Source organism: Ornithorhynchus anatinus, chromosome X5 (assembly GCF_004115215.2).
Source record: "Ornithorhynchus anatinus isolate Pmale09 chromosome X5, mOrnAna1.pri.v4, whole genome shotgun sequence".
Classification (NCBI taxonomy): Eukaryota; Metazoa; Chordata; class Mammalia; order Monotremata; family Ornithorhynchidae; genus Ornithorhynchus; species Ornithorhynchus anatinus.
Window position 1 is genome coordinate 9301181 of NC_041753.1, and position 71554 is coordinate 9372734.

The following is a 71554-nucleotide window of genomic DNA, read 5'->3' on the forward strand; positions in this document are numbered from 1 at the left end:
AGTGCTTAAGAAATACCATTAAAAAAAAAGTCAGGGCTGGAAAGGTAGATTTGGGAACCATCCTTACAGGGATAGTATTTGAAGCCTTGGTATCAAATATGTTTTTCTAGGGAGTGGGGGTAGATGGAGAATAGAAGGGGACTCATAAAATAGAGGGTCTTCCACAGTTGAGTGGGAGGCAGCAGATGAGCTGGGGAAAAAACAGTGAGAAGGAGCAGTCAAAGTGACAAGAGGAGAACCAGGAGAGGAGAGTGTCAGTGCCAGTTTCAACCAGTGTAGTCCTACCCTAAGACTTTGTAGCAAGGTGGTTAAAGAAAGTATGACCCTTGTCTTATATTTCTCAAACTTGATTATTTAATGATTGACCAGTGATCCATTTTCTGGGTTTTACTCCAAGTCACTCTGACCTCTGCAGTTCTGAGGAAAACAGAAACATGCTATTGAGTGAGCTGGTCTTGACAATTGTCTTCCTGGCTCAGACTGGGATGGAGCTCTGGGGAACTCAGCATTCCTGGTGTGTATGTCAGGGTCTTCATTTCCCAGCCCCATCACAAGAAGCCCACAAACCTAATCCTCACCCACCTGACTGCAGTCAACATGGTTACGCTGCTCACCCAACGTGTTCCCTCACTGATATTTGCCACCGAGGTAGAGAATAGATGGGAAGAGGCTGGATGCCAGCTTTTGACCTACATTCAGAGAGTGACCCGTGGCCTTTCCATCTGCACCACATGTCTCCTGAGCGTGTTCCAGGCTGTCACCATCAGTCCCAGCAGCTCCTGCTGTGCACAGTTCAAACCCAGAGCCCCCAACTGCATCCTCTCTTCTTTCCTCTTCTTCTAGATCCTCAACCTCTCAATGTACATGAATTTACTAACCACCACAATAGTAATAAAAAATGTCACCATCACAGTTAGTAGTTTAAATATAAAATACTGCTATATTATATTCTGGATGAAATATTTGAATCATATGATGTTTCTCAGGATCATACCTCTCAGAGATGTCTTTGTATTTCTCATGGGCTGGTCCAGTGGTTACATGGTGATGGTGCTACACCAACACCACAAACAAATCCAGCACATCCAAAGCACCGGCCTCACCCCCAGATCCTCCCCTGGGTCCAGAGCCACACAGACCATCCTGCTTCTTGTCACTTCCTTCATTTGCCTTTACTAGATCAACTGCAGTTTTAACCTAGCCTCCAATTTTACAGAGGATAAAGACTTCAAGCTGAATGACATTGCAGCATTTCTGGGGGCCTATCCCTCTCTCTGACCGTTGGTGCTAATCAACAGTGACCCACATGTCCCCAAGCTTCAGTGAGTCCTGGAGAAGGTGAGAGGCCCCTCTCCTCTCCTTGACCTCAATGGCAAACAACACATCAGCTCTTTGTCTTATTTTCCCCCAAGGTCCCTCTATGAAGAATCCAGCAAAAGAGAAGAAATGGATTCTGAGAACAGATTCTTCCCAGGAGAGCTTTGTGCTCCATGTGGGCAGAGAAAAATGACTCTTGGTCCCTCTGGTGAAAGAACACAATGGAAAACTTCACTGACTCTCTTACACCCCACCCGGAAAAAACACTTCCTCCAGTCTCTCCTTAACCCTGTGTATTTTCTCCATTGCCTCAGTGGAAAAGAAAATGTACGCAGCTCTCAGATGGATCCACTGTTGGATTACCATGGGAATCAGAGACTCACTCCTCCCAGGTCTGTGTACTTACACAGTTTCTTCCTTCCTTCAGACACTCCCGCAGTTTTACAAAGAGGTGACCACATAAAGAGAGGCTTTCTTAAGTGAATTGCCATTCACCCCACCCCCAGAGCACTTACGTAAATAACCTGATACTCTATCTCCCTTATCTTTTTTTAAATTGTCTTTCTCCCTTTGTAGTCTGTAAACTCCTTGTGGGCTTGTATTATAATATTGTACTCTCCCATGTACTTGCTACAAGTCTCTGAAGCCAGTAAGTGCTCAAAAAATGCTGTTGATTGATGGATTGTTTGTGGTTCTAAATGGGGAAGGAGGAATTCGAGGTGATAAAATGTATGTGTTTTTATGTGTATATATGAAGTAGACAATACATATGAAGTGGACTGAGAGAAGCAGAGAGATTGCTTCTGAAAAATCAAACTCAGAATCCTTCCCCATCACCAGCTCCATTGCCCCCCCACTCTCATCTCCTCCTGGCTCCTCAGGAGGGGTCTTGCCCACCTTGCATAACCCCCAGCTCCCGAGGCTCCACCTCTCCATGGGACAGAGAGGAGGGGGTAGGAATAATGTTGGTATTTGTTAAGCGCTTACTATGTGCCGAGCACTGTTCTAAGCGCTGGGGTAGACATAGGGGAATCAGGTTGTCCCACGTGGGGCTCACAGTCTTAATCCCCATTTTACAGATGAGGGAACTGAGGCACAGAGAAGTTAAGTGACTTGCCCACAGTCACACAGCCGACAAGTGGCAGAGCTGGGATTCGAACTCATGAGCCCTGACTCCAAAGCCCGTGCTCTTTCCACTGAGCCCTGCTGCTCCTAGGAACTTTGAGAGAGATGGTATCATGGAGGGGGATGGAGAAGCCACTGCAAAGAGGGGTGGAAGCCAGACTAATTGGAATGTCCCACCTCCTTTTTCCCCAATTTGACCTCCTCCCCACTGTCACTAAGCCATGGAGACAATGGATGAGGCAGTAAGAGACTGTAGCAGTTTATCTACTCATCTTACAGGACTTCATCAGATAACCGCATAGTAGTTCAAAATGACAATAATACTTTGTGGAACAGTTCCTTATTTGGAAATGGTTCGAAAAGTGTGGCAGTTACTATGGTTACTATGGAGCGTCTGTTCTTCACAATCTCTCTTCCCTCCCTCCCCTTCCTTCCACCTTCTTACTGGGATTTCTCAGTAAGAAACGTGGAATTCGTCCAGCCCTGGGTCCGTGGTTTTAAGTAAAAGGAAGGGACTTAGTTGCAGGGAGTGGACTGTTGACTGGGGCTACATGCACACACGAGTAGTTTCCTCTGAAACTGAAGAATGTGTGGGTGAAGGGGGACAGAACTGAGCAGTTTCTAACCCCAAACCAGAGAACAAAGAGGAGGTGGAGACACTGTGTGGGTGAAGGGGTAAGAGCACTTGTGCAGAGAGAAGAGAGAGAGGAGCTGGAGGGTAGTGTGGGGGAAGGAGGACACACACACGCCTGTGGTTTCCAGATAAAGACATTGAGGCTCAGAAAAGTCAAATGACTTGCCCCAGGTCCGGTCCTACATCTCCAGCCCTGATTTCTTTCTTTCAGCCTCAGATTTCCTCATGCCTTCTGTACTTTGATATCCCACCCACATCTCAAACTTAACACATCCAAAACAGAACTCCTCATCTTCCCACCCAAACCCTGTCCTCTCCCTGACTTTCCCATCATGGTAAACAACACTACCAACCTCCCCGTCTCATGATCCCATAACCTTGGCGTTATCCTTGACTCATCTGTCTCATTGTACCCACATGCTTATTCTGTCACCAAATCCTGTCAGTGCAACCTTCACAACACTGCTAAAATCTGCCCATTCCTCTCCATCCAATTGCTACCACGTTAATCCAAGTGCTTAGCCGAGTCCATCTGATTGCTGCATCAGTCTCCTTGCTAGCCTCCCTGCCTCCTGTCTCTCCTCACTCCAGTTTATACTTCACTCTGATGCCCAGATCATTTTTCTATGAAACCATTCAGTCTATATTTCCCCACTCCTCAAAACCCTCCAGTGGTTGCCCACCTCACTATCAAACAGAAACTCCTTACTATAGACTTTAAAGCATTCAATCACCTGACCCCTCCTATCTTATCTCCCTGATTTGTTACTACAGCCCAGACTTCAGCCTTCAGTGCTCTAATGCCAAACTACTTACTGTACCTCAATCTCCTCTATTTACTGACCCCTCACCCATGTCTTGCCTCTCACCTGGAACTCCTTCCCCCTTCATATCTGATTGACCATCCCTTTCCCTATTTTCAAAGCCTTATTAAAAACACGTCTCCTCCAAGGAGCCTTCCCTGACTAAGACCTCATTTCCTCCTCTCCTACTCCCTCCTGCATCACCCTTACACTAGGACCCTTTATTCACCCCTCCCTCAGCTCCTAAGCATTGATGTACCTATCCATAATCCATGATTTAACTGATTTGTCTAAATCAATATCTATCTTCCCCTCTAGACTGTAAACTTGGTGTGGCCAGAGAATATGCTTATCAACTCTGTCATATTGTACTCTTTCAAGTGCTTAGTTCAGTGCTGTGCACACAAAAAGGACTCAAAAAATATGATTGATTTTTTAATGGTATTTGTTAGGTCCTTACTATTTTCTAGTCACTGTACTAAGGGTTGAAGTAGATGCAAACTAATCATTTTGGGCACCTTCCATGTCCCACATGGGGCTCACAGTCTTAATGCCTATTTTACAGATGAGGTAACTGAGGTACAGAGAAGTTAAATGATTTGCCCAAGATGACTTCCCAGTGGCCACTAGATGTCTTTGCACACAGAAGTCACTAAAACGCTATTACAAACATGACCATCATCTTGGAGACACAGAGCATGATGGGATATTTTCTCTATGTTCTGGAACTGTGATATACAGGCAATGACAAATTCCAATTCTTGACACCCAGACAAACCTTCTAGACTTTAAGCTCATTGTGGGCAGGGAATGTTGTATTGTACTCTCCCAAGTGCTTAGTACAGTGGTCTGCACACAGTAAGTGCACAATGAATATGACTGATCTATTGATTGATAATATTCATTTAGCTACTTGGTTAAATGCTCCATTCATTTATTGCATCACTAATGCGAATTGGAGTTCTGGCAGTTGGGAGAGAAGTTTAGTCTTTCTGTGTAGATGTTACAGACATCCTTCTGCAGACACTGTCACAGCACTGTGAGTGACAGGATAATTGCTGTGCTGGAGGGAAATGAGCTTACTCCTCCTTGTCCCTATAACTTCTGCCCCAGTCAGGACCCTCCACACACACAAAAAGGCTGAATCCATTGATTCCCAGAGAGGCGGGAGCTTAGACAAGCCAGGTGAGTGTCTTCCTATGTGTCACATTTTGGTGGGGAGGGGAGGTAGAAACAAAGGAGGACAGAAGTAAGGCTAAGAAACCCAGCACTGGGGAATGGGTTGGTGTAATGGGGAGGTTTTTGAATGGAGTCTAAGGGAGCAGGTAGGTCCTAACCTGCTCTCAGTCCTGCTCCCTGAGCATGAGTCACCCAGGGGCATTAGCACCAACTGAGGATTCTCAGGTTTATCTCTGTGTCGCTGCCCCAGTGACAGTTGTATTCCTGCTGTTTTCTAGGCTACACCTCCTTTAAACATTTCACAAGGACCTGCACCAAGCCAAACCTCCACCTGCCCCAATTGGGATTTTCCTAATCTGAATTTGTCAGAGTTTATGGATTCCTGTTTTTTATAGTTCTTCCCATCTATCTTGGAAGAGATTCCCTAGCTAAACTCTGTCATGACCCTTCAGACCAGCGGGGTACACCGGCCACCATGAGGCAAGTAAAAATTCTGGATATCACTTTCAGTCAATCAACCAATTGATCACTTTCACTGGGGCCCATTTCGTGGAGGGATGAGGAACATAGTGAAGGAGAAGGGGTTCAAATGTGTTGGCAGAGTGACTCTGCCCTCAGAACCTCCACCAGAAGAGTTCACAGCCTTAAGTTGAAAAGCAGCTTGGCTCAGTGGAAAGAGCACAGGCTTGGTCATGTGTTCTAATTCCGGCTCCGCTGCTTGGTAGCTGTGTGACTTTGGGCAAGTCATTTAACTTCCCTGTGCCTCAGTTACCTCATCTGTAAAATGGGGATTAAGACTGTGAGCCCCACGTGAAACAACCTAATCACTTTGTATCCCCCCCCAGTGCTTAGAACAGTGCTTTGCACATAGTAAGCACTTAACAAATGTCATTATTATTATTATTATTATTATTATTAACTTTCTAAAGCAGATTCAGCCATCCGAGGCTTGCTTCTGGACCTCTTTCCCCTCCTCCATATCAATCATTATTAGCCACTGGCCTCTTGTTCCAGTGAGTAACTTCCAATAAATCAGGCAGAGGTTCAGAGCCAGTGAATTTGCAAATTGCCTGAAGCTTCCTACTAATTCCTTTGCATGTACCCTCGCCCTGACTCCTATTTTTCTATGTGAAGGCTCTTCTACAGTTCTGGCTGCAGAAATTCCCCATTGCTTTTTGTAACTTTCCTCACCCTTGAAAGGGTATCCTACTTGGTTCCACTCTCCTCAACACCCAAGTACATATGACTGCAATTAAGAAATTAACATTTATTTTGAGCATTCTAGGTGTAAATATTCTTAGGTTTATCTCCCCCATTGGTATTTAAGCTCCCTGTGAGCCGGAGATATGTCACTTCTTTAGTCTGTACTCACTGAGCGCTTAGTACATTTCCCTAAAACAAAGTAGGTGCACAATAAATGTGATCACTGCTATTACTGTTCTATGATTTAGTACTGATCAATGCTTTTGACATTTTCAGTTAGTCTTTCAGACTGCCTTGTCAATCCAGTTGCCTGAATTTTAAGCTTGCCCTTCCCTATTTTCTTCTCCTTCAGAATTGTTATGCTTCTTATATTTTTATCCATACACAAGGGTTGAACATCCATACTCATCTTCTTTGAATTCTGTTTATTCCAGAACTAATGATCTGAATGAGCTGCTCTATTTTTCTAAACTGCTGATAATTGTAAATTTCCAATCCCTATAGCAGATATGTATGCATATCTAAACGCTGTTGCTTTCTCCTTTAAGTAATTTATTTTAGTGTCCATATATCCCACAAGGCTGCAAGGTCCTCGAGAGCAGGAATCATGTCTAACAACCTAATTATACTTTTCCAAATGCTTAGTGAAGTCTTCTGCACAGTGTAAGTGCTCAGTAAATGCCATTAATTATAAACATTTTCCATTCTTTCTGTATAACTGTGCCTTTCCAATTTTAACCTAGTATGATATTTGTGCCACTTCCATAAAACAGTATTGTAATTCTCCCATTATTTCCTATTTAAATGACTAACTTTCTCCTCCTTTAGTCTGACAAATTATGAGAATATTCGCCTTCCCACACTTTTCTTGGGATTTCTAGTCATTCTCACAGGTCATTGTCTTATATCCTCTTTGTAATTTAATTCATTTCCAAACTTGTTGCATTTCTAGTTCTGACTTTCTTCTTGAATCATCACTCTGTAGCCATCCCATTGTCAAATGAGTAGTTCAGTATTTCCACAATGCCTAGTATGGTTTCTCTCTGGAATGCTTTCCCCTCTGCTTTCCCCACCCCATCATATCCCCTAAAAGCAATTACACCCACTCTTCTCCTCAACCTCCTCGACTGCTTATTCTTCACCTCTTCCTTCAAGTCTCTCCTATGATGGAAAGTCTTCTCTGAATCAGAGAAGCAGTGCCATCTAGTGGATGGTGCATGGGCCTGGGAGTCAGGAGGACCTGGGTTCTAATCTTGGCTCTGCCACCTGTCTACTGTGTGACCTTGGGTAAGTCACTTGAGTTCTCTGTGCCTCAATTAACTCATCTGCAAAATAGAGATTAAGACTGTGAGCCTCATGAGGGGTAGGGACTGTGTCCAAACTGATTTGCTTGTATCCATCCCAGTACTTACAACAGTGTCTTGCACAGTGCAAGTGCTTAACAAATGCTATTATTATTATTATTGTTATTATTGACTCTCACAGCACCTTCTAGCTAATACCTCATCTCCCTGCTTCCATTCCCATCTCAACTCCTCACTTTCTCTCTACCATCTTGCTTTTTGACCTATTACAGTTACGTTTCCCCCCACTTCATCCCACTGTGGCGCACTCTCTAAAGTGACCTCATAATAATAATAATAAGAAGAATACTTATGGTATTCGTTAAGCCCTTACTATGTGCCAGACATTGTTCTAAGCTGTGGGGTAGAAAAAACACATCGGGCTGGAGTCAGTCCCTATCCCACGGGGGGGCTCACAGTATTAATTCCCATTTTTCAGATGAGGCCCAGAGAAGTGAAGTGACTTGCTCAAGGCAAGCAGCATGGCTTGGCTCAGTGGAAAGAGCACGGGCTTTGGAGTCAGGGCTCATGAGTTCGAATCCCAGCTCTGCCACTTGTCGGCTGTGTGACTGTGGGCAAGTCACTTAACTTCTCTGTGCCTCAGTTCCCTCATCTGTAAAATGGGGATCCAGACTGTGAGCCCCACGTGGGACAACCTGATTCCCCTATGTCTACCCCAGCGCTTAGAACAGTGCTCGGCACATAGTAAGCGCTTAACAAATACCAACATTATTATTAAGGCCACACAGCAGACAAGTGGCAGAACTGGAATTAGAACCTTCTGACTCCCAAGTCTATGCTCTATCCATTGTGTCATGCTGCTTCTCGATAATAATGGTACTTGTTAAGCCCTTACTGTGTCAAGTACCTTTTCTAAGCACTGGAGTAAATACAAGTTAATCAGGTTGGACAGTCTCTGTCCCATAGGGGGCTCACAGTCTCAACCCTCATTTTACAGATGAGTTAACTGAGGCACAGAGAAGTTATGTGATCTGCCCAAGGTCACACAGCAGACAAGTGGCAGAGCTGGGCTTAGTACCCACGACCTCTGACTTCCAAGCCCGTGCTCTTGCCACTGTACTCTACCAAGGGTTTAGGACAGTTCTCTGCACATAATAAATGCTCAACAAATACCAGTAATTGTTCCCTTATCTAGCCCATTTGTGTATCTGGAAAACAACTGTCTTTCCAAAGGACTTTGGTAACTTGGCCCTGATTGTGCAGGTTATACAAATTTCAAGTATTGAATTCCCTAGGAAAATGATTATATGAAAGCACATTCCTTAGATTAAAAGGTAGATTCGAAGGCTAGGTAAAAGCAGAAAACTGATCGACATGCCAACGAGAATGTACCTTAAAAGGAAATTAGGTATTTGCCTCCCCAGGATTCTTTTTGGAAATTCTGAAGGGTCAAGGATAGGGGATGGGATGGGCTGCTTAGGCCACATTAGCTAGGTCTGAATCCAAGGGGCTAGTAAAGTTTAGATCCAGACATGGTCGATGTGCTGTAGCAAAGTGAGGTGATAAATGGCTGGAAGCTATTGAGCATCTGCTGCTCGAACCCCTTTCTCTTTGTCTCCCCACCTGTCTGCTCCCTCATCGGTCTTGCTGCTGAAATATCTTGAAAAGACAGGAACCCAAGGAAACTGGTCTACAAATTTGTGCTCATGTCCTAGAGAAGCTAAGCATTATTGATTCACTTTACAATGAAAACAATAGACATATTACAGTGGAGTGGTATCACTCCATAATTAGATTCGTGGCCGGATATGGAATGCATGATCTGTAAACCCCAGTGATAAGACCGCAGAAGTGGAAAATTTCCCTGGATGAAGCAATATCAATTAATTTCTACCTTCAAGGAACAATGGCAATCACAATTCCCATTTTTTTATACGTGTCACACAAGAGAAATGTTGCCTTCAGTTAGTCACTTGCTTACCTCCAATTCATTCATTGTATCACAGATGTGCTTTGGAGAAGGGTTTGTAATGGGAAAACCAGTGTGTACCTTCTTTGCAGTGGCCTCATACGCTCTTTGCAGACAGTCACAGCACCAGCAAGTGATGCAATAATTGCTGCCCTGGGGGAAGATGATCATAGAACTCCTGCTCCCATAACTACCAAGCTAGTCTGGACCACCTCTACACACAGGTTAGCTGAGTCCTTCATCTGAAAAGCACTGTGCATGTCAGGAGCTCTGAGAAGACCAGGTGAGAGTCTTCTTATGTGTCCCATTCTGATGACGGATGGGGAGGTAGAAATGGAGGAGTGGAGGAAAGGGTGAGAAACGTGGTGGATGGGGTGTGTGGTGTTGTAATGGCTTTTTTCCCTCCTTGACCAACATCTTCAACTATTTACTTTCCAATGTCTTCTTCCCCACTGCTTTCAAACTCACTCATGTACCCCTTATCCTAAAAAGGCAAACAGACATAAAAGCCCTCTCTTGACCCAGTGACTCCCTCCGGTTATCATCCCACCTCCCTCCTATCATCCAAACACCTTGAGCAAGCTGTCTACACTGCCTGCCTCTATTTTCTCTCCTCCAAATCTCTCCTTGACCCACTCCAATCTGGTTTCCACCCCCTTCACTCCATGGATACTTCCCTCTCTAATGTTGTCTGTGCCCTCCTCCTTGATGGCCTCTACCCTATACTTTTTATTGTGGACCACCCCCAACTTGAAATGTTATTTAACATTAATTCACTGAAAATGTCCTCTCCTGGTTATCTTCCTATTTTTCTGGCTACTCCATTTTAATTGTTTCTGTGGGCTTTTCTTCTGCCTCTCCGCTTCTAACAGTGGACATTCTGCAAAGCTCAGTTCTGGGTCCCTCGCTATTCTCCATCTAGACCCACTTCCTCAGAAACTCATTTACTTCCATGCTTCCAATACCATCTTTCCACATATGATTCCCAAATGTACCTCGCCATCCCTGACCACTCTCCATTTCTGAATTTGTGCATTTCCTCTTGCCTTTATGACATCTTTTCTTGGATGTTCCACCAACACCTCAAACTTCACATGTCCAAAACAGAAATCCTTATCTCCACCCAAACCCTGTCCTCCCCTGGACTTTCTCATCACTGTAAACAGCACCAGTATCCTCTCACAAGCTCATAACCTTGGCATTATCCTGAATTCATCTTTCTCATTCAACCCACGTATTCAAATTGGCACTAGATTGTATTGGTTCTATCTTCACAACATCAATGAAATCCTTCTTTTCCTCTCCATTCGAATAGATAGCATGCTGATACAAGCACTTATCATGCGCTGCCTTGACAACTCCATCAACCTTCTCACTGGCCTCCCTGAATCCTATCTTTCCCCATTTCAATCCTTACTTGCCTTTGTGGCCCAGATCATTTTTCTAAAAAAAAGTTCCATTTAAGTCTCACCACTCCTCAAAAACCTTCAATGGTTTCCCATCCACCTCTGCATCAAATAGAAACTCCTTACTATTAGCTTTAGCACATAGTAAGCACTTAAGTATGATAATTATTTTTATTTTTATTATCTTATCTCACTGATTTACTACTCTACCCAGCCCCCCAAATTTTCCCCTCTAGTGCCAACATACCTACTGTACTATGCTTTTTTTCTATCCCACAATTGACCCCTTGCCCATGTCCTCCCGTCTTCCTGGGACTTCCTCCCTCCCCTTTCATATACAACAGACTACTACTCTCCCCATCTTCGAGTCTTATTAAAACCATATATCCTGCAAGAGTCCTTCCCTGATTAAGCTCTCATTTCCTCTCCTCTCTCTCCTCTCTGCATTGCCTATGTAAGTGGGTTTGTATCTTCAAGCTCTTGATATTTATGTTACCCTCTGCCCCATAGAACTTTTGTAAGTATCCATAATTTATTTTAATGCCTGTCTTCCCCTCAAGAGTCTGAGCTTACTGTGGACAGTGAGCATGTCTACCAACACTTCCTATGTTATATATTATATTGTACTCTCTCAAGTGCTTAGTTCATTGCTCTGCACTCAATATGTGATCAATAAATACCAATAATTGATTAACTGAAGAAAGTAAATAATGTGGGGAAGTGAGGGATACAATGTTCTCCAAACTGGAAGTCTTCAGGTTTTTCCAGGTCTATTCCAAATTTCATTCCATTTCCAAGAGTTTCAGCCCTGGCACCCACCTTCCCAGCAGCCTCCTTCACTGACTCTTGCCAAATCATTCCCCTCCAAAATAATTAAGATTGCAATAAATATCATGGACTCCGAATTCATCCCACTTTGTATGCTGTATCTCCTTATCTTCTCAGATGGAATGTACTGGCTGACACTGTTAAAATCAGAGATTCCAGAGATGCAGTGTGGCCTAGTGGAAAGAACATGGGCCTGGGAGTATGAGGACCTGGGTTCTAGTTTTGGCTCCATGAATTGTTTTATATGGGATCTTGAGTAAGTCATTTGGTTTCTCTGTGCTTTGGTTTCCTCAACTGTAAAATGGGGAGTAAATACCTGTTCTCCCTCTTACTAGAGAGCCCAATAAGGTAGAAGGTTTGTGTATAACCTGATTAACTTGTATCCAACCTGTGCTTAGAACAGTCTTTGACCCATTGTCTTATGCTGTCGAGTCATCTCTGACCCATAGCGACGCCATTGACACATCTCTCCCAGAATGCCCCACTTTCATCTTCAATCGTTTTGGAAAAGTTTGGTAGCATTTTCTTGGTAAAAATACCATTGCCTCCTTCCAAGCAGTAAACTTGAGACTACAGGTGAGTTTTGACTTTAGTAGATTGCCTTACACTTGCTAGCCACTGCCCAAGCTAGGAATGGAATGGGTATGCCTCTGTTTGACTCTCCCTCCTGTAGTCAAGGCTGGTAGAGTAATGAAAATTCTCCAGGTGTGACACTGAGAGGGGCTTGGACCCATAGCAAACTCTTTTTTTATTATTGTTATCATTATTCCAGGACAGATAAATAGTTCACTTCATTAATATACATTAACATTAGTGTGAGTCTTCCTCCATCAATGTTTCCACTTTGCTCAGTTTCTTTGTGCTTCACTTCCTAGAGCAGAAACATTCTCCTTTGTGGTCAGCAATAACAACAGGCTCCCAATCCCCTCTCACCCTTCAGCATCCTAGTAAGAACAGCATACTGTGGGATGAGGGAGGGGTGAATAAAGAAGCAAATCAGGGAAATGCAGAAGGGAGCGGGAGAAGAGGAAATGAGGGCTTAGTCAGGAAAGACCTCTTGGAGGAAATGTGCCTTCCATAAGGCTTTGAAAGTGAGGAGGTTAATTGTCTTTCCATTAGGAAGAGGAAGGAACTTCCAGGCCAGAAGCAGGATGTGGGTGAGAGGTTGGAGGTGAGATAGACAAGACTGAGGTACAGTGGGAAGTTTGGCATTAGAAGAGGAAAGTATGCATGCTGGGTTGTAGTAGGAGAGCGGTGAGGTGAGGTAGGAGAGGGAAAGGTGAATGAGGGCTTTAATGCTGATGGTAAGGAGTTTCTGTTTGATGCAGAGGTGGATGGACAGCCACTGGAGGTTCTTGAGGAGAGGGAAAACATGGACTGAACATTGTTGTAGAAAAGTGATCTGGGCAAAGGTATAAATTATGAACTGGAGTGGGGAGGGACAGGAGGCTGGGAGGTCAGCAAAGAAGCTGATAAAGTAATTAAGGAGGGATAGGATAAATCCATGGGCTAATGTGGTAGCAGTTTGGATGGAGAGGAAAGAGCAGATTTTAGTGATGTTGTGAAGGTTGAACCAACAAGATGTAGTGATAGACTGAATATGTGGGTTGAATGAGAGAGATGAGACAAGAATAATGCCAAGATTATGGGCTTGTGAGACAGGTAGGATAGTGGTGCTGTCTACAGTGGTGGGAAAATCAAGGGGAAGACAGGATTTGGGTGGGAAGATAAGGAGTTCTGTTTCAGAAATGTTAATTTTGAGATATGGGTGGGACATCCAAGTAGAAAGGTCCTGAAGACAGGAGGAAATGTGAGACTACAGAGAGGGACAGAGATCAAGGCTGGAGATGCAGATTTGGGAATTATACACATAGAGGAGGTAGTTGAGGCCTTGGGAATGCATTAGTTCTGCAAGTGAGTAGTTGTAGATGGGGAATAGAAGGGGACCCAGAACTGAACCTTCAGAGGATCCCATAGTTAGAGGGTGGGAGGCAGAGGAGAAGTCCATGAAAGAGATTGAGAATGAGCAGCTGGAGAAATAGGAGGAGAACCAAGAGAGGACAGTGTAAGTGAAGCTGAGATTGAATAACATTTCCAGAAGAAGGGAGTGGTCAACAGTGTTGAAGGCAGCTGAGAAGTTGAGGAGGATTAGGATGGAATAGAGGCCATTGGATTTGGCAAAAAGGAGTTCCACACACTTGTTGCCCTCCATTTTGTCCATCCCAAAATGATTGAATAATCAAGCAGTTGGTACAAAGCACTAAAACACAAAGTTGTGTTCATGGAAGCCTAAAGTTTTTCCTCAAGACCTGAACCCCAGTTCCTCCCGAGTAAGAAAAAATAATGGGTTATATGTTCCTGCTCTTCCTCATCACTCACTTGTGTTGATTCTGCCTTTCATGTCTGTTTTCTAAAATGGAAATTTAATCTAGGAAATCATAGACCATTGCCAATAATCTTAACTCATTTGCATTTTGCCAAGACAAAGGTAATTCCAATTGTACTGCTCACTACCCGAATGGGGCTCAATAGTCATAATTGACCTAAAAGGATCGTACAATAATCAGTGATTCATATATTACCATCATATGCACATAATTATTTTCCACATTTGAAGAAAATTTATCCTTGGTATTACTGCTGATATTTTTGAGGTATGAAATAAGATTTCATCATTCTCTGTCTCCATTAATTTGCAGGCAGTTTGAAACATCTTTTGCTCTACTATGCTATATCCTTGTACCTAAAAGATGTCAATTTAATCTGTCTTACATTAGGACACTAGGCATCACTACCAAATTATTTATGAAATGGCTCCTATTTTTTATCACTGACATTTTTGTGCACTTAATAGACTAAGCATGAGAATTTTGCGGGCAGAAGGAATGGAATCAGGATATTTGACAGCATGATAGAGTTAGAAGGTGTGTTGAGGAGAAGCAAAGATTGGAGCACATAAATAACAAGTAATGAAAGTCAATATGTATGATGGGAAAACTTGTAGAAAGCCAATAATAATTAGTTTTTCATGTGATGTAGAAGGAAATGGACAGCTATCAGGGTTTCTAGACGAGGAAAGCAAGTACAGTACAACATTAGCATTCACATTCCCTGCCCACAACGAGCTTACAGTCTAGACATTCATATTAATGCAGTCTCGACATTGATATAAATAAATAATTTATAATACATGATTCGAATATACCACTTGGGGCTCACAGTCTAAATAAAATGGAGAACAGATATTGAATCCCCATTTTGCAGATGAGGAAACTGAGGCACAGATGAGTTAAGTGACTTGTCCAAGGTCTCACACATGAGGTACATGGTTGATCTGGGATTAGAACCCAGGTCCTCTGACTTCTAGACTAAGGCTCTTTCCACTAGGCCATGCTGCTCCTCACTACTATTTTCTAAATTGGCTTCTGTGAGGAATGATGTTCTGTATACCAATGATTGTTTTTAGATTTATAGAGAAAAATTTTAGTTTCCTTCTGTATTTGAGGCTAATGTCTATCTCCCCCACAGCCTTAGTCATAGTTACTATAGGCCACCACTCTAAATCATACTTTGGCATGACAAATTAAACTACACTGGTTTGAAACATCAGAAGACATTTTGGGTTCTCTATTGGCATTTATTGTGGACAGTATTCCTTGACATACCACTGCCCAGTTTTATGTTTGTTTGCTTTGTGTTGTTATAGTAAATTATTTGCATAATTTGCCCTTTCTCATAGAGATATAAGCTCCTTTCTATTAGAGTTAAATATGCCCAATGGCTTGTGAAGCCCTCCTCAACGTTTGGAAGAATATTCTCCTGATTTGTGTTTTGGACTTACCACTACTATCGATATGAGTATACAGAAGAAGAAGCAAAGCAATCAAATGGAGTAGTTGCTAAAAAGGGCAAAAGAATGATTTCAGAGGAAACACAGACATTACTCAAGAAGTTGGTCAGGATGGTTAAGCACACTGCTTGGATTCTCAAAGGAAAAGAGTGGGAGTCATTCCCAAGAGGACTCAAAGCTTCAGCTAGTGCAGTGGTGTCCTAGTGAGTTACCAGCCCTGTCTGTCTCCCTTTAAGGTGCTCTGTCTTCTTTGACGCTGCAGAAAACAAGAACATGATCATGGTAGAGTTGGTCTTGGTAATAGTTATTTAGCCTAACCTTCTCTCTGGCCTAAATTTCTCCCTAGCCTAACCTTTTCCCTTAGCCTAGCCTTTTCCCCTAGCCTAACCTTTTCCCCTAGTCTAACCATTTCCCTTGGCCTATCCTTTCCCTAGCCTAACCATTTCTCCTAGCATAACCTTTCCCAATGCCTAACCTTTTCCTGGGCCTAACCTTTTCCCCTAGCCTAAACATTTCCCCGAGACTAACCTTTTTCCCTAACCTATTTCCCCTAGCCTAACCTTTCCCATTGTCTTACCCTTTCCCTCAGCCTAACCTTTCCCCATAGCCTATCCTTTTCCCCTGGCCTAACCTCTTCCCTAAGCCTAACCTCTTCCCTGAGCCTAACCGTTTCCCAAAGCCTAACCTTTTCCCTTGGCCTAACCTTTCCCCCTAGCCTAATCTTTTACCTTAGCCTAACCTTTTACCCTAGCCTAACCCTTTTCCCTAACCCAAGCTTTTCCCCTAACCTAAACTTTACAGCTAGTCTAAACTGCTTTTCCCCTAACCTAAACTTTACACCTAGCCTAACCTTTTCCCCAAATCTTACCTTACCCCTGGCCTAACCTTTCCCCCTAGCCTAACCCTTTTCCCTAACCCAAGCTTTTCCCCTAACCTAAACTTTACACCTAGCCTAAACTGCTTTTCCCCTAACCTAAACTTTACACCTAGCCTAACCTTTTCCCCAAATCTTACCTTACCCCTGGCCTAACCTTTTCCCCTAGCATAACCTATTCCCCAACTTAAAACTTTCCCAGGGCCTAACCTTTTCCCCTGGCCTAACCTTTACCCTAGCCTAACCTTTCCCCTAACATAAACTTTACATCCTCCCTAATCTTTTCCCGTAGCCTAATCTTTCCCCTCGCCTAAGCTTTCACCTTGCCTAACCTTTTGCCCTAGCCTAACGTTTTCCCTGATGTAACGTTTTCCCCTGCCCTTAACCTTTCCCCTGCCCTAACCTTTCCCCCGGCCTAACCTTTTCCCCTAGCCTAACCCTTTCCCCTAGCCCAAGCTTTTCTTCTAACCTAACCTTTACACCTAGCCTAATCTTTTCCCAAAGGCTTACCTTTCCCTCTGGCATAACCTTTCCCCCTGGCCTAACCTTCTCTCCTAGCATAACCTATTCCTGACTTAAACTTTTCCCATGGCCTAGCCTTTTTCCCTGACCTATCCTTTTCCCTAGCCTAACCTTTTCCCTAACATGAATTTACACCTTGCCTAGTCTTTTCCCTTAGCCTAACCTTTCCCCTCGCCTAACCCTTTGCCCTAGCCTAAAATTTCCCCTAATGTAAGATTTTCCCCTGCTCTAAACATTTCCCCTGCCCTAACCTTCTCGCTGGCTTATCCTTATCACCTAGCCTAACCTTTTCCCCTAGCCTAAACATTTCCCTTAGCCTAACCTTTCCCTTGCCTAAGCCTTTCCCCTAGCTTATCCATTTCCCATAGTCTAAACTTTTCCCTGGCCTAACCTTTTCCCCTAGCCTAAACATTTCCCTGAGACTCACCTTTTCCCCTAGCCTAACTTTCTCCCTGGCCTAACCTTTTCATCTAGCCTAACCTTTTCCTTTAGTGTAACCTTTTCCCCAAGTCTTACAATTTACCATAGCCTAACATTTTCCCTGACCTAAACTTTTTCCCCAGACCAACCTTTTTCCATAACCTAACCTTTTCCCCGGCCTAACCTTTTCCCTTACCCTAACCTTTGCCCCTGGCCTAAGCTTTTCACCGGCCTAACCTTTTCTCCAGCCTAACCTTTTCCCCTAGCCTAGTCTTTTTCCCGAGCTTAATCTTTTCCCCTAGCCTAACCTTTTCCCCTAGCCTAACCCTATTCCCTAGCCTAAGTTTTTCCCTGAACCTAACCTTTACACCTAGCCTAACATTTTCCCGAAGGCTTACCTTTCCACTGGCTTAATCTTTCTCCCGGACTAACCATTTCTCCTAGCATAACCTATTCCCTGACTTAAACTTTTCCCATGGCCTAACCTTTTCCCCTGGCCTATCCCTTTCCCTAGCCTAACATATCCCCTAACCTAAACTTTACATCTTGCCTAACCTATGCCTTCCTGGCCTGGCCCCGAGGCCTTCGCGTTTCAGGTTTGGCCCACCCGCCTTTGCCTTCCAGGTTGGACACCCCCTCATTTTTCTTCCAGGCCTGGCCCCGAACCCGTCTCATTCCAGGTTGGGCCCCCCCAGCCTTTGTCTTCCTGACCTGGCCACAAACACTTCTCCTTTCCTTCCATGCCCCCCCCCCCCCTCCACCTTTGAGTTCCAGGCCTGGCCCCGAACACTTGTCGTTTCAGGTTTGGTCCCCCCACCTATGACTTCCAGGCCTGGCACCAAACCCTTCTCGTTCCAGATTTGGTCCCCCAGCCTTTGCCTTTCAGGCCTGGCCCCGAAGCCTTCTGGTTCCAAGTTGGGCCCCCCCCTTTGCCTTCCAGGCCGGGCCCCGAACCTTTCTCGTTCAAGGTTGGGCCCCCCGGCCTTTGCCTTCCCGGCCTGGCCCCGAACCCTTTTCGTTCCAGGTTGGGCCCCCTCGCCTTTGCCTTGAAGGTCTGGCCCCGAAGCCTTCTCATTCCAGGTTGGGCCCCCCCACCTTTGCCTTCCAGGTTGAACCCACCCACCTTTGCCTTCCAGGACTTGCCCCGAACCCTTCTTGTTCCAGGTTTGGCCCCCCCGCGCCTTTGCCTTCGAGGTTGGACACCCCAGCCGTTTCCTTCCATGCCTGGCCACGAACCCTTCTCGTTCCAGGTTGGGCACCCAGCCTTTGCCTTCCAGGCCTGGCCCCGAGGTCTTCTCGTTCGAAGTTGCCCCCCTACCACCTTTGCCTTCCCGACCTGGCCCCAAACCCTTCTCATTCCAGGTTGGGCCCCCACACCTTTGCTTTTGAACCCTGTACCTGAATCTTTCTCTTTCCATGTTGGGCTCCCCTCCTTTGCCTTCCAGGCCTGGCCCCGAACCCTTCTCATTTCAGGTTTGCCGCCCACCCCCACCCCCGCCTTTGCCTTCCAGGCCTGGCCCCAAACACTTCTCTTATCAGGTTTGCCCCCTGCAAGCATTTTCCTTCCCAGCCTGGCCCGAAGCCTTCACATTCCAACTTTGGCCCCCCCAGCCTTTGCCTTCCCAGCCTGGCCCCGAACCCTTCTCGTTTCAGGATGGGCCCCCGCGCCTTTGCCTTCAAGGCCTGGCCCCCAAGCCTTCTCATTCCAGGTTGGGCCCCCCTGCCTTTGCCTTCAAGATTGGGCACCCCCGCTGTTTCCTTCCAGGCCTGGCCCCGAACCCTTCTCATTCCAGGTTGGTTCCCCCAGCCTTTGCCTTCCAGGTTTGGCCCCCACCGTCTTTGCCTTCCAGGTTGGCTCCCCCAGACTTTGCCTTCCAGGCCTGGGCCCAAGCCCTTCTCGTTCTTTGTTTCTCCACCCCCCCGGCCTTTGACTTGCAAATTGGGCCACCCCGCCTTTGCCTTGCAGGTTGGGCCACTCCGCCTTTGCTTTCCAGATTGGGCACCCTGCCTTGGCTTTCCAGGCCTGGCCCCAAATGCTTCTCGTTCCAGGTTGGGCCCCTACCGCCTTTGCCTTCCAGGCCTCACCCCGAGCACTTTTCTTTCCAGGTTTGGCCCCTGCAACTTTGCCTTCAAGGCCTAGCCCTGAACCTTTCTCATTCCAGGTTTGCCCCCCCTGCCCAGCTTTTGCCTTCCTGGCCTGGCCCCCCGCCTTTACATTCTCGGCCTGGGCCCAAACCCTTCTAGTTCCAGGTTGGACCCCCCAACCTTTGCCTTGCAGGTTGGGCCACCCTGCCTTTGCTTTCCACTTTGCCCTCCGGCCCCCCACCGCCTTGGCCTTCCAGGCCTCACTCCAAACACTTCTCTTTCCAGGTTTGGCCCCTGCAACTTTGCCTTCCAGGCCTAGCCCCGAAACCTTCTCGTTCCAGGTTTGCCCCCCCACCCAACTTTTGCCTTCCGGGCCTGGTCCCCCACCTTTGCCTTCCAGGCCTGGTCCCATACCCTTCTCGTTCGAAGTTCGGCCCCCCTGCCTTTGCTTTCCTGGCCTGGGCCCGAACCCTTCTCGTTCCAGGTTGGGCGCCCCCACCACCTTTGCCTTGCAGGTTGGGACCCCCCACCTTTGCCTTCCAGGCCTGGCCTCTAGCCCTTCTTGTTCCAGGTTGGTCCCCCCGCCTTTGCCTTCCAGGTTTGGCCCCAAACCCTTCTCGTTCTATTTTGTCCCCTCCCCCTCCCATCCAACAGTTGCCTTCCAGGCCTGGCCCTGAAGCCTTTGTGTTCCAGGTTTGGCTCCCCCGCCTTTGGCTTCCCAATCTGGTTCCGAAGGCTTCACATTGCAGGCTTGCCCCCCAGGCCTTTGCCTTCCCAGCCTGGCCTTGAAGCCTTCTCGTTACAGGTTTGGCCCCCCAGCCTTTACCTTCCAGGCCTGACCCCGAAGCCTTTACGTTACAAGTTGGGTCCCCCAGCCTTTGCGTTCCAGGCCCGGCCCCAAACTCTTCTCGCTCCAGGTTTGGCACCACCGCCTTTGCTTTCCCGACCTGGCTCCGAAGGCTTCGCTTTCCAGTTTCGGTCCCCCAGCCTTCGCCTTCCAGATTCCGCCCCCCCAGCCTTCGCCTTGCAAGTTTGGCCCTGAACCCTCTTCGTTCCAGTTTGGTGCCCCCTGATTTGCCTTGCAGGCCTGGCCCGAACTCTTCTAATTAACTTTTGGGACCCCCAGCCTTTGTTTTCCAGATTTGACCCCCATCCCCCCAGCCTTTGCCTTACAGGTTTTGCCCCGAACTCTTTTCGTTCCTGTTTAGCCCCCCACCCCCCACCCCCCAGCAGCCTTTGTCTTGGAGGTTTGGCCCCAAACCTTTTTTGTTCCAGTTTGGGGCCTCCAGCCTTGCCTTGCAGGTATGGCCCCGAACACTTTTTGTACCAGTTTTGGGCCCCCTGCTTTTGCCTTCCAGGCCTGGACCTGAATCCTTCTCATTCCATTTTGGAACCCCTAGCCTTTCCCTTCCAGATTTCCCCCTGAGCCTTTGCCTTGCAGGCCTGGCTTCGAACCTTTTTCATTCCACTTTTGCCCCCGCCTCCCCCCCCCCAGCTTTTGCCTTGCAGGTTTGGCCCTGAACCCTTTTCGATCCAGTCGTGCACCCCTAGCCTTTGCCTTCCAGATTTTCCCCTGAGCCTTTGCCTTGCAGGCCTGGCTTCGAACACTTTTCATTCCACTTTTGCCCCCTCCCCGCCCCCCCGCAGCTTTTGCCTTGCACGTTTGGCCCCAAACTCTTTTTGTTCCATTTTGGGACCCCTAGCCTTTGCCTTGCATGTTTGGCCCCAAACTCTTTTCATTCCAGTTTGGGCCCCCCAGCCTTTGCCTTGTATGTTAGTCCCCAAACCCTTTTCGTTCCAGTTTGGGGCCCCCCATTTTAGCCTTCCATGACTGGCCCTGAACCCTTCTCATTCCGTTTTGGGAACCCCCCCCCCCCCCCGCCTTTGCCTTGAAGGCCTTGCCCCGAGCCATTCTCATTCCATTTTGTGCCCCCCCCCCACTGCTTTCCAGGTTTGCCCCCCCGCCCAGCATTTGCCTTGCAGGCCTGGCCCTGAGCCTTTTTCCTTCCAGTTTTACCCCCCCAGCCTTTGCCTTGCAGGTTTGGGCCTGAACCCTTTTCGTTCCAGTTTTGCCTCCCCAGCCTTTGTCTTGCAGGTTTGGCTCTGAACCTTTTTCGTTCCAGTTTTGCCCTCCCAGCCTTTGCCTTTCACATTTGGCCCCAAACACTTTTCATTCCAATTTTGGCCCCCCAGCCTTTGCCTTGCACGTTTGGCCCCCAAACCCTTTTCCTTTCAATTTGGGTCCCTGAGCCTTTGTCTTGCACGTTTGGCCCCAAATCCTTTTCATTCCAGTTTGGGCCCCCCAGTATTTGCCTTGCAGGTTTGGCCCTGAATCCTTTTCATTCCATTTTAGGACCCCCTGCTTTTGCCTTCCAGGCTTGGCCCTGAACCCTTCTAATTCCATTTTGGGTACACTAGCCTTTGCCTTGCAGGCCGGGCCCTGAACCCTTCTCGTTTCAGTTTGGACCCCCCTGCCTTTGCCTTGCAGGCCGGGCCCTGAACCCTTCTCGTTTCAGTTTGGACCCCCCTGCCTTTGCCTTCCAGATTTGCCCCCCAAGATATTGGCTTGCAGGTATGCCCCCGAACCATTTTCTTCCAGTTTGGGTCCCCCAGTTTTTGCCTTCCAGTTTTACCCTCCAACCTTTGCCTTGCAGGTTTGTCCCCGAACCCTTTTGTTTCCAGTTTGCCTCTCCCCCCGCACCCCAGAGTTTGCCTTGCAGGTTTGGCCCCAAATTGTTTTCTTTTCAGTTTGGGTCCCGCAGACTTTGGCTTGCAGGTTTGGCCCCACACCCATTTCTTTTCAGTTTGGGTCCTGCAGCCTTAGCCTTGCAGGTTTGCCCCCACAGCCTTTGCCTTGCAGGTTGGGCCCCGAACCCTTCTCATTCCAGTTTGGGCTAGGCACCCTTTGCCTTGCAGGTTGGGCCCCGAACCCTTTTTGTTCCAATTAGGGACAGGCAGCCTTTCCCTTGCAGGTTGGGCCCCGAACCCATTTCATTCCAGTTTGGGCCCCGCAGTCTTTGCCCTGCAGGTTTGGCCCTGAACCCTTTTGGTTCCAGTTTGGGCTCCCTAGAGTGTGTCTTGCAAGTTTGGCCCCAAATCCTTTCGTTCAGGTTTGGGCCCCACAGCCTTTGCCTTGCAGGTATGGGCCCCAACCATTTTTGTTCCAGTTTGGCCCGCCCAGAGTTTGCCTTGCAGGATTGGCCCCGAACCCATTTAGGTTCAGTTTGGTCCCTCAGCCTTTGTCTTGCAGGTTTGCACCTGCAGCATCTGCCTTGCAGGTTGGGCCCCGAACCCTTCTCATTCCAGTTTGGGCCAGGCAGCCTTTCCCTTGCAGGTTGGGCCCCGAACCCTTTCCGTTCCAGTATGTGCCCCTCAGCCTTTGCCTTGCAGCTTTGGCCCCGAATGCTTTTGGTTCCAGTTGGGGCTTCCTAGAGTTTGCCTTGCAGGTTTGGCTCTGAACCCTTTTCGTTCGGGTGTGGGCCCCGCAGCCTTTGCCTAACAGGTTGGGCCCCGAACTCTTTTGCTTCCAGTTTGGGCCCCGTAGCCTTTGCCTTTCAGGTTTGCCACATCAGACTTTGCCTTGAAGCTTTGGCCCCGAACAGTTTTGGTTCCATTTTGGGCCCCACGACCTTTGCCTTGCAGCTTTGGCCCCTAACTCTTTTGGTTCCAGTTTGGGCCCCGCAACCTTTGCCTTGCAGGTGTGGCCCCAAACCTTTTTGGTTCAGGTTTGAGCTTCATTCTGGTAGTGAGCCCGCTCCAAAGATGCACTTGTCTATCCCAAAGATGCTCCACAGGAATGAACCCTCAATAGACCCCACCTTAGCCATAGGGTACCTATGTAGCCGTGCACAGTCAATGACACAGCCAATCAGGCCCTTTTGAGAGAGGAGGGAGTGTGTCTTGGCGGTTCGGGGCACAAAGACCTCTGGGAGTTGCAATGTGTTGCTCATTCTAGACAGCGTTCACCTCCACCCTCCGAACTACCCCTGCCATCATGCCCCGCGGCGGGACCCGCGCAGGATGGTTGTTCAGTACGTTTTCCCATTAATAATAATATTAATAAGGGTATTTGTTAAGTACCTGCTACCACTCCACGTGAAGTGTCTCATAGAGAGCACGGAGACCCCAAACTTGCTCAAAATAAGGTGCCTTTAATGCAATTCCCTCTCGGGAGAGTTTATCACATAATCAAGTGTCAAGGCACTGAGTGGCTCCACATACGGTGTTCGGGCAGTTTACGCTGGCGGGGCTATAACATATCTTGCATTTGAATAAGCCCTCTCCAAGCTGTCACATGCAGATACCCTAGTCTCCCCCGAAGATTCTCCCATAAGAGCGAGCCCTAATTAGTCCCAGCGCTTTTGGTAGGATTCCTATGTAGTCGAGCCCAGTCAGCGACATAGCTGATCAGGCCATGTCGCAAGGGGAGGGAGAGTAGCTTCGCGATTCGGGCACAAAGACTTTTGGGAGCTGTAGTATGGTGCTCGTTCTTGACAGCGTTCTCCTCCGCCTAGAGAACTACCACTCCCGTCCGCTCCACGGTGGGGCACGCGAACATTTTGTCAAGCTCAGAGATGTGGGAGGCAGTTGCTCAGGATATTTTACAATTCATAATGATATCAATTATGGTATTTGTTAAGTACCTGCTACTACTCCCCGTGATGCTTCGCGTAGAGAACACGGAGACCCCAAAGTCGCTCAAAATCAGGCAACTTTAATCCCATTTCCTTCCAGGAGAGTTTACCACATAACCAGGTGTCCTGGCACTGAGTGGCTCCACATACGGTGTTTGGGCTGCTTACCCGGGTGGGGTTATAACACATCTTGCATTTGAATGAGCCCGCTCCAAGCTGTGCAGATGCACTTGTCACTCCCCAAGATGCTCCCACAAGAGCAAACTCTCATTAGTCCGCACCCTATCTGTAGGGTTCCTATATCGTTGAGCACAGTTACCGACACAGCCAATCAGGTCCTGTCGCGAGGGAGGAGAGAGTGGCCTGGCGGGCTCGTGGGACAAAGATTTCTGAGAGTTGTAGTCTGACTTTTGCTCCCCTCGTTCACCTCCGCCTACCGAACGACCACTCCCTTTTGCCCCGCGGCGGGTCCCGCAGCTATTTTGCAGAGCGCAGAAGGTGCGGGAGGCGGATGGTCAGGCCATTTCCCCATTCATAATGATAGCAATTATGGTATTTGTTAAGTACCTGATAACACTCCCTCGTGAGGGCCCCATGCTCGCTCAAAACTCAGTCATTCAATTGTATTTAGTGAGCGGTTACTGTGTGCACAACACTGTACTAACAGCTTGGGAAGTACACTTCAGCAACAAATAGACAACATCCCTACTCTCAGCGGGATCGCAGTCTAGAAGGGGAGAGACAGACAACAACAAAAAAGAAACAGGCATCAGCAGTATCATTAAAACTAAATAGAATTATAGATATATACACATCATTAATAAATATAAATATATAATTCTAAATATATACATATATACACAAGTGCTGTGGGGCGAGGAGGGGAGGTAGAGCAAAGGGGGCAATGGGGAGGGAGGAGGAGCGAGCAGAGGAAAAGGGGAGACTTATTCCGGGAAGCCTCCTGAAGGAGGTGAGCTTTCAGTAAGGCTTTGAAGGGGGAAAGTGTCCTAGTTTGGCGGATTTAAGGAGAGAGGGCATTCCAGGCCAGAGGTAGGACGTGGGCCAGGGGTCAAGGGCGGGACTGGCGAAAACGAGGAAGAGTGGGAAGGTTGTTACCAGAGGTTCGGAGTGAATGGCCTGGGATGTAGAAGTTGAGAAGGGAGGTGAGGTCAGAAGGGGCAAGGTGATGGAGTGCGTTGAAGTCAATAGTGAGGAGTTTTAATCAGACACTTCTAATACTATTCATTCATTCAATAGTATTTATTGAGAGCTTACTATGCGCAGAGCACTGTACTAAGCGCTTGGAATGAACAAGTCGGCAACAGATAGAGACAGTCCCTGCCGTTTGACGGGCTTACAGTCTAATCGGGGGAGAGAGACAGACAAGAACGATGGCAATAAATAGAGTCAAGGGGAAGAACATCTCGTAAAAACCGATGGCAACTAAATAGAATCAAGGCGACGTACATTTCATTAACAAAATAAATAGGGTAACGAAAATATATACAGTTGAGCAGACGAGTGCAGTGCTGAGGGGATGGGAAGGGAGAGGGGGAGGAGCAGGGGGAAATGGGGGGAAAACAGGGTTAAGCTGCGGAGAGGTGAAGGGGGGGTAGTAGAGGGAGTAGAGGGAGAAGGGGAGCTCGGTCTAGGAAGGCCTCTTGGAGGAGGTGAGTTTTAAGTAGGGTTTTGAAGAGGGGAAGAGAATTAGTTTGGCGGAGGTGAGGAGGGAGGGCGTTCCAGGACCGCGGGAGGACGTGGCCCAGGGGTCGACGGCGGGATAGGAGAGACCGAGGGACGGCGAGGAGGTGGGCGGCAGAGGAGCGGAGCGTGCGGGGTGGGCGGTAGAAAGAGAGAAGGGAGGAGAGGTAGGAAGGGGCAAGGTGATGGAGAGCCTTGAAGCCTAGAGTGAGGAGTTTTTGTTTGGAGTGGAGGTTGATAGGCAACCACTGGAGGTGTTTAAGAAGGGGAGTGACATGCCCAGATCGTTTCGGCGGGAAGATGAGCCGGGCAGCGGAGTGAAGAATAGACTGGAGCGGCGCGAGAGAGGAGGAAGGGAGGTCAGAGAGAAGGCTGACACAGTAGTCTAGCCGGGATATAACGAGAGCCCGTAGCAGTAAGGTAGCCGTTTGGGTGGAGAGGAAAAGGCGGATCTTGGCGATGTTGTAAAGGTGAAACCGGCAGGTCTCGGTAACAGATAGGATGCGTGGGGTGAACGAGAGAGACGAGTCAAGGATGACACCGAGATTGCGGGCCTGAGAGACAGGAAGGATGGTCGTGCCATCCACGGTGATAGGGAAGTCTGGGAGAGGACCGGGTTTGGGAGGGAAGATGAGAAGCTCAGTCTCGCTCATGTTGAGTTTTAGGTGGCGGGCCGACATCCAGGTGGAGACATCCTGGAGGCAGGAGGAGATGCGAGCCTGAAGGGAGGGGGAGAGGACAGGGGCGGAGATGTAGATCTGCGTGTCATCTGCGTAGAGATGGTAGTCAAAGCCCTGAGAGCGAATGAGTCCACCGAGGGAGTGAGTGTAAATGGAGAACAGAAGAGGGCCAAGAACTGACCCTTGAGGAACTCCAACAGTTAAAGGATGGGAAGGGGAGGAGGCGCCAGCGAAGGAGACCGAGAATGATCGGCCAGAGAGATAAGAGGAGAACCAGGAGAGGACGGAGTCCGTGAATCCAAGGTGAGATAAGGTATGGAGGAGGAGGGGATGGTCGACAGTGTCAAAGGCAGCAGACAGGTCAAGGAGGATTAGAATGGAGTAGGAGCCATTGGATTTGGCAAGAAGGAGGTCATGGGTGACCTTAGAGAGAGCAGTCTCGGTAGAGTGGAGGGGACAGAAGCCAGATTGGAGGGGGTCCAGGAGAGAATGGGAGTTAAGGAATTCTAAGCAGCGATTGTAGACGACTCGTTCTAGGATTTTGGAAAGGAAGGGTAGTAGGGAGATAGGGCGATAACTGGAGGGGGAAGTGGGGTCAATACTATTCCCTCCCAGGAGAGTTTAACATACAACCAAGTGTCAAGGCACTGAGCCGCTCCACATACTGTGTTCTGGCCGCTTATTGGGTGGGGTTATAACACATCCTTGCATTTGAATGAGCCCCCTCTGAGCTCTCACATGCAGATACCCTCGTCTCTCCCGATGATGCTCCCATAAGAGCGAACCCTCTTTAGTCCCCACGCTATCTGTAGGGTTCCTATGTAGTCGGGCCCAGTCACCAGCACAGCCAATCGGGCCCTGTCGAGAGGGGAAGGGGAGCGGCTTGGGGGCTCGTGGAATAAAGACACCTGGGAGTTGTAATTTGACTTTCGCAATGGACTGCGTTCATCTCTGCCTACCGAACTGCCACTCCTGTCGTGCCCTGCTGAATTGTATTTACCAAGCACTTAGTACAGTGCTCTGCACACGGGAAGTGCTCAGTAAATAAGATTGAATGAAAGCATGACAAAGTGTAAAAGTACTGAAGCATCGATTGAGCGCTGATGTAATATTCCAGAATTGCCCCAACAGGGCAACTGCCCTGATTACTCTGGCCACGGCCGGCTCCTAATGATTCTCAGAGCCCCGTCGCCATCCAAATAAACGCCCCCTAACAACCCTCGAGAACCATCAGAGCGAGTTGAAAAGGGCGCAGGGCTGTGAGGTGTAAGAACTGGGTCCTAGATCCGGCTCCGCCACTTTTGTGCTGTGTGACCTTGCACTTTGGAATCGGTTTGCCTCAGCTGCCGTACCTGTAAAACTGGGGATGAACTACCTGTTCTCCTTCCATAGTCTGCAAGCCCCGATGTGGGAAGCAGAATGCGTGTGCTCTCATCATACAGTCTCCAGACCCACGATTGGCCAAGAGTAATCGTTGAATCAACACCACCGCGATAAAGTGTATATGACAGAGTCCAGCCAATCACCCAACCAGCCAAACAGGCCGAGTAGCGAAGAGAGGGAGGGCGGCGTGGCGATTCGAGGCACAAAGACTTCTGGAAGTGGTAGTCTGAAGCTCGCTCTTGACAGCGTTCACCTCCGCCTACCAAACTACCAATCTCATCGCGCCCTGGGGCGGGGCCAATGGCGCGGGCGGTGGCTGTTGAGACAGTTTTCCCATGAAGAATGATAGTGATTATGGTCTTTGTTAAGTACTTGCTACCACTCCCCGTGAGGTGTAGCGTAGAGAATACAGAGACCCCACACTCGTTCCAAATAAGGAACCCTTCATCCCAATCCCTCGTGGGAGAGTTTGCCACACAACAAAACCGTCAAGGCACTGAGCACTCCATGTACGGAGGGCGGGCCCATTAAATGGGAAGTGTTTCTATACGTCTCTTCATTGGCATGACCCCGCTCCGAGCAGGCTCTGGCAGCTATCTTTGGCCCTTCCCAAGATGCTCTCTCGGGAGCCAACCCTCATTAATTAGTTCCCACGCTCTCCATCAGGTTCCCATGAGGTCCAGTCCAGTTGGAGGAGGAAGACCTCTACGAGGCTGAGGCAGAGAGCCTAGAACAGGCAGAGGAGGAAGGCCATAGCCTGGTGAAGGAGGAGCGCCAGGACCTGGTGGAGGAAGAAGGCCAAGATGAGGTAGAGGCAGAGGACCTGGACCAGAAGGAGGAGAATGGCCCGGACAAAACGGAGAAGAAAGTCCAGTAGTGTGTGGAGGAGGAGGACCAGGGCCAGGTGGAGTAGAAGGGCTAGGACCAGTCGGGAGAGGATGACCTGTTGCAGGAGGTAGAGGATGGCTAAGACTAGGCAGTAGGGGAAGGCCAGGACCAGATGACGGAGGTCCTGCACCAGGCGGAAGTGGAGGATCAGGAACAGGCACAGAGGTCAGGACCAGGTGGAGGAGGAGGAGGGCCAAGATGAGGTGGAGGAGTAGAACCAGGACCAGGCATAGGTGGAGGGTCAAGACCAGGTGTAGGCGGAAGGCACGGATCAGGTGAAGGAAGCCTACCTGTACCAGGAGGAGGAGGAGTTGGGCCAGGACCAGAAGGATGAGCAGTGTCAGGACCAGGTGGAGGAGAAGGGCAAGGACCAGGAGGAGTGGGAAGGCCAGGAATAAGTCGAGGAGGATGGTCGGGATGAGGTGTAGGAGGAAGGCTGGGACTTGGCAGAGGTGGATGACCTGGACAGGGCAGAGGAGGAGGGCCAGGACCAGGTGCAGGAAGAGGCGGTAACCAGGTGGAGGAGGGCTGGGACCAGGTGGAGGTGAAGGACCAGGACCCGGCAGAGGAGGAGGGCCAGGACTACGCGAAGTAGGATGGCCAGGAACAGGCCGATGAAGAGGACCAGGACCAGGCGGAGGAGATGGATCAGGACCTGGCAGTGGCTGAGAGAGCCAGGACCAAGCGGTGTCAGAGGACCAGGACCAGACGGAGGTGGAGGGCCAGGAACTAGAGGAGGTGGAGGGCCTAGACCAGACGGAGGATGGCCAAGACCAGATGGAGGAGGAGGGAAATGATTGGGTGGAGGGGCAGGGCTTGGACCAGGCCCTGGAGGATGGCCAGTACCAGGCTGAGGAGGAAGACCAGGACCTGGTGGAAGAGGAGGGCCAGAACCAGGCATAAGTAGTGGGCCAGAACAAGGCATAGATGGACGGCCAGGATCAGAGGAAGGAGGAGATCCAGGACTGTGTGAGCCTGGGGGCAAGTTACTCCTCTGTAATTTAGCTAATGATTCATTTCTTTCTTTATGTAGGTTAATGTTTGTCTCCTCCTCTACACTGACAGCTCAGTGTGGTCAGGGAATGTGTTTGGTCATTCTTATATTTTTGTCTCCCAAGAGCTTAGTACAGTACTTTGTACACGGTAAGCGCTCAATAAATAAGATTGAATGAATGAGTGAACGAATGAATGAATGAATTATTTGGTCCTCAGTTACATCATGAGTAAAGAGGAAGACTGTGAGTCGCATGTGGGACAGGATTGTGTCCAACTAGATTAACTTGTCCCCTCCACTCTACCGAGACTGCTCTCTCTAAGGTCACCCATGACCTCCTTCTTGCCAAATCCAATGGCTCCTACTCCATTCTGATCCTCCTTGACCTCTCTGCTGCCTTTGACACTGTCGACCATCCCCTCCTCCTCCATACCTTATCTCACCTTGGCTTCACGGACTCTGTCCTCTCCTGGTTCTCCTCTTACCTCTCTGGCCGATCATTCTCGGTCTCCTACGCTGGAGCCTCCTCCCCCTCCCATCCTTTAACTGTTGGAGTTCCTCAAGGGTCAGTTCTTGGCCCTCTTCTGTTCTCCATTTACACTCACTCCCTCGGTGAACTCATCCGCTCTCACGGCTTTGACTACCATCTCTACGCAGATGACACGCAGATCTACATCTCCGCCCCTGTCCTCTCCCCCTCCCTTCAGGCTCGCATCTCCTCCTGCCTCCGGGACGTCTCCACCTGGATGTCGGCCCGCCACCTAAAACTCAACATGAGCAAGACTGAGCTCCTCATCTTCCCTCCCAAGCCCGGTCCTCTCCCAGACTTCTCCATAACCGTGGATGGCACGACCATCCTTCCCGTCCCGTAGGCCCGCAATCTCGGTGTCATCCTTGACTCGTCCCTCTCGTTCAACCCACACATCCTATCCGTTACCAAGACCTGCCGGTTTCACCTCTTCAATATCGCCAAGATCCGCCCTTTCCTCTCCACCCAAACGGCTACCTTACTATTACGGGCTCTCGTTATATCCCGGCTAGACTACTGTGTCAGCCTTCTCTCTGACCTCCCTTCCTCCTCTCTCGCCCCGCTCCGGTCTATTCTTCACTCCGCTGCCCGGCTCATCTTCCTGCAGAAACGATCTGGGCATGTCACTCCCCTTCTTAAACAACTCCAGTGGTAGCCTATCGACCTCCGCTCCAAACAAAAACTCCTCACTCTAGGCTTCAAGGCTCTCCATCACCTTGCCCCTTCCTACCTCTCCTCCCTTCTCTCTTTCTACCGCCCACCCCGCACGCTCCGCTCCTCTGCCGCCCACCTCCTCGCCGTCCCTCGGTCTCGTCTATCCCGCCGTCGACCCCTGGGTCACGTCCTCCCGCGGTCCTGGAACGCCCTCCCTCCTCACCTCCGCCAAACTGATTCTCTTTCCCTCTCAAAAACCTTACTTAAAATCACCTCCTCCAAGAGGCCTTCCCAGATTGAGCTCCTCTTCCCCCTCTACTCCCTCTGCCATCCCCCCTTTACCTCTCCGCAGCTAAAGCCTCATTTTCCCCTTTTCCCTCTGCTCCTCCACCTCTCCCTTCCCATCCCCACAGCACCGTACCCGTCCGCTCAACTGTATATATTTTCGTTACCCTATTTATTTTGTTAATGAATTGTACATCGCCTTGATTCTATTTAGTTGCCATTGTTTTTACGAGATGTTCTTCCCCTTGACGCTGTTTAGTGCCATTGTTCTTGTCTGTCCGTCTCCCCCGATTAGACTGTAAGCCCGTCAAACGGCAGGGACTGTCTCTATCTGTTGCCGACTTGTTCATCCCAAGCGCTTAGTACAGTGCTCTGCACATAGTAAGCGCTCAATAAATACTATTGAATGAATGAATGAATACCCCTGAGGTTATGCAGTGCTGGGTACAGAACAAAGACTTATGGACAAATACCAGTAGAAAAACAAACAAACGAACAAACAAATAAAAAGGTGTCCAGGACAGGGTTTGAGTGGGAAGAGGAGTTCTGTTTTGGATATGTCTAGTTGGAAGTGTTGGTGAGAGGTATTGCACATGCTCCCTGCACCAAAGAACTTGACAAGGTAGATAGGAGGGGGACAAAAATATACATTCCTGATAGGAGGAAGTCATGGAGAATGACAAAGTGCTAAAGTACGGATGCATCGGTTGAGCACTGATGTAAGACAATAGGGTGGCCACAAGAGGGCAGCTGCCCTGAGTACTCCTGCCACCGCCGGCTCTTCTGGATTCTCCCAGCCCCATCACCATTGAAACAACTCCGCACCACCCTCGAGAAGCAGCGAATCGAGTGGAAAGTACACAGGGCTGGGAGGAAGGAGACCTGGGTCCCAGTCTCTCGGCCCCACCAGATTTGTGCTGTGTGACCTTGGGGAAGGATCTCTGATTTCTCTGTGCCTCAGTTGTCTCACCTGTGAAACTGGGGATGAACTACCTGTTCTGCCTCTTCTACTGTCTGCGAGCCCTGATGTGGGACGCAGGGTGCCTCTGCTCTGATCGTACATTCATTCATTCATTCATTCATTCATTCAATCATATTTATTGAACACTTGCCGTTTGTAGAGCACTGTACTATGCGCTTGGAAAATACAAAGCAGTAAAGAGAGACAATCCGTGCCCACAGAAGGGTCACACTCTTAGAGGGGAAGAGACAGGCATCAATACAAGTAAACAGACATCAATATCAATAGATAGAATTATAGATGTATACATATATACCTAAATGCTATGGGGCAAGGAGTGGGGAAAGAGCAAAGGGAGTGAGTCATGGTGACGCGGAAGGGAGGGAAAGCAGAAGAAAAACGGAGCTTAGTCAAGGAGGCCTCTGGAAAGAGGTGCCCCTTCAATAGGGCTTTGAAGGGGGGAGGAGTGATTGTTTGACGGATTTGAGAAGGGAGGGCATTCCAATCCAGAGGTAGAACATGGGCCAGGGGACGGCGGCGAGACAGGGGACATCGAGGCACAGTGAGAAGGTCAGCACTAGAGGAGTGGAGTGTGTGGGCTGGGATGTAGGTGAAGGGAGGTGAAGTAGGAGGGGGCAAGGTGATGGAGATCTTTAAAACCAATAGTGAGGAGTTTTTTTTTTTTTGATATGGAGGTGGATAGACAACCACTGGAGATTTTTGAGGAAAGGCGTGACATGCCCTGAACGCTTCTTTAGAAAGATAATTCGGACAGTGGAGTGAGGTATGGACTGAAGTGGAGAGACGCAGGTGGTTGGGAGGTCAGAAACGAGGCTGATGCAGTAATCCAGTCGGGATAGGATAAGTGATTGTACTAAAGTGGTAGCGGTTTAGATGAGTGGATAGGGCGGATCCTGGCAATACTGTGAAGGTGAGATCGACAGGATTTGGTAACGGATTGGATATGTGGGGTGAATAAGAGAGCAGGGGCAAGAGATAACACCAAGTTTATAGACTTGTGAGAGGGGAAGGGCAGTTGTGCCCTCAAAGGTGAAGGGAAAGTCAGGGAGAGGACAGGGTTTGGGAGGGAAGATAAGGAGCTCAATCTTGGACATGTTGAGTTTGAGGTGGCGGGAGGACATCCAAGTAATGATGTCCTGAAAGCAGGAAGACATGCGAGACTGGAGGGAGGGAGAGGGAACAAGGGAGGAGATGTAGATTTGGGTATCATCCGCATAGAGATGGTAGTTGAAGCCATCGGAGGGAATGAGTTCTCCAAGGGAGTGAGTGTAGCTGGAGAATAGCAGGGGACCAAGAAAAAAACGGCCAGAGAGAAAAGAGGAGAACCAGGAGACTAGGGAGTCCGTGAAGCCAAAGTTGGTTAAAGTATCGAGAAGGGGATGGTGCACAGTGTCAAAGGCAGCTGAAAGGTCGAGGAGGATTAGGATGGAGTAGGAGCTGTTGGAATTCGCAAGAAGGAGATCATTGGTGACCTTTGATAGGGCGGCTTCACTGGAATGAAAGGGGAGGAAGAAAAATTGGAGGGGGCCCAGGAGAGAGTTGGAGGAGAGGAATTCGAAGCAGGGAGGGTAGAGGACTCGCTCAAAAATTTTGAAGAGGAAAGGTGGGAAGGAAATGGGGGCGAAAACTGGAGGGGGCTTTGGGGTACAGGGAGGTTTTTTTTAAGGATGTGGAAAACGTGGACATGTTTGAAGACAGTCCCCACACCAGGGATTGGCCAAGAGTAATCACTGAACCAAAATCACCGCAGTAATGCGGGTTTGAAGTAACACAGCCCAGACACCTACCCAGCCAATCAGTCTGTACCGAGGGGAGGGGCCCTGATGGCTCGGGGTTCGAAGACTTCTGGGAGTCATATTCTGACCTGGCTCTTGATGGCGTTTTGTTTTTTTGTTTGGTATTTGTTAAGCGCTTACTATGTGCAGAGCACTGTTCTAAGCGCTGGGTAGATACAGGGTAATCAGGTTGTCCCACGTGAGGCTCACAGTTAATCCCCATTTTACAGATGAGATCACTGAGGCACAGAGAAGTGAAGTGACTTGCCCACAGTCACACAGCTGACAAGTGGCAGAGCCGGCATTCAAACCCATGACTTCTGACTCCCAAGCCCGGGCTCTTTCCACCGAGCCACGCTGCTCTGCAACCGCCTACCGACCTACCTCTCCCGTCATGCCCCGCAGCAGAGCCTGCGGCCATTTTGCTGAGTACGGAAGGCCCCGGAGGCGGTTGTGCAGGCCGTTTTCCCATTCATAATGATAGCAATTATTGTATTTGTTAAGGACTTGCTACCACTTCCCATGAGGAGTAGGGTAGAGAACACGGAGACCCTAAAGGTGCTCAAAATCAGGCACCTTTAATCCCATTCCCTCCCAGGAGAGTTTACCACACAACCAACTGTCCAGGGCAGCTCCACATATTGTGTTTGGGCCGCTTACATGGACGGCGTTTTAACACATCCTTTCATTTGCATGAGCCCGCTCGGAGCTGGTCCAGGCACGTGCCCTTGGATCTCCCCAAGATGCTTCCATCGAAGCGAACCCTCATCAGTCCCCGTGCTGTCTGTGGGGTTCCCATGTAGCCCACTCCCAGCACCCAGCCAGCCAAGCTGACCTTGTCGGGAGGATTCTGTGGAGGCTCGAGGCTCAAAGACCTCTGGGAGTCATAGTATGGCGCTCGCTCTTGACAGTGTTAGCCTACGCCTCCCGAAATACCAGTCCCATCGTATCCCGCGGCAGGGGTCACGGCCGTTCGGGGCACCTAGAAAGTGCCGGAGGTGGATGATCTGCCCGCTAAAGGGCAGCGTTGCGGCCGCGTTGAGGTGCCCTGAGCCCTGCCCCTGAAACCCCAGACCCCCCCAGTACTTCCGTTTATAGTCGCAATGAATACATTTACATTGATGTCTGTCTCCCCATCTAGACTGAAAGCTCGGTGTTAGCAGGGACTGTGTCAGTTTTATTGTGTTGTACTCCTCCAAGTGCCTAGTACACTGACCTACCCACAGGGTGTGTTCAATAAACCTGATTGATTGATCGATTGATTGATCGAGTCAAGGCCAACATCAAGGATCCTGGCATGTGAGACAGGAAGAAAAGTGGTGTGGTCTACAGTGATGGGAAAGAGAAGCAGCGCAGTCAGGTGGATCAAGCACAGGCCAGGGAGTCAGAATGGAGTGTGTGTCCTCCTCTGTACTGAAAGCTCATTGTGGGGCAGAAAATGTGTCTGATATATTGTTATGTTGTACCCCCCTCCCCCAAGAACTTAGTACAGTGGTCTACACACAGAATGCATTCAATAAACATCACTGATCGATCGATTGATCGAGTTCAGCACAAAAACAAGGGTCACGGCTTGTGAGACAGGAAGAAATGTTATATGGTCTTCAGTGATGGGAAAAGAAAGCAGTGTGATCTAGTGGATAGAGCTTTGATACCGACTCTCGACTATGTGACCCGGTGGGTAAGTCACCGCTCTGTAATTTACTAATTTATTCATTTTTTTCTCTCCTTCCTTATCTATTTATATTAGTGTCTGTCACATTATATCAATATGATGTCATTGTATACAGGGAATGTGTCTTTTTACTGTTCTAGTGTACTCGCCCAAGCTCTGAGGATAGTACTTTGCATACAGTAAACGCTCAATTAGTAGGACTGAATGAATGAATGAACGAACGAATAAATGGATGATTTCTCTGGTCCTCAGTTACCTCATGTGTTCAAAGGAAGGTTAAGACTGCGATTCCTGTGTGGGACAGGACCGTATCCAATCAGATTAGCTTGAATCTACCCCAGAGCTTATTACAGTGCCTGGCACAACACAAGAGCTTATGAATAAATACCGGTAGAAGAAAACACAAACAAACCAATAAAAAAGCAGGAATGGAAAGAGAGGGAGTTCTGTTTCAGACAAGGTTAGTTGGAGGCGTTGGCGGAACATAGTACACATAGTATACGACCGCCTCTCCCGAGGAGCTGAGCCTCGGACCGCTTGGACCCACGCCTTACTGAACCTTACGCAACCCGGACCTCTGGATCTCTGCACCCCCACTCAAGGACTCCGCCACTAAGGATCTCCCCCCCCCCCACTCCCCGGCCCCACAGACCCCCAGCCACCAGCTCGCATTGTGCTCCCCTGTTCGGGCCCGGGGATATTGTGCTCCCCTGCTCGGGCCTGGGGACATTGTGCTCCCCAACCGCCCTTCCCCTACTCCGCCCGAAGCGGCCATTGTGGGAAGCCCTCACTCCCTCCTCCCCCATGAGGTGATTGATCTCCACCGCCCCGGGCAACGATGTCCTTGTTCTCACTGTGTTACCTTACCTTAGCCGCCGCCTATGCCCGCAACCCACCCCGGACATCCTCAGGGCTCCCGCCGCCGCCTCAGAGACATTTGGACATGTGCCCCGGGACTCTCCTTGCCACTGGCCTTTTGACTTTGATTTTGATAAGGTCGACCCTTAGTCAAGTCGACCCCCGACCCTGGTCATCACCCGCTTATTAATACTATTTTATTGTATCACATTGTATCATGCTACTATATTACCGATTTCGCATGTTATCGTTAATTGTCAATGCTGCCACCTACCTCTCTGGCCTCACCATGTCCTTCCACGCCCCTCCCCCCATCTGCCCCTCCAAATCCTCTCCTGCCCCTTCCCCTCTCTCCCCCAGCTCTTTCCCGCTCTCTCCTCTGCCTCCTCCCCTCCTCCCCTCCCCTGGCCTAGAACCCTAGTTCACCAGCGCCACCCTTCCTCCCCCTCTCCATGTCGAGGGCCTCGCCACCTCGTTCCCATCCAAACCCTCCCCTCCCCCCTCTACCCCCCTTGCACCCACAGCTACTTTCAAGTGTGGCCTCTGGAACCCCCGCTCCATTACAGGTAAACTACCTTTCATCCATGACCTTTTCCTTTCCCGCTCTCTCCTCCTCCTCGCCCTTATGGAAACCTGCTCACCCCTGGTGACACGGTCTCCTCCGCTGCTCTCTCCAGAGGAGGCCTCTTCTTCTCCCACTCCCCCAGACTCAACGGAAAGGGAGGAGGCGTCGGCATCCTCCTCTCACCCCGCTGCCGCTTCTGCACTATCCCTCCTCCCCCTTCCCTCTCCTTCCCCTCCTTTGAAGCCCAAATCATTCGCCTCTACCACCCCCTCCAGATACTTGTAGCCGTCATCTACCGACCTCCCGGTCCCACCTCCAACTTCTTCAACCACCTAAACCCCTTTCTCACCTTCCTTCTCTCCTTCTCTCTGCCCACTCTGATCCTCGGAGACTTCAACATCCACATGGATGTAACCGGTGACTCTGCCACCCGCCTGCTATCGCTCCTCAATTCTGCCAACATCCTGCTCCACCATACCTCCCCCACTCACCGACTCGGTTACACCCTCGATCTCATCATCTCCTACCGCTGCACTATCTCCTCCCTCACCAACTCTGAAATCCCTCTCTCAGACCATAACCTTCTCACCTGCTTCATCTCCCACGCTCCGTCCCCCTGCAAATCTTTGCTACTCCCCCACGGAGACCTCCACTCTCTTGATCCCATCCATCTCTCCAAAAGCATCTCTCCCCACCTTGCTCCCCTGTCCTCTCTTCCCACTCTCGATGATCAGGTGACCGCTCTCAACCCCACCCTCTCTACTTATCTCAACCCTCTCGCTCCCCTTTATCTCTGCCGCTCTCGCTCCACTAACCCACAGCCCTGGTTCACTGCCTCTGTCCGCCTCCTACGCTCCTATGCTGGAGCTGCCGAGCGCTGCTGGCGAAAGTCCAAGCACCAAACCGACCTCATACATTTCAAATTTATCCTTTCCTGCCTTAACTCTGCCCTCTCCTCTGCCAGGCAAAACGTCTTCTCCTCCCTCATCGACACCCATGCCCGTCACCCCCGCCAATTGTTCTGGACCTTTAACTCTCTCCTTAGGGCCCCTGTTCCTCCCCCTCCCCCATCCCTCTCCCCCAATGATCTGGTCACCTACGTCATCACGAAAATTAACACAATAAGGTCTGAGCTCCCCAAATTCACCCCTCCCCCTCCTGCCTCCCCCCCTCCAACCCTCTCCCCTACTTTTCCATCCTTCCCTGCAGTATCCTCAGAGGAGATCTCCCTCCTCGCAAGTGCCACCCCTCCTCCTGTGCTTCGGACCCCATTCCCGCTCACCTTATAAAAACCTTCGCCCCTGCCCTCCTCCCCTCCTTAACTTCTATCTTTAAGCGCTCACTCTCTAATGGCTTCTTCCCCTCTGCCTTCAAACATACCCATGACTCCCCCATCCTAAAAAACCCTCTCTCGACTCCACTTCCCCTTCCAGTTATAGCCCTGTCTCCCTACTACCCTTCCTTTCCAAGATCCTAGAACGAGTCGTCTACAATCGCTGCTTAGAATTCCTTAACTCCCATTCTCTTCTGGACCCCCTCCAATCTGGCTTCCGTCCCCTCCAATCTACCGAGACTGCTCTCTCTAAGGTCACCCATGACCTCCTTCTTGCCAAATACAATGGCTCCTATTCTATTCTAATCCTCCTTGACCTCTCTGCTGCCTTTGACACTGTCGACCATCCCCTTCTCCTCCATACCTTACCTCACCTTGGCTTCACGGACTCCGTCCTCTCCTGGTTCTCCTCTTATCTCTCTGACCGGTCATTCTCGGTCTCCTTCGCAGGCTCCTCCTCCCCGTCCCATCCTCTAACTGTTGGGGTTCCTCAAGGGTCAGTTCTTGGCCCTCTTCTGTTCTCCATATAAACTCACTCCCTCGTTGAAATAATTCGCTCTCACGGCTTCAACTATCACCTCTATGCAGATGATACACAGCTCTACATCTCTGCCCCTGTCCTCTCCCCCTCCCTTCAGGCTCGTATCTCCTCCTGCCTCTAGAACGTCTCTGTCTGGATGTCTGCCCGCAACCTAAACCTCAACAGGACCAAAATTGAGCTCCTCATCTTCCCTCCCAAGCCCTATCCTCTTCCTGATTTCCCAGTCACTGGGGATGGTCCGACCATCCTTCCCGTCTCTCAGGCCCGCAGCCTCGGTGTCATCTTTGACTCGGCTCTCTCGTTCACCCCACACATCCAGTCCGTCACCAAAACCTGCCGGTCTCACCTTTATAATATCGCCAAGATCCGCCCTTTCCTCTCCACCCAAACGGCTATTTTACTGTTACAGGCTCTCATAATATCCCGGCTACATTACTGTGTCAGCCTGCTCTCTGATCGCCCTTCCTTCTCTCTCTCCCCGCTCCAGTCTATTCTTCACTCCGCTGCCCGGCTCATCTTCCTGCAGAAACGCTCTGGACATGTCACTCCCCTTCTTAAAAACCTCCAGTGGTTGCCTATCAACCTCCGCACAAAACAAAAACTTGTCACTCTAGGCTTCAAGGCTCTCCATCACCTTGCCCCCTCCTACCTCTCCTCCCTTCTCTCTTTCCACTGTCCACCTCGCACTCTCCTGTATATATTTTCATTACCCTATTTATTTTGTTAATGAGATGTGCATCACCTTGATTCTATTTATTTGCTATTGTTTTAATGAGATGCTCATCCCCTTGATCCTATTTATTGCTATTGTTCTTGTCTGTCTGTGTCCCCCGATTAGACTGTAAGCCCGTCAAAGGGCAGGGACTGTCTATATCTGTTACCGATTTGTACATTTCAAGCGCTTAGTACAGTGCTCTGCACATAGTAAGCGCTCAATAAATACTATTGAATGAATGAATGGCCCTGGAGGAGAGCCAGGATGAAGCCGAGGAGGGGGACCAGAACCAGATGGAGGAGTAGGACAAGGACCGGGAGGAGGTGGAGCTAGGACAAGGCAGAATGGCAGAGCCAGGAATAGGCGGAGGGGAAGGGACAGGACCAGGCTCAGAGGGACGGTCAGTATCAGGTGGGGAGGAGGGCCAAGACCATGAGGACGAAGAGGGCCAGGATAAGGAGGAAAGACCAATAAGAGGAGTAGGGCCATGATCAGGCTGAGGAGGAGGGCTGACACCAGGCATAGATGGAGGGCCAGAACTGGGAAGAGGAGGAGAGCCAGGACCAGGAAGGGTGGGTGGGCCAGCACCAGGAGGAAGGGGAGGACCAGGATCAAGCAGAGAGGTAGGTCTAGGACTACTCGGAGGAGGAGGTCCTGCACGAGGTGGATATGTGGGGCCAAGACCAAGGTGAGCAAGAGGGCCAGAAACAGGCAGAAGAAAAGGATCAGGGCCAGGCGGAGGCAGGGGGCAAAGACCAGGCAGAGGCGGAAGGCCAGGACCAGGGGAAGGCAGAGGGCCAGGACCAGGTTGGGGAGTAAGGTCGGGATAAGGCAGAGGAGGGTGCTGGGATAAGGCAGAGGAGGAGGCCCAAGACCAGGCAGAGCTGGAAGGCCTGGACCAGGCGGAGGAAGACACCAGGAACAAGTGGAGGAGAAAGGCCAGGACCAGGCAGAGGAGAACCAGCATATGCATAGGTGGAGGGCCAGGACCAGACAGAGGAATAGGGCCAGGGCCAGGACCAGGCAGAGGGGGAGAAGCAGCATAGACATAGGTGGAGGGCCAGGACCAGACAGAGGAATAGGGCCAGGACCAAGTGGAGACAGAAGGTCAGGACCAGGCAGGGAGGAGGGCCAGGAACAGGCAAAGGAGGAGGACCAGGACCAGGAGGTGGAGGAGGGCCAGGAACGGGCATAGGTGGAGGGCCAGCATCAGACTGAGGAGGAGGACCAGGACTAAATGGAGGAGGAGGGCCTGGATCAGGCGTATGTGTAGGGAGGCCAAGATCAAGGGGAGTAGGAAGGCCAGAACCAGGTGGAGTTGGAGGGCCAGGACCGCTCAGAGAAGGAGGGCCAGGTCCAAGTGGAGAGGTAGGGCCAGGACCACTCAGAGAAGGAGGGCCAGGACCAGGCAGGTCCTCCATGGAGGGTATCCCAACTGCTCCCATAATATTCCGACTAGATTATTGTGTCAGCCCCCTTTCTGATCTCCCTTCCTCCTGTCTCTCCCCTCTCCAGTCTATTCTTCATTCCACTGCCCAGACCATCTTCCTACAGAAACGCCCTGAGCATGTCACTCTCCTCCTCAAAAACCTCCAGTGGTTGCCTATCAACCTTCGCATGAGACAAAAACTCCTCACTCTTGGCTTCAAAGCTCTCCATAACCTTGCCTCTTCCTACCTCACCTCCCTTCTCTCTTTCTATTGCCCACCCCGTACACTCCGCTCCTCTGTTGCTCACCTCCTCACGGTCCCCCGTTCGCGCCTGTCCCACTGTTGACCCTGGCCCACGTCCAACTGCTGTCCTGGAATGCCCTCCCTCCTCACAACTGCCAAACTAACTCTCTTCCCCTCTTCAAAGCCCTACTGAGAGCTCACCTCCTCCAGGAGGCCTTCCCAGACTGAACCCCCCCTTTCCCTCTGCTCCTCCTCCCCTCCCCATTCCCCCTTCTCCCTCCCCCTGCTCTTCCCCCTTCCCCTCCCCACAGCACTGTGCATATATGTATATATTACTGCTTACTCTATTTATTTTGTTAACGACATGTATATATTTATGATTCCATTTATCTCGGTGATATCTACTCCACAGTCCTTGTTTTGTTTTGTTCTGTTTTGCTTTGCTGTCTCCCCCGTTTAGACTGTTAGCCCATTATGGGGCAGGGATAGTCTCTATCTGTTGCCAAATTGTACATTCGAAGCACTTAGCACATAGTAAGCGCTCAATAAATATGATTGAATGAATGAATGAGGAGGGCCAGTACCAGGAAGAGGAAGGGACTAGGACCAGTTGGAGGAGGAAGGCCAGGACCAGGCAGAGGAGGAGGGCCAGAACCAGGCAGAGGACGAAGATCAGAACCAGGCCTAGGCAGAGGGCCAAGGCAAAGATGAGGAGGAGGGACAGGAACAGGAGGTAGGGGAGGGCCTGGACAATGTAAAGGAGTATTTTCATGACCAGGCGGAGGAGTAGAGAGAAGAACAAGGGGGAGAAACAGGGCCAGAACCAGCCGGTGGCAGAGGGCCAGGACTGAGGGGAGGAGGAGTGTCAGGACAGGAAGGAGGGGGTGGGCCAGACCTGGCAGAGGTGGAGGGCCGAGACCAGGCGAAGGAGGAAGACCAGGCTCAGGTGGACGAGAATGGCCAGGACCAGGCAGAGGAGGAGGACGAGGAAGGGGAATAGGGCCACGACAGGGCTTAGGAGGAGGACTACGACCAGGTGGAGTAAAAGGAGCAGGACCAGGTTTAGGCAGAGGGCTACAACGAGGTGGAGGAAGAGGGCCAGGACTAAGCAGAGGAGGGGGGCCAGGATCAGGTGGCGGAAGAGGCCCAGGACTAGGCAGAGGAGGATGGCCAGGACCAGGCGGTGGAGGAGGTCAAAGACTAAGGAAGAGGAGTAGGGTCAGGACAGGGCTGAAGAGGAGGGCCTGGAGGAGGCTCCGGAACAGGTGGAAGAGGAGGAACAGGACCAGTTAGAGGAGGAGGCCCGGGAACAGGCAGAGAAGCAGGGCGAGGACCAGGTGGAGGGGGACAGCCAGGGCCAGGCGGAGGAGGACTAGGACCAGGAGGAGGAGGAGGCCAGCATCAGGAGGAGGGGGACGGCTAGGACTAAGGAGAGGAGGAGGGCCAGGAACAGGCAGAGGAAGAGGACAAGGACAAGGCGGAGGAAATGGGCCAGAACCAGGTAGAGGGCAAGGATCAGTACCAGGCTTATGCATAGGACCAATTTGAGGCGGGGATGCGGGCCAGGACCAGTTGAAGGATGAAGACTAGGACCTGGGGAAGGGCGAGGACTAGGACCAGGCTTAGATGGAGGGCCAAGACCAAGCAGATATGTCAGGCCAAGACCAAGGGAAGGAAGAGGGTCTGAATCAGGTGGAGATTGAGGGCTAGGACCGGGCGGAGGACGAGGACCAGGATTAATTGGACAAAGAGCCCAGGACCAGGTGGAAGAAGAGGGCCTGGACCAGGCGGATGTATAAGACCAGTACCAAAGAGAGGAAGAGGCCCAGAGCCAGGTGGAAGTGGAGGTCCAGGACTGGGGAAAGGTGGAGGACCAGGACTAGGCAGAGGAGGGGGGCCAAGACAAGTAGTAGGAGGAGGAACAGGACCAGGTGGAGGAGGATGACCAGGACGACCGGGCTGAGGAAGAGGGCCAGGACACGGAGGAGGAGGAGGAGGGCAAGAACCAGGCGGTGGAGGAGGATCAGCACCAGGCTTAGGTGGAGAGCCTAGACGAAGCAGAGGGGACGGGCCACGATCAGGCAGAGCAGGAGGACCAGGACCAGGCAGAGTAGGAGGGCCAGGAGCAGGTGCGGGAGGTCGTTGTTCAGGCTGTTTTTGAATCATAATGACAGTAATTATGGTATCTGTTAAGAGGTTGCTACCAGTACCCATGAGGTGTAGCATAGAGAACACACAAAACCCAAACTCTCTCCAAATCAGGCATCTTTAATCCCATTCCCTCCGGAGGGAGTTTATCACACAACCATCGGTCAAGGCACTGAGCGGCCCCACCTAGTGAGTTCGGGCCTTCTTACCCATGCGGGGTTATAACACATCCAATCTTTGCATGAGCCCGCTCCGAGAGGACACATGCACATACAAACCCTTGCCCCTCCCGAAGATGCTCCCACAGTAGCGAACCCCCATTAGTCCCAGCGCTGTCTGTCGAGTTCCCATGTTGCCCAGCCCGGCCACTCACCCAGCCAATCAGAACAGAACCTGGGTCGAGGGAGGGAAGGTTCCCTGGAGGCTCGAGGCACAAAGACTTCTGGGAGTCGTAGTCTGACACTCGCTCTTGGCCTCCGCCTCCCGGACTACCAGTCCCGCCGTCATGCCCAGGGGCGGGACTCGCCGGCATTGCCGGGAGCGCAGAAAACGCGGGAGGCCGAATTTCAGCCTGGCAAAGGGCAGCTTTGCGGCTGCGCTGAGGTGAGCTGATCCTCCAACCCCCACCCCCCACACTTCGGTCTAGAGCCGAAATTAATTTATTTCTATTGGTGTCAGTCTCCACAACTAGATGGAAAAATCATTGTGGGCAGGAAATGTGTCTATTAAACTGTTGTGCTTTACTCCTCCAAGCGCTTAGTATAGCGCTCTGCCCACAGTATGTGCTCAAGAAACACGAAGGATTGATCAATTGATTGATTGAGTCGAGCGCAATACCAAGGATTAAGGCTTGTGAGGCAGGAAGAAAAGTGGTATTGCCTATAGTGATGGGAAAGGAAAGCAGATAGTGGATAGAGCATGGGCCTGGGCTATATTCCCTGCTCTGCTACTTCTCGACCGTGTGAGCCTGTGGGAAATCACTTCTCTGTAATTTAGCTATCCGTTCATTTCATTCTTTCTTAATCCATGAATGAGGATTGATGTCTGACTCCCCCTCTAGACTGAGAGCGCATTGTGGGCAGGGAATGACATGAATGAGGGGAGTGACATGCCCAGAACGTTTCTCTCGGAAAATGATGCGGGCAGCGTAATGAAGAATAGACTGGAGTGGGGAGAGACAGGAGGAAGGGAGATCAGAGAAGAGGCTAACACACTAATCCAGTCGGGATATTATGAGAGGTTGTACCAGCACGGTAGCAGTCTGGATGGAGAGGAAAGAGCGGATCTTGGCGATATTGTGAAGGTGAGAACGGCAGGTGTTGGTGATGGATTGGTTGTGTGGGATGAATGAGAGAGCAGAGTCAAGGGTTCATTCATTCATTCATTCAATAGTATTTATTGTTCAGAGCACTGTACTTAGCGCTTGGAATGTACTATTTGGCAACAGATAGAGACAATCCCTGCCCAATGACGGGCTCACAGTCTAATCGGGGGAAAACCATGGAGATAAAGCATGCACTCTACCACTGAGCTGCAAATGACACCATGGTTATGGGCCTGTGAGACGGGAAGGATGGTATGCCGTCCACAGTGACAGGGAAGTCAGGGAGAGGACCGGGTTTGGGAGGGAAGATAAGGGCCACAGTCTTAGACATGTTCCTTATGCTCCCTCCCAAACCCTGCCCGTAACTTTGGTGTCATCCTTGACTCCACTCTCTCATTCGCCCCACATATCCAACCCGTCACCAAAACCTGCCAGTCTCACCTTCACAACCTCGCCAAGATCCGCCCTTTCCTCTCCACCCAAACTGCTACCTTGTTAGTACAATTACTCATCAAATACCGACTGGATTACTGCATCAGCATCCTTTCTGATATCCCAACCTCCTGTCTCTCCCCGCTTCAGTCTATACTTCACTCTGCTGCCCGGATTATCTTTCTACAGAAAGGCTCTGGGCATGTGACCACCCTCTTCAATAATCTCCAGTGGTTGCCTATCAACCTCCATATCAAGCAGAAATTCCTCACTATTGGCCTCAAAGCTCTCCATCACCTTGCCCACTCTTACCTCACCTCCCTTCTCTCCTTCTACATCCCAGCCCGCACCACTCCGCTCCACTGGTAACCTTCTCACGGTGCCTCGTTCTTGCCTGTTCTGCCGTCGACCCTTGGCCCATGACCTACCTCTGGTATGGTCACCTCCTCCAAGAGGCCTTCCCAGACTAAGCCCCCCTTTTCCTCAGCTCCCACTCTCCTCCCCATCTCCCTGACTCGCTTGCTTTGCTCTACCCCCCTCCCCATCCCACAGCACTTGAGTATATATGTACATAACTATAATTCTATTTACTTATACTAAGCCCGATTTACTTGTTTTGATGTGTACATATTTGTAATTCTATTTATTTGTATTGATGCTATTGATTCCTGTTTACTAGTTTTGATGTCTGTCACCCCCGCTTCTAGACTGTAAGCCTGCTGTGGGCAGGGATTGGATTGTCTCTCTTTATTGCTGAATTGTGCTTTCCAAGTGCTTAGTGTAGTGTTCTGCACACAGTGAGATTTCAATAAATATGATTGAATGAATGAATGAATGAATGAATCCTGGGACTCTTGAGTTCTGGGCTCTGTGTCTCTGGGGTTCCTGGGGCTCAGCAGCTGGGAGGCTGCTTCTTCTGGGTCTTCTGAGGTCTTCTGGGGCTCTGGGGCTCCTGTGGCTCTGGGGCTCTGTGACCCTGATGCTCCTGGGCCTCTGTGGCTCTGGGGGTCCTGGACTTCTTTGGATATCAGGTCTCTCGAGACTCTGGGGAACTGGGACTTTGGGGCTTTGAAGATCCTGAGATTATTAGGCTCTGGGCTCTAGGGCTCCTTGTATTCTGGTGTTCCTGGGCTCTGTGGCTTTGGAGCCTTTGGGCTCCACGGTCTCTGAGGCCCTGGATGCTGGGGCTCTGGGGCTCTGAGACTCTGAGCCTCTACTCTGGGTTTTCTGTGGCTGTGGGGCACCTGGGGCTGGGAACTGTGGGTTCTTTGGACTCCACGGTTGCCGAGGCTCTGGGGATGAGGGGACCTGGGGCTTTGAGGCTTCATGGACTAATGAGCTCTGTGCTCTGGGGCTCCTTGTGCCCTGGAGTTCCTGGGCTCTAGGGCTTTGAGGTCTTGAGGCTCCTGGACCTCTGGGGCTCCTGTTGCTTTGAAGCTCCAGGGGTTCTGGGGCTCCTGGGGCCCCTGGGGCCCCTGGGGGTTTGGGGCTCCTGGGATTCAGGGCTCTGGATTCTGGGGTTCTGGGGCTCTTGTGCTCTGGACTCTGTAGCTCTGGGGCCTCTGGGGCTTGGGGACTCCGTGGCCTTGGGGTCCTGTGGCTCTGGTGCTCCTGAGGTGCTGGGGCTCTGCAGTTCTGGTCTCTGGGTTTCCCGGGGATCTTGGGCCCTGGACACTATGGCCATGGGGTTCCTGCAGTTCGGGGACACGGGGGCATATGGCTTCCTGTGTTTTTGGGTCTTCTGGGGCTCTGGGGCTCCTGGGGTTTCTTGGACTCCAGGGCTCCGGGGCTCCAGGGTCCCAGGGGACCTGGGGACTCTGGGGCTTTGAGACTCCTGAGAATAATGGGCTCTGGGCTCCTGGGCTCCTGTTGTTCTGGAGCTCCTGGGGCACTGGAGTTCTGGAGCCTTGGGGCTCCTGTTGCTCTGTGGCTCTCACCTCTATGGCTCTGGGGCTCCTTGGGTAATGGGGCTCTTGGGTTCTGGTGTTCTGGGGCTGCTAGGGTCTCTTGAACCTGGGGAATCCTGTTCTCTGGAGCCTTGGGGCTCCTGGGACTCTGGGACCCTGGGGTTCTGTGACTCTGCGGCCTCGGGGCACCTGGGTCACTGGGGATAACTGGACCCTGGGATTCCTGATCTTCGGGGCCTCTGGTGCCTTTGGTCACCTGGTACTCTGGGTCTCCTTGAGCATTGGTGCTCTGGGGCTTTAGGGCTCTGAGGTACCTGTTGTTCGTGGGAATCCAGGGCTTCTGAGTCTCCTGGTAACTGGGACTCTGGGACTTTGGTGCTCTTGATACTGTGGGGCACTGGGTTCTGGGGTTCCATGGGACCTGGGGATCCTGGAGCTCTGGGGATCTGAAGCTCTGGGGCTCCTGGTGATCAGGGGCTATCGGTCCGTGGGGCTTCTAGGCCTCTGGGGCTCCTGGTCCTCTAAGGCTGCTGGGGTTCTGGGATTCTGGGGCTCCTGGAGCTCGGGGACTCTGGGTTCCTGGGGTTCTTTGGGCTCTGGGGCCTGCCGGGTCTGGGGGTTCTGCATCTCCTTGGACTCTGGGGCTCTGGGGCTTTGGGGCTCCTGGGATTCGGGTTATAGGGCTCTTTGGCCTTGGGGTTCTTGGTGTGCTGGGTCTGTTGGAATTTTGGATTTTGGTGCTCCAGTGATCCTGGGACTCCAAGGCTCCTGGGGCTCTGGGGCTTTGGGGACTCTGGGGCTCTGGCTGCCTGGGCTCAGGAACTCCTGAGGTCCTGAATATCTAGGTCTCTGTGGCCTTGGGGCTGCTCGGGCTCCGAGGCCCCTGGGAACTTGTTGCTCCTGGGTCTCTGGGGCCCTGGGAACTTGGGACTCCTTGCCCTCTGAGGCTCTGGGGCTCTGGGATCCTGGGGATCAGAGGCTTTGGGTCACTGGGGCTCCTTGGGTTCTGGGGCTCTGAGGCCTTTGGTGCTCCTGGCTGTCTGGGGCTCTGGGGCTTTGGGGATCCTGGGACTCTGGGAATCTGGGCTCTGAGGCTCTTGGGGCTTTGGGGATTTAGAGCTCTAGGGCTTTGGCATTCCTGGGACTCTGGGGATCTAGGACCTTCGCACTCCTGTGGCTCTGGACTCTGAGTCTCTGGGGATCCTGGAGCTCTGGAGCTCTGGGACTGTGATGCTTTGGGGCTCCTGGGACTTTGGTGCTCTGGGCTCTGGGGCTTTGCTCTGGGCTCTGGGGCTCCTGAGTCTCTGGGGCTCTGGGGCTGTATGGAGGCTGGGGCTCTGGGTTTGGGGGCCTTGCTCTCCCTCAAGATCTGGGATTCCTGGAGCTCTGGGGCTCTGAAGCCTTGAGGCACCTGGAGCTCTGGGGCTCTGTTCTTTCTGACTCTGAGTGTCCTGGGGTTCTTGAGACTCAAGTGCCCCTGGGGCATTGGAGATTTGAGAATCTGGGACTTTTGTGCTATAGGGGATCTCTGGCTCTTGGGCCTTGGGGCCCCTGGTGTTCTGGGTCTCCCTGGTCTCTGGGGCTCTGAAACCTTGGGGCTTATGGGACTTTGGGACTCCTGGGCCTCCGGGTCTCTGTTTTCTCTGAGAATCTGGGGCTTCTGGGGTTCTTTGGATTCTAGGACTCCTAGAGCTCTGGGGATCTGGGTTTCTGGGACTTCGGGGATCCTGGGACTCTGGGTCTTTGGACTATGGGGCTCTGGGCCTCCTGAGGGTCTGGGGTTCTATGGCTCTGTGGCTCCTGGGATCCTGGAGCTCTCGGGAGGCTGGGGCTTTGCAGCTCTGGAGTCTTGGAGCTTCTGGGCCCCTGGGACTCTGGACTGTTGGACTCTGGGACTCCTGAGACAAAGGGGTCTCTGAAACCTTGGGCTCCTGGGGCTCTGGGACTCTGGAGCTGTGGGACCTATTGTCTAATAATAATATTAATAATTATTATTATTATGGTATTTGTTAAGTGCTTATTATGTGCTAAGCACTCTTCTTAGCCCTGGGGTAGATACAAGGTAATCAGGTTGTCCCGCGGGGAGCTCACAGTCTTAATCCCCATTTTACAGTTGAGGTAACTGAGGCACTGAGGTAAGTAACTTGCCCAAAGTCACACAGCAGTCAAGTGGTGGAACAGGGATTAGAACCCACATCCTCTGACTCACAAGCCCGTGGTCTTGCCACTAGGCCATGTGACTTCTGCTAGGTTATTTGGGACTCCAGGGCTCCTTGGGCTCTGGGGCTCCTGGAGCTCTAGGGTTCCGGGGCCTTAGAGTTCCTGGGTCTAAGGGGCTCAGGGCTCTAGGGGTCCTAGTTGTCAGATGCCCTTCGGCCTTGGGGCTCTGGAGCTCCTGGGGCTCCTGCAGGTCTAAGGTTCCTGGTACTCTGGGCGTCTGGGGCCTTGGGGATCCTGCGTCTCTGGGTCTTCTGGGGCTCTGGGGTTTAGGGGCTATAGAGCTCCTGGGGTTCTTTGGACTCCAGTGCTCCTGGGACTCTGTGGAGGTGGAACTCTGGTGCTTTGGGATTCCTGAGACTCTGGGTCTCTGGGCTCTAGGGTTCCTGAGACTCCTGCAGCTCTGGGGTTCCTGGGGCTCTTGGTGTCTAGGACTTTGGGGCTCCTAGTGCTCTGGACTCTGAGGATCTGGTGCTCCTGGGGCTCTGGGGCATCTGGGGCTTCAGGGTTCTGAGACTCTTTGGCCTTGGGGCTATTGGCACTCTAAGGCTACGGAGCCTTGGGCTTCTGCATCTCGGGAACTCTGAACTCTGGGACTCTGGGGCTCCTGCCACTCTGAGTCTCCTAGGCCTGTGAGGCTCTGGGGCCTTGGGGTTCCTGGAGCTCTGAGTCTCTGGGGTACTGGGGTTTGGGGCTCTGGGAATACAGGTTTGCTAGGGACTCCAGGGTTCCTGACATTCTAGGGATCTGGGGCTCGATGGCTTTGGGTGTCCTGGGATTCTAGGGCGCTGGGATCCGGGACCTTGAAATTCCTGCAGCTCTGGGGCTCTGGTGGTCTTCATTCTGGTGCTCTGAGCCTCCTGGGACTCTGGGGTTTTGTGGCTCCTGGGGCTCTAGGACTCTGGATTTTGTTACTCCAGGGTTCCAGGGGCTCTAGGCCTCTGAGGCTCTGAGGCTCCTGGGGCTATGAGATTCTAGAGCCTTGAGGTTCATTCATTCATTCAATCATATTTATTGAGTGCTTACTGTGTGTAGAGTACTGTACTAAGCGCTTGTAAAGTACAATTTGGCAACAAATAGAGGCTCCTGGAGCTCTGGATTTCTGGGGCTCTGGGGCCTTGGAGCTCCTGGGGTGATGACGTTCCTTGAGCTCTGAGTCCCTGAGGCTCTGCAGTTACTGGGGCTCTGGGGCCTTAGGACTCTGGGCCTCCTGGGTTCCTTGGGATTCCAGGACTCCTGGGTCTCTGGACTCTGGGACTCAGGGGTTCTGGGGCCCTGGTGCTCCAAGGGTTTGGGGGATCTGGGTCCTTGAAGCTCTGGGACTCTGGGGCTATGGTTCTCCTGGGGTTCTTGGGACTCCAGGTCTCCTGGGGCAATGGGGATTTGGGTCTTTGAGGCTTTGAGGCTCCTAGAACTTTGTGGCTCTGTGGCCCTTGGGGTTCTGGGGTCTTGGGGCCTTGAGACTCCTAGAGCTTGGGGTCTCGGGGGCTTAGGGGTCTCAGGGTTCCCGGGTCTCAGGGACTCCTGTGGCTCTGGGGCTCTGGGTCTCCTGGGGTTCTTGGGAGTCTTAGGTTCCTGGGGCTATGTGGCTCTGGGGCCTTGGGGCTCCTGAGCATCTGGAGTTCTGGGGCTAAGGGGCTTTGGGGTTCCTGGGCCGATGATGTTCCTTGGGCTCTGAGGCTCTGAAGGTTCTGTGGTTCCTGGGACTCAGGAGACTGGAGGCTCTTGGGCTTTGGGGCTTCTGGAGCTCTGGGGCCATGGGACTTTGGACCTTCTGAGGATCTTAGAATTCCAAGGGCCTTGGGGCTCCTGGGGCTCTGGGGACCTGGATCTCTTGGACTTTGGGGCTCCTGGGATTCTGGGGATCTAGATTCTGTGGCTTCTGGGGCTCTGGAGCTCTGGGCTTCTGGATCTCCTGGTGTTCTTGGGACTCCAGGACCCTTAGGTCTCAGGGACTCGGGGGTTCTGGTGCCTTGGGACCCCTGAAATTCAGAGGTTCTGAGCTCTGGGGCTCTGGGGCTTATTGATGCAATTGATGCCTGTCCACTTGCTTTGTTTTGTTTTGCTGTCTGTCTCCCCCCTTCTAGACTGTGAGCCCGTTGGTTAGGGATTGTATCTATTTGTTGCTGAATTGTACTTTCCAAGTGCTTAGTACAGTGCTCTGCATAAAATAAGCACTCAGTAAATAGGATAGAAAATGAATGAATGAATCAGTGATGGGAGCTCTGAGACCTCTGCTCTAAGCAGTTATGGGAGCTCTTTGACTTCTCCAGCGTGGCGCAGTGGAAAGAGCACGGGCCCTGGAGTCAGGGCTCATGAGTTCAAATCCCAGCTCTGCCATTTGTCAGCTGTGTGACTGTGGGCAAGTCACTTAACTTCTCTGTGCCTCAGTTCCCTCATCTGTAAAATGGGGATTAAGACTGTGAGCCCCACGTGGGACAACCTGATTCCCCTGTGTTTACTCCAGTGCTTAGAACAGTGCTCTGCACATAGTAAGCGCTTAACAAATACCAACATTATTATTATTATTATTCTCCTCTGACCAGTAATGGGAGCTCTGAAGCCTTTGCTCTGAACAGCGATGGGAACTCTAGGACCTTAGCTCTGACCAGTGACGCAAGCTCTGGTGCCTCAGCTCTGACCAGTGATGTTGGCTCTGGGGCCACTGCACTGATCAGTGATGGGAGTGCTGGGAGATGTGGGACCCTTTCTTTGCAAACTGATGGGAGCTCTGGGACCTCAGCTCTGACCAACAGTTGGAACCAGTTGGAACAGTTGGAACAGTTGGCACCAGTGATGGGAAATGTGAGGCTTCTGCTCTGACCAGTGATGGGACTTCTGGGTCCTCTCCTCTGATCAGAGATGGAAATTCTGGGACCTCAGTTCTGACCAGTGGTGTTAGCTCTGGTGCTTTAGCTCTGACCAGTAATGGGAAATCTGAGGCCTCTGCTCTGACCAGTGATGGGAGATCTGGGTTCAGTGTTCTCACCAGGGATGGAAATGTTGGGGCCTCTGCTCTGACCAGTGAAGTTGGCTGTGGGGCCACTGCACTGACCAGTCTTTCATTCATTCATTCAATCGTATTTATTGAGCGCTTACTTTGTGTAGAACATTGTATTAAGTGCTTGGAAAGTAAAAGTCAGCAACAAATAGAGATAACCTCTACCCAACAATGGGCTCACAGTCTAGAAGAGGGGAGACAGACATCAAAATAAGTAAACACACATTAATAGCATTAATATAAATAAATAGAATTACAAATATATATACATCATTAATAAAATAAATGGAATAATAAATTTGTACCTATGTACACAAGTGCTGTGGGGCGGGGAGGGAGGTAAAGCATCGGAAGGGAGTCAAGGAGATGGGGAGGAGAGGAGGAACAGAGGAAAAGGGGGGTTTAGTCTGGGATGGCCTCCAGGAGGAGGTGAGTTTTCAGTAGGCCTTGGAAGGGGGAAGTGTGCTAGTTTGGCAGATTTGAGGAGGGAGGGCATTCCAGGCCAGATGTAGGAAGGGGTCCAGGAGTCGATGGCGGGACAGGCGAGAACACAGCACAGTGAGGAGGTTAGTGGCAGAGGAGCGGAGTGTGCAGGCCGGGCTGTAGAAGGAAAGAAGGGAGGTGAAGTAGGAGGGGCCAAGGTGATGGAGGACTTTGAAGCCAATAGTGAGGAGTTTTTGCTTCATACGAAGGTTGATAGGCAACACTGGAGATTTTGGGGGGGGGGCGTGCCATGCCCAAAGCGTTTCTGTAGAAAGATAATCCGGGCAACAGAGTGAAGTATAGACTGAAGCAGGGAGAGACAGGAGGTTGGGATATCAGAAAGGATGCTGATGCAGTAATCCACTCGGGTTATGATAAGAGATTGTACCACCAAGGTAGCGGTTTGGATGGAGAGGAAAGGGTGGATCTTGGAGATGTTCTGAAGGTGAGATCAGCAGGTTTTGGTGATGGATTGGATGTGTAGGGTGAATGGGAGAGCAGAGTGAAGGATGACACCAAGATTGTGGGCTTGTGAGACAGGAAGGATGGTAGTGCCGTTCACAGTGATGGGAAAGTCAGGGAGAGGACAGGGTTTGGGAGGGAAGATAAGGAGCTCAGTCTTGGACATGTTAAGTTTTAGGTGGCGGGCAGACATCCAGTTGGAGATGTCCTGAAGGCAGGAGGAGATGCAAGCCTGGAGGGAGGGAGAGAGAACAGGGGAGAAGATGTAGATTTGGGTATCATCCACATAGAGATTATAGGTGAAGCCATGGGAGCAAATGAGTTCACCAAGAGAGTGAGTATAGATGTTGAACAGAAGGGGACCAAGAACTGACCCCTGAGGAACCCCTACAGTTAGGGGATGGGAGGGGGAGGAGGATCCCGTGAAGGAGACTGAGAATTTACAGCAGGAGAGTTAAGAGGAGATCCAGGAGAGGATAGAGTCCGTGAAGCCAAGGTTGGATAAGGTGTTGAGGAGAAGGGGATGGTCGTCAGTGTCAAAGGCAGCTGAGGGGTCGAGGACGATTAGGATAGAGTAGGAGCCATTGGATTTGGCAAGAGGGAGGTCATTGGTGACCTTTGAGAGAGCAGTTTTGGTGGAGCGGAGGGGGCAGAAGCCAGATTGGAAGGGGTCCAGGAGAGAGTTGGAGTTGAGGAATTCGAGGCAGCAAGTGTAGACAACTCACTCTAAGAGTTTGGAAAAGAAGGGTAGGAGGGAGATGGGGCAATAAATGGAGGGGGCAGTGGGGTCAAGATAGGGCTTTTTTAGGATGGGAGAGACGAGGGCATGTTTGAAGGCAGAGGGGAAGAAGCCATTGGAGAGTGAGCAGTTGAAGATGGAAGTTAATGAGGGAAGATGCCTTCTTCATATTTCTTCTCTCCTTATCCATCCCTACACTGATCCTCAGGGACTTCAGTATCTATGTGGATGTTCCTGATGACCCCTCACCTTTCATTTCCTCTCATTCTTCAATTCCTATGACTTGCCCCACCCCATCTAATTCACTCATAAACTTAGACACATGCTTGATCTCAGGATCTCTTGTCATTGTACAATCTAGGACCTCATCAACTCTGAAATACCCTTCTGCAACAACAACCTCCTCACTTACTTTCTCTCCCACACACTTCCTCCCTTCAAAACTGTCCTATAACCCCATTTATCTCAGGCCAACTAGACCCATTTTATCTCCCTACCCAACCTCCCTTCCCTCTCTTGATATGCAAATACATGGCCTTAAGGTCTCCCTTTCCTCTGAAATCCACTCTTTGAACCACTGTTCATCCACTGAGGTAGATATCCTCAAACCCTCTCAAATCCATAACTCATGCAACTAGAGTTACTGTAAGAAAGACTCCACACACATGGCAGTAAGGTTTGGAGAGAAGTGAATAAGGGATGCTTCCTCTTATGGGCTGAGATGAGGCAAAGAATTGATAAGTGGGAGGGCTGGTCATTGTCCATAAATTTATCATTTGTAAAAGAGTGGTGTTGAAGTGACAGTTCTGAGAGGATCCAGGCCCAAAAGAATTAAAAGAGACTTTAGGGAATCAGTAGGAAGGCAAGGAACTGCTCTATAGAAAGAGCGAAAGGAGAAATTAATGTGTATGTCCTTGTTCAACGGGAGATTGTCTTCCATGGGCTGTTGGATCCCCACAGCCCCCATTTCTTTTTAATGGTATTTATTAAGTGCTTATTATGTATCAAACAGGGGTAGATATAAGTTAGTCAAGTCAGACACAGTCCCTACCCCGGGGGGCTCACAGTCTAGTGGGTCTCAGATTCACCTTTGCAGAAAGGAATCTCCTCGTGGGAAGATAATTTACCTTATTCTTCTTTTATAATTCCCAAACATGTCATACGGGGCATTAGACTCAGTAGAAACTCAATAAATACTTCTTCTACTACTCGGTAATGACCAAATGCTTTTGGTTCTTTAATTTTTTTCAAGCAAATACTGGAGGAGACATTGGGAAGAGGTGAGAGAGCACCAATTCCATTCCAGAGACTGTGGTGGATTATTATTGCAGCAGGTGGTGTAAAGTGCATTTACAAAGATCTCATTTCCATTTTCAGTTTCTGAATTCACAATCCAGAACTGGAGGGAGAGATAAAACTGTGCCTGCCTTCCAAATGGGGAAATGAACTCTAGTTTCTTGCATAACAGGCAGGTGTACCACTCTACTAATGAGGAGGATCTGAGTGTGACAGATTGTAATAAACCATCCTATGTTAATGGGATTGGGACAAGAATGAGTTGGGATTCATAGCCATGACAACCACTGGCCCCAACATAGCATGATTCATGACAATCTGGAAAATAACCACATTGTTATTGTCACTGGTAGTAAGTATAATGGAGGAAAAGGATGAAAAGGGGAATTCCACCTCTCCAGCACTTTTCTCAGAGGTCAAACTCGAAAACAGTGAATGGTGAAGAGAGTTAAAATTATTACTGAATCAGAGAATAAGATCCACTCAGTTTCTTGGGGGCGAGGAATGTAATCCCCACCCTGTAGTTCTCTAGGAATGAACCCATGATTCATGGCATGCACAGTCCAAACTGGGCTTTCTCTTATCCTTATATCCTACAGTCACAGTTGCTCATCCATAATCAAGGGTAAAATTGCCCAGACTTTACTGCCAGGAAGTCCACTAGAAGTTCAACTAGTGGAAGTTCCCCATCCCCAAGAAGGAAATTTCTTAGGCAAGTGATAGAGCTGCAGTGGTTGGAGCAAAAATACAGAATGTGGACATCAAACCCGCTACCTCTCACAACATAATATGGGTGCCCTACCACTTGTGCCAATTCATACTGTTCTACGTCAATCTCACACCTTCCCTCGTGCAACATTTGCTCTGAGTTTACCAAAGTGCAAGAGATGTTCAGGTTTTGAAAACGACCTGGTAGTTCTTTGATGCAAACAGATTTGGCATGGCCCCCAGGAGATCTTTCATAGGTTTTAGCAAAGAAAACCCCCTATATCATGGGAGAGGGGCAAGGAGAGCTTCAGAGGGATAGAAGAGAGCAGGCTTAATGGCTTCATTCTAATCATGAAAGATAACAAGACCATATCGCTGCCCTGTGTGCACCTTTCAAGGCTCTTCTCTATCTCCCTACTTCCTACCCACTTTGGTCTTGACTGGGACCTGATAGTGGGCAGGATGCTACAAGGAAGTATGCAACTGCTTCAGCCATAGTTCCTGGCCCGTGGAAAGTTCACATTTTAGAGGGGAGAGAGGAGGCCAGACACACAGGGAAATAATAACGGAGCATATTCAACAGAAACAAACAGAACTGCATTGCAGTCGTGGTAGGACGGAATTCTATTTGAGCTCCTTGTTGCTGCAACTGCCTCCCTCCAACAACATAGAAGGCCTCCTTCAAGAGAATCCCCACCCAAAAGGCAAAGAGCTTGCCTCTTGCCCTGATATAATTATCAATCCAAGAATGAGACTAAACGTCAAGAGGTCCACAACAGTGCAGTTTACTGGCTGGCCTTTACACTGGTGCAGTGGACTTTGGCCCACAGAAAAAAAGACCATTGTCCCATGGGCCCCTTTTATACCCACCAACACTACTTTCCCCTCCCTGGTTCCACCCTGAAGGTGGGTTTCCTCCCTTCTAATGTAAATCTACATGATCTAGGGCATTCCTGAGGTATATCCACATATTTTGGGGTGTCTCCTTATTGGGACTCCACCCTCTCCACTCATCTCAACTCTCTCGCCCCCCTCTCCCTCCGCCGCTCTCGCTCCACTAACCCACAGCCCTGGGTCACTGCCTCTGTCCACCTCCTACGCTTCTATGCTCGAGCTGCTGAGCGCCGCTGGCGAAGGTCCAAACACCAAGCTGACCTTATCCATTTCAACTTTATCCTTTCCTGCCTTAACTCTGCCCTCTTCTCCTCCAGGCAAAACTTCTTTTCTTCCCTCATTGACACCCATGCCCGTCATCCCCGCCAATTCTCTCCTCAGGCCCCCTGTTCCTCCCCCTCCCCCATCCCTCACCCCCAACGATCTGGCCACCTACTTCATCACGAAAATTAACACAATCAGGTCTGAGCTCCCCCAAAACACCCCTCCCCTCTTGCCTCCCCCCACCCACACCCAACCCTCTCCCCTACTTTCCCATCGTAGCTTCAAGGCTCTCTATCACCTTGCCCTCTCCTACTTCTCCTCCCTTATCTCTTTCCACTGCCCACCCCGCACGCTTCGCTCCTCTGCCTCCCACCTCCTCACCGTCCCCCGTTCTCGCCTATCCTGCCGTCGACCCCTGGGCCACGTCCTCCCGCGGTCCTGGAATGCCCTCCCTCCTCACCTCCGCCAAACTAATTCTCTTCCCCTCTTCAAAACCTTACTTAAAGCTCACCTCCTCCAAGAGGCCTTCCCAGGCTGAGCTCCCCTTTTCCCTCTGCTCCCTCTACCCGCCCCTTCACCTCTCCGCAGCTAAGCCCTCTTTTCCTCCCTTTCGCTCTGCTCCTCCCCCTCTCCCTTCCCACCCCTCAGCACTGTACTCGTCCCCTCAACTGTATATATTTTCATTACCCTATTTATTTTGCTAATGAGGTGTACATCACCTTGATTCTGTTTATTTGCTATTGTTTTAATGAGATGTTCATCCCCTTGATTCTATTTATTGCTATTGTTCTTGTCTGTCTGTCTCCCCCGATTAGACTGTAAGCCCATCAAAGGGCAGGGACTCTCTCTATCTGTTACCGATTTGTACATTCCAAGCGCTTAGTACAGTGCTCTGCACATAGTAAGCGCTCAATAAATACTATGGAATGAATGAATGAATCCTTCCCTGCAGTATCCTCAGAGGAGATCTCCTCCCTCCTCGCAAGTGCCACCCCCTCCACCTGCGCCTCGGACCCCATTCCCGCTCACCTTATAAAAACCATTGCCCCTTCCATCTTCCCCTCCTTAACTTCTATCTTTAACCGCTCACTCTCCAATGGCTTCCTTCCCCTCTGCCTTCAAACATGCCCACGTCTCCCCCATCCTAAAAAAACCCGCTCTTGACCCCACTTCCCCCTCCAGTTATCGTCCTATCTCCCTACTACCCTTCCTTTCCAAAATCTTAGAACAAGTCGTCTACAATCGATGCCTAGAATTCCTTAACTCCCATTCTCTCCTAGACCCCCTCCAATCTGGCTTCCGTCCCCTCCACTCTACTGAGACTGCTCTCTCTAAGGTCACCCATGACCTCCTTCTTGCCAAATCCAATGGCTCCTACTCCATTCTGATCCTCCTTGACCTCTCTGCTGCCTTTGACACTGTCGACCATCCCCTCCTCCTCCATACCTTATCTCACCTTGGCTTCACGGACTCTGTCCTCTCCTGGTTCTCCTCTTACCTCTCTGGCCGATCATTCTCTGTCTCCTACGCTGGAGCCTCCTCCCCCTCCCATCCTTTAACTGTTGGAGTTCCTCAAGGGTCAGTTCTTGGCCCTCTTCTGTTCTCCATTTACACTCACTCCCTCGGTAAACTCATCCGCTCTCACGGCCTTGACTACCATCTCTACGCAGATGACACGCAGATCTACATCTCCGCCCCTGTCCTCTCCCCGTCCCTTCAGGCTCGCATCTCCTCCTGCCTCCGGGACGTCTCCGCCTGGATGTCGGCCCGCCACCTAAAACTCAACATGAGCAAGACTGAGCTCCTCATCTTCCCTCCCAAGCCCGGTCCTCTCCCAGACTTCTCCATCACCGTGGATGGCACGACCATCCTTCCCGTCCCGCAGGCCCGCAATCTCGGTGTCCTCCTTGACTCGTCCCTCTCGTTCACCCCACACATCCTATCCGTTACCAAGACCTGCCGGTTTCACCTCTACAATATCGCCAAGATCCGCCCTTTCCTCTCCACCCAAACGGCTACCTTACTATTACGGGCTCTCGTTATATCCCGGCTAGACTACTGTGTCAGCCTTCTCTCTGACCTCCCTTCCTCCTCTCTCGCCCCGCTCCGGTCTATTCTTCACTCCGCTGCCCGGCTCATCTTCCTGCAGAAACGATCTGGGCATGTCACTCCCCTTCTTAAACAACTCCAGTGGTTGCCTATCGACCTCCGCTCCAAACAAAAACTCCTCACTCTAGGCTTCAAGGCTCTCCATCACCTTGCCCCTTCCTACCTCTCCTCCCTTCTCTCTTTCTACCGCCCACCCCGCACGCTCCGCTCCTCTGCCGCCCACCTCCTCGCCGTCCCTCGGTCTCGTCTATCCCGCCGTCGACCCCTGGGTCACGTCCTCCCGCGGTCCTGGAACGCCCTCCCTCCTCACCTCCGCCAAACTGATTCTCTTTCCCTCTTCAAAACCTTACTTAAAAATCACCTCCTCCTAGAGGCGTTCCCAGACTGAGCTCCTCTTCCCCCTCTACTCCCTCTGCCATCCCCCCTTTACCTCTCCGCAGCTAAAGCCTCATTTTCCCCTTTTCCCTCTGCTCCTCCACCTCTCCCTTCCCATCCCCACAGCACTGTACTCGTCCGCTCAACTGTATATATTTTCGTTACCCTATTTATTTTGTTAATGAATTGTACATCGCCTTGATTCTATTTATTTGCCATTGTTTTTACGAGATGTTCTCCCCCTTGACGCTGTTTAGTGCCATTGTTCTTGTCAGTCCGTCTCCCCCGATTAGACTGTAAGCCCGTCAAACGGCAGGGACTGTCTCTATCTGTTGCCGACTTGTTCATCCCAAGCGCTTAGTACAGTGCTCTGCACATAGTAAGCGCTCAATAAATACTATTGAATGAATGAATGAACTCTGTGAACTATAGCCCCTCAGTCTCCCAACCTCATACCTTCCCTTTGCCTAAGACAGTCTGCTCAGTGCGGGCACCATCTGTGACATTCTGCTGCCGTTGGGTGATGGTTTGGAACACTGCTTCTATCCTGACCCACTATCAGGAGAGGTAATAATAATAATAATGTTGGTATTTGTTAAGTGCTTACTATGTGCCGAGCACTGTTCTAAGCGCTGGGGTAGACACAGGAGAATCAGGTTGTCCCACGTGGGGCTCACAGTCTTAATCCCCATTTTACTGATGAGATAACTGAGGCACCGAGAAGTGAAGTGACTTGCCCAAAGTCACACAACTGACAAGTGGCTGAGCCGGGATTCGAACCCATGACCTCTGACTCCAAAGCCCGGGCACTTTCCACTGAGCCACGCTGCTTCTCTAGGGAAAAACCCCACAAAAGAGCAAACCAGCACTTTTCCAAAGCTTGCTAACATCTGCACCAGTCAGGACCTTCTACCAAACCCAATCATCAGGAGTCCTAAAGTAAGCTCCAGGTCTCCAGTCAACCCCATTTGCACAGGAATGCTTCTCTATAGTGCACTTTGAGATTTCAGAGCCTCTCAAAAGCATGGGACTCTTCAGGGGTTCTGCTACTTAATCCTGCTCTCTCTTTACTCTCCATGTGGATGGGAAAGAAGGATAGAATTCAGGGCTGGAAAACACTTTCCAGATATTGCCCTATCTCCCTCCTGCCATTCTTTTCCAAACTCCTCAAATTAGTTTTTTATATCTTCAGCCTCCACTTTTCCACTTCCCATCCTCTCCTTGACACCATGTAATCTGGCTTCCAGCCACCTTGTTGCACCTGGGGTAGGGTAGGTCTAAGTATCGTGATCACAGAAGTCAGGATAATGGAGTCCTGTGAGTGTTCACAAATGTGGTAGCAGCCACAATAGCAAGTTTATTGTAAAGGTTGAACAAAAACAAGAAGTAACCAATTAATCAAGGATTTATGGGTGATCAGTAGGACTTCCTGATTAGCATGAACCTGGGGCAATTCACTAGAGGGAATATATCCAAAGGGGCACATCTATCGATAGGAAACCACAACACTTTTAAGCAAAACCTAACTACAGTTCAGAGAAGGGGAATACTCACAAACACCACCAAAAACCAACCAGCTGGAGTCACTGCAGCTCCTGCATTTCACCACAGAGTCCGTTAGGCATTCTTGAGAGTGGAGTCCAGGCCTGATCACTCACCACATTATGAGGTATCCCATGATTGGCCTCAACACATGTCTGCAGAAACCTGATAAATGTTTGGGCCGGGGGAGAGGATCGCCGAGAGCCAAGAGTCGTAACAGCTTCTCAATTGTAGGCTATCAAAGAGGGCCTTCATTTCTGAGGAACTCAGAAATTGGGCCCCCATCTCCAAGAAACCCAGACACTGGTTCCCCTATCTCTGAGGAACACGGAGACTGGCTCCCTATCTCTGAGGGACTAAGAGGCTGAGCCTGTCTTTCCCTTGGGCAGGCAGTTTAGCAAGCCCCGAGGAGGGGAGAGGAAGTGGGGTCATGGTTATATGTTCCTTAAGGAGTCCTGAGATGACAGCCTCTCCTTCTAAAATGGAATTAGTCATGTCGGGCTAACACCCTTTCACTCAGTGGAAACTGCCATCTACGTGATCACTAGTGATCTCCTTCTTGACAAAATCCAGTGGAGTCAACTCCATCCTAAGCCTCCCAAACCTCTCTTGTTCATTCATTCATTCAGTTGTATTATTGAGCGCTTACTATGTGTCAAGCACTGTACTTAGCGCTTGGACTGTACAATTTGGCAACAGATAGAAACAATCCCTGCCCAACAACAGGCTCACAGTCTAAACGGAGGAAACAGTCAACAAAACAAAACCTAACAAAACAAAACAAGTAGTCTGGCGTCAATATCATCGAGATGATTAGAATCATAGATATGTACATATCATTAACAAAATAGAGTAATCAATAATATATACAAATATGTACAGTACTGTGGGGAGGGAAAGGGGGAAGAGCAAAGGAGGGAGAAGGGGGAATGGGGAGGGGAGCAAGAGCAAAGGGAAAGGGAGGGCTCAGTCTGGGACGGCCTCCTGGAGGAGGTGAGCTCTCAGTAGGGCTTTGAAGAGGGGAAGAGAGTTAGTTTGGCAGATGTGAGAAGGTAGGGCATTCCAGGTCAGCAGTAGGACATGGGCCAGGGGTTGACAGCGGGACAGCCACAATCGAGGGACCGTGAGGAGGTGAGCAGCAGAGGAGCGGAGTGTACTGGGTGGGCTATAGAAGGAGAGAAGGGAGGTGAGGAAGGAGGGGGCAAGGTGATGGAGAGCTTTTAAGCCAAGAGTGAGGAGTTTTGGTTTCATGCAAAGGTTGCTAGGCAACCACTGGAGGTTTTTGAGGAGGGAAGTGACGTGCCCAGAGCGTTTCTGTAGGAAGATGGTCTGGGCAGTGGAATGAAGAATAGATTGGAGAGGGGAGAGACGGGAGGAAGGGAGATCAGAGAAGAGTCCAACACAATAATCCAGTCGGGATATTGTAGACTACCATCTTTAAAAAAAAAAATTATAGTATTTGTTAAGCACTTACTTATGTCAAGCATTCTTCTGAAAACACCGTCTACTCTTGACTTCACTGACACTGTCCCATTTTGGTTCTCCTATCTCTCAGGCCTCCTTTTCATTCTCTTTCCCTGACTCCCATTCCATATCTGTAGGAGACCCTCAAGGCTTAGTTCTGGAACCCCTTCTATTCTCCATCTCTACCCACCCCTTTAGAGAACTCATTCACTCTCATGGCTTCAACTTCCATCTCTAGGCAGATAACTGCTAAATCTGCCTTTCCAGCCATGAGGTCTTTCTTTCTCCCTTCAGGGCATCCCTACTTGGATGTCCTGCCAACAGTTCAAATGTAACATTCCCCAAACAGAGCTCCTCAAACCCTTCTACTCCCTTACTCAAACCCTTTCCTCCCTTATCTTTCCCATTACTATACACAACACCACCATCCTCTCCATCTCAATCAATCAATCAATCATTGGTATTTATTAAGCTCTTGGTAGAGTATTACAGAGTTCTGCTCACAGTGCGCTTACAGTCCAGAGGGGGAGACAGACATTAAGGTGAATACATAAATAATGAATATGTAAATAAGTGCTGTGGGGCTGAGAGTGTGGTCCATACCAAATGCCCAAAGGGGACAGATCCAAGTACATAGATGATGGAGAAAGGAGAGGGAGTCAGAAAAGTGGGGCTTAATCGGGGAAGGTCTCTTGGAGGAGATGTGAGTTTAATAAGGCTTTGAAGGTGGGGAGATTGTGGTCTGACATCCTGGAACTCCCTCTCCCTTCATCTCTAACAGATCACTACTCTCCCCATCTTTGCAGCCCTATTAAAATCACTTCTCCTCCAAAAGCCTTCCCTGACTCTGCCCTCATTTTCCTTCCTTATTCGTCCTCCCTTCTACATGCCTGTGCACCTGGGTCTCTGCCCCTTAGGCATTATTGATACTCATCCCACCCCAGGCCCACAGCACTTATGTACTTATCCTTATACTCTGCTGCTTCCCCTATTTGCAATTTATTTCAATGTCTGTCTCACTATCTAAATTGTAAGCTCCTTGAGGGCAGAGATCATGTCTACAAAATTTGTTGTACTGAACTTTTCCAAGCTCTTAGTACAGTAATGTATTCTACAAACAGTAAATGATTGATGGTGACTCTAATCTTTCACTACCTAGCACATTCTGGCTTCATAATGCCAGGAAACCAATCCCAAGGAGAGAGTTCTGGGAGAGAGAGATCCATGGCAGCCTGGGCCAACAGGATCCATTCCCAGCCCAGTGACTGTCTTGATTGAGCCCACAGTCAGAGGTGCCCTTTGCTGATCTTAGATAGTCAGAGCGGAGAAATTGATGTGAATTGTTCCAGTTAAAATTCACACCACCTTGCTTTTTAATAGCTGGAGATTTTTTGTTTCTCTTCATCAACTCTGACTGACCGAGACCTGAAGAGAATGAATATGGAGGAGGTCTCCTTTGCCATCCTCTTTCCATTGCAGATAGTCCTGGGAGCCTGGGGGAATACAGTCCTCCTTGTACTCTCTGTCAGCTCCAGCTTGAAACCCATTGATCAGATCTTCGCTTGGCCTTGGCCAACACCATGATGCTTCTCAGCAAGGGAATTCCAGAGGTCATGGAGTCTTGGAGGATGAACAACTTCCTGGATACTGTTGGCTGCAAAATCCTCCTTTACTGTTCCTGCTTTGGCTGGAGTCAGTCCATCTGCACAACCTGCTTCCTGAGCACCTTTCAAGCTGTCACCATCAGTCCCAGCAACTCTCAGTGGGCCCGGCTCAAAGACAAAGCACCAAGATCTATTGCACTCTCTTTTCTTCTCTTCTGGGTCCTCAGTTTGTTCCTGGATATTACAGCACTGATGTACATAACCGATCCTCAAAACCAGACCAGCGTTCGAAAAATATTTGATTTAAAATATTGCTCATCAGTTAGCGTTAGTGCAGGAATCACTGTGATAAATTCTGCTATATTCACTCTCCGGGATTTGCTCTTTATAGGGATCATGAGCGGGGCCAGCTTCTACGTGGTGTTTCTCCTGCCCAGCCATCACAGTTTAGTCTGGCACCTGCATATATCCAACCACTCCCCTAGAACGATGCCCGAGGTCAGAGCAGCCAAGTGTGTCATTTCCTTGGTCACTCTCTATGTCATCCTGTATGGAAGCAACACAATCACTTTGAACGTTTTATTAAACACCAAGGCAGAATCTCCCCTTTTATTGAATATCCACACAGTTTTGTCCTTCTTATTCTCTGCCATAAGTCCACTGCCGATTATCAACAGCAAAAGGACACTTTGGCAGGGAAGATTCTCGCAGGGGAAAGAGAAATCCCCACTTTCTGCATCAACTCAGCATCGGCTGCAGCAGAGCCCTGTGCAACTTGGGGGGAAGCATAGAGGAGAGACCTAGTGGGACAGTCTCTTCCCAATGACACTTGGCTTATTTTGCCATTGGGTGAAGAGGCAGCCAGCCATATTTCAGCCATGGGTCAGCCCAAACTGTACAGGAGTCTCTATTCCCCTCTAGTCCTGTGTGACTAGGGAAATAGGCTTATACAACCTGGGACAAAGAGAAATTTGGGGCAACTTTGTCTGTTTTGCCTAATTCATTTCATACCAGAATTTGTATCTCACTCTTTGTTTTCTTTCCTTTCTGCTATATTAACATCACTAAATGTCCTTCATATTTAAATGGCACCACTGACAGTGAAGTTCAACTATGAGTATGTGTGTGATTGAAAAAGCCAATGTAGCATCCACAGTACAGGAAATATTGGGGCAAACCAAAAGTTGTTCCTTGTTAGGCTGTTGTACTTAATGTTTGTAGCACGTGGCTGTTTTTTCTTTTACCCTCTTGTCTCTCTTTCCATATGAAGTTTTACTCAGAGGGATACTCTTTTCTCGAAGACACTGCACCATCCAGATCCCTTCTCAGCAGTTGACTCCCAATTATCAGCTGGGATGCAACATTAATAAAAATTGTGGTATTTTTTAAGTGCTTACTATGTGCTAAACATTTTACTATGTACTGGGGAAGATACAAGATAATCAGATCCCACAAGGGACTCATAATCTAAATAGAGAGAACAGGCATTAAATCCTCATTTTAGGGAACCAAGGCACATAGAGGTTAAGTGGCTTGCCCAAGATCACGCAGCTGGTAAGTGGCAGAGCTGGAATCAGAACTCAGGTTCTCTGAATCCCAGGCCCGTGCTCTTTACAGTAAGCCATGCTGCTTCTCATTATCTTGGGCTTCATTGTATCGCATCCTTAAAATGCTTCCTCTGCCCTCCATTGTTCCAGTTATCTAATTTCAGCTTTCCGTAAAGCAAATATTTGGTTACCCTGCTGCCACTCATTGTCCTCAGCACCAAAAAAAAAAAAACCCAACAACAACTTGGGTGGTGCATTCTATTCACACATTTGACTCTGCCATCTGACTCTGCCCTAAACTTCTGTCTCCTTTTTGCTAGATGTGCAGACGAAAGAAACTCACTGCTGAGTCTTAAACCTACCAGATGACTTAATTAGGTGTCAGAAAGAAAGGGGTTCAGTGAAATCTTGGAGTAAATAACCACCAAACTCCCTGGGGAATCTTTCTTCATATTTACCCTGACTGGACTCCTATCCTCCTGGAATCCAAGTAATGAAAATAGTAAAATGGGAAACCATCCGGGGGGCTCCTGAGATTGAAGTATATGGTTAAACTGGCACTAACTGAGTTACCAAACTTAAGCTGCAGGCACCAAACCAGCCTCATATGAGAGACAGAAACAGACCTTTAGTGCTGTAACGTGATACTTACATCCCTGATGATGACCTGAGACCTTCTCCTTTCTAAGTGCCAAAAAGATAGTGTGAATATATTGAGTTTGGGTGCACCTTCATGTTTAAATAAGAGTGGTAGTGTGTAAAGTGTTTGGTTATTAAATATTAAATGTTATGAATATGTTGGGATTAAGGTCCTCCTCCTGTTAGTGTGTGTACAATGTAGGGTGTTTTGAGAATGCCAGAGAGTTGAGATTTGAGGTGGTGCCTATAGGAAGATTGTGCATATGGATGTGGGTGAAGAAGGAAAACGTGAAAGGTTTTAAGGGTTATCTTTAAAGAGATAATGGTGGAGTGAATTTGAATAGAGAAGGAATCTGTACCTAGCAGGAAGGGAATGAGAGTTTTGAATAATAATTAAGGCATTTGAGAAGTTGCAGATTGACACCTTCTCTTTTGACAGGAAGGATTCACTGAACCCATGCATCTGTGTGGTGGAAATGTGTATTATGTACTGCAGGGAGGAATTCATAATGGAATTTTGGGAGCTCCACAGTTTGAGAGTGTGGTTGGAGCTTCCACCTTAGGAGATCAAATGGGAAAATTTGTTTGAAGAAAGGCGTCTCCCTCAAACCGTGACTAGCTTGCTTTATTGTGAAGTATTGATCTCATTCCCCTCTCAGGGTTGCAACTGGAGAATTTCTAGTACTCGAGTACCGGAGGGAGAGTGAAGCAGAGGCATATCCATTCCATTCCTACTTTGGGCAGTGGCTAGCGAGTGGAAGGCAATCTGCTACAAGTCAAAACTCACCCGTGCTGGGCGGCAGAGGCATGGGAGAGAGTTGAGGGCGGAGACTCAGGTTTCCTGCATGAAAGAAGGCAATATTAAACCACTTCCGTATTTTTACCAAGAAAACTGTGGATACACTACCAGGACGATTGCAGATGGAGCTGGGGCATTTTGGAGAGATGTGTACATGGCATCGCTGTGGATTTGAGAAACTTGACAGCATAAGACAAGACAAGACATGGATCTGTTGCGAGGTCTGCAAGAGTAACCGTCTGCTCTGAGTCCGCTATTCAGGAATCCCTGATCTTGCTTTCTCATTCTTCCGTATAATAGGCTGAGGTAGTTGCTCTTACTCGTGCCTGTGTTCTGGCCTCCGGGTACAGCACAGCAATCTACACTGATTCCCGGTATGCCTTTGGGGTCATGCATGACTTTGGTTCCCTCTGGAAACAACAAAGTTTCTTCCCGGCTATGGGAACCCCTAACTGAAATAGGTCCCTTGCTGTATCCCTTTTAAAGGCAATCTTGCCAGCTGAATCTCTTGCTGTTGTGAAATGTTTGGCTCATTCCTCCTATCCCGACCCCGTGTGTAAGGGCAGTGCCTGCGTGGCGGCTCTACTCTCCTCACAATGTCCTGATGCCGCCACATTTGTCTCTCCCCTCTACGCCCTGGACCTCCCTCCATGATTTGGTTTCGCTTCAGAAAGCAGCCTCTCCGGAGGAGGTAAAATCCTGGTTAACACTTAACTGTTATCAAACTCCTTCAGGACTTTGGTCAAACTCCCGACCAACTTCCTGTTGCCCCACCCCCGCCCCCCCTGTGCTGATTGCCTTTCCTTGTCCAGCTGGTGCATGGTCATGCCCATAAGAACAAAAGTGGGGTGGTGGACTCCATTACAAGGCTCTGGTTTGCACCCAAGATAAGGCAGCTAGCTATACTGTGTCTCAAGATGCCCAGTATGTCAACGACATAAAGTAGAGAAAACCACCAAGGTTCCCTGCACAATGCACTCAGCCCTATGGGGACCCTTTGTTAACATTCAGATCGATTTTATTCAAATACCTAGAGTGATGGGTTTTTGGTTTTGTTCTAATGATAGTAGTTACTTTCTCAAGATAGGTCAAGGCATTGCCCTGCTAACAGCTGGACACCAAGAGAGTAGCGAAAGTCCTTTTAAGGGAACTTATTCACCGATTTGGGTTACCTGCCAGTATCAATAGGGACTATGGGTCTCATTTTTCTGGACAAATAATTAGAGATATCTGTAAAGGGCTAGCTATAAAGCAGCATTTCCACTGCCCTATCACCTACAGTCTGCGGGCCTGGTAGAGTAGTATAATGGGGCCCTGGAGAAAAAAAAGAGATTAGGTAAACTATGCCGTGGCACTAGATTGAAATGGCCGGAGTGTCTTCCCATGAACTTCTTTGGTCTGTGAAACACACCTAGAAGAAAGACAGGCTTGAGGCCACATGGAGGTCTGATGAGGAGGCCCATGCACCTTCCAATGTCCCCTCCTGTGGTCTGGGAAAGATGGAACATGGTCCTTACTGATGATGCCTTATTGGAATATTGTAATTGTTAAATAATTGTTTTAAAGCCTTCCAATCGCAGGTGCAACAAGCTCTGCCCAAACCAGCCCCAAACCAGAGCCACAGAATCAAACCAGATGAGTGGGTGCTTTTAAGTCCTTCACACTGAAGAATAGCATTGAGCCACAGTGAAAGGGACCACGATGGGAACTCCGGGTCCCCTGTTCTGACCAGCGATGGGAGCTTTGGGTTTACTGTTCTAATGGGAAGCAGAATGGTGTAGTGGACAGAGAACAGGCCTGGGAGTCAAAAGGTTATGGGTTCTAATCCCAGCTCTGCCAGTTCTCTCCTGTGTGGCCTTGGGCAAGTCACTTCACTTCTCTATGCCTCAGTTACCTCATCTGTAAAATGGGGATTGAGACTGTGAGCCGCACATCAGACACAGACTGTGTCCAACCTGATTTGCTTGGACCCACCCTAGCGCTTGTAGGGGTTGTTGTGCCCCGGCTCTGACCCGCCATTAGTTACAAGGCCGAGTCATGCGCACTGCTGCACCTTCGCTGCTATGGTATGCGCCCTAGGCATGCGCAGAAAGGGCAGGTAAACACCTTATGTAAGCTGTTTGTGCATTTTCGTGACGTCACGTGGCCTATAAAGGGAAAGCCCCAGCCAGGAGGGGGCGCGGTGTGATCTCTCCAAGTCTGTCAGACGCCACCCACTGTCCCCTAAGTAAGTTCCCCAAATAAACCACTTAGTAAGTCAGCCTGACTGGCGCAGTCTGCTTCCTTTTCCGGAATCTCTAGACCGTCCCGTTACGGTGGGACTGGGCAACTCAACGGGATTTTCCATTACACACCTGACACGTACTAAGCACTTAACAAATACCATACTTATTAATAAGTGATTGGAGCACTGGGGCCTCTGCTCTAACCGGTAATGAGAGCTTTGGGGCTTCTGATCTGACCTGCAAAGGGAGCTGAGGATCCTTTGTTCTTACAAGTGATGTGAGCTCTGGGGCTTCTACTATAATCAGGGATTGGAGCTCTGGGAAATTTTATCAGCGAATGGAAATTTGGGGCCTCTGGTCTGACCAGCGATGAAAGCTCTGGGGTCTCTGCTCTAACCAGTAATAGGAGCTTTGAGGTATCTTCTCTTACCAGTGAAGGGAGCTCTGGACCCTCTTATCTGACCAGTGATGGAAGCTCTCTAGTTCTCTGCTTCAAATATTGATTGGAACCCTATGCCCTCTGCTTTTCTCAGTGACCAGAGCACTGTGGTCACTACACTGACTCATAATGGGAGCACTTGGACCTCTGCTCTGACCAGAAATGTGAGTTGTGGACCTTCTGCTGTGATCAGTGATAGAAGCTCTATGGCCTCTGCTCTGACCAATGTTGGGCACTCTGGATCCCCTACTCATGGGAGCTTTGTAGTCTCTGGTCTGACCAATGGCAGGAGTTCTGGGACCTCTGAGCTGACCAGTGATTTCAAACTCAGGGGCTTCTGCCCTGAACAGTGACTGAAGCTCTAAGGTTTCTGCTCTGCCCAGTGATTGGAACACTGGGGCCTCTGCTCTGATTGGTGATGGTATGTCTGAGTTCTCTGCTCTTAACAGTGATTGGAGCACTGGGGCCTCTACTCTGACAAGTAATTTGAGCCTTAGGGCCTCTGCTCTGAGCAGTGAAGGGAGGTCTCGAGTCTCTTCTCTGATCAATGAGTGGAGCAGAGGGACCTGTGCTCTGATGAGGAATTGGAGCTCTGTGGTCTCTGCTTTCACCAGTGTCGGGAACTTTAGGGCCCCTGCTCTAACCACTGATGGGAGCTCTGAGTTCTCTGCTGTGACCAGTGATGGGAACTCTGAGTTCTCTGTTCTGACAAGTGAATGGAGCACTGGGGCCCCTCCTCTGACCAGTTACGGGAGCTCTGGGGCCTCTGCTGTGACCAGTGGTGGGAGCTCTAGAGCCTCTGTTGTAACCAGTGGTGGAAGCTCTGAGGTGACTGCTTTGACCTGTGATGGGAGCTCTGGAGCCCCTTTTCTGATCAGTGGTAGGAGCTCTGGGGTGATTGCCCTGACCAGGAGTATGTTGCTAACTACAGGGACTGCAGTAAAGTGTTGAGGACAGCTGACCTGGATCCACATATCTCACACTAAGCAGGTTCCGGAGCCATCAGAAGAGGACCCTGAGGTCATATGAACTTAAGGATAATAGAGACTCCTTCAGAACTACTGGAACATTGAAACCCAGCAAGAACACTTGACCTTGGGGCTAGCACCCACCATCAACTTAGGTTTATAAGTGTATAAAGTTTATAAGTTGATTTTATACAAATACCTAATAGTGCAGAGAATTTCACAGCTACTCACCAAATCTTTTTGTCAAGATATGTAAAGCTTGCTCTGCATCCTGTGAGGGATGTAAACCCAATCTCCCTGGTTCCTGTAACTTTCCTGGCCCTCTTTTCCTCACCTCAAACAGACCCATCTCTTCCCATATTCCCTGGTTTACCCCACCTTATTCTGTAGTTATTTTAATGGATTAATTTTGTTAATAGTTCCAATATTGCTGGGTTTACATGAGGGGTCTGGCTTCTCTCTAATTGTCTGATGATCTCTAACCACTTCCAAAGCTGGTGGTCCTCATCTTCTGTGGTTTAATTGATTGATTGATTAATTAATTGAATAAAAAGCCAAGGACTGGAGCCAGAAGCTTCCCCCTT

General features: G+C 50.0%; 2 pseudogenes; both read left to right on the top strand.

Annotated features, from left to right (window-relative positions):
• The first annotated feature begins 434 nt into the window (after positions 1–434).
• Positions 435–15930, top strand: LOC114808103 (annotated as a pseudogene).
• Positions 15931–64183: 48253 nt separating this feature from the next.
• On the top strand, positions 64184–65157 carry LOC114807960 (annotated as a pseudogene).
• Positions 65158–71554: the final 6397 nt, after the last annotated feature.